Source organism: Chinchilla lanigera, unplaced genomic scaffold (genome assembly GCF_000276665.1).
Source record: "Chinchilla lanigera isolate Chin_1 unplaced genomic scaffold, ChiLan1.0 scaffold00024, whole genome shotgun sequence".
In the NCBI taxonomy this organism is placed as follows: domain Eukaryota; kingdom Metazoa; phylum Chordata; class Mammalia; order Rodentia; family Chinchillidae; genus Chinchilla; species Chinchilla lanigera.
This window is the reverse complement of record NW_004955425.1, coordinates 14,385,886-14,453,498: the sequence shown is the minus strand read 5'-3', so window position 1 is coordinate 14,453,498 and position 67,613 is coordinate 14,385,886. Positions and strand designations below refer to the sequence as shown.

At 37.6% G+C, this 67,613-nt stretch overlaps 1 long non-coding RNA gene across 1 annotated transcript; it reads left to right on the top strand.

Moving 5' to 3' along the window:
* Window positions 1-31,509: 31,509 nt before the first annotated feature.
* On the top strand, window positions 31,510-45,582 carry LOC106148630. Its single transcript, XR_001234265.1, has 3 exons — window positions 31,510-31,601; window positions 43,996-44,043; window positions 45,492-45,582. It is a non-coding gene; the product is annotated as an uncharacterized LOC106148630 (long non-coding RNA).
* The last annotated feature ends 22,031 nt before the right edge of the window (window positions 45,583-67,613 follow it).

Below are 67,613 nucleotides of genomic sequence, written 5' to 3'. Positions count from 1 at the left end.
ACAACAACTATTGATAATCTCCTACCTCTTTTCTCTGTAACTCACTATCATTTGTCTATTTGTTTTCCTGAGAAACTATCTTATAGATAACAATATGTAAAACAATAGCCATTGATAATTTCCTACCACTTTGTCTGTAATTTGGTAAGCCCCTCCTATTATTATGTTATCCTTCTTTTACTCTTTAAAATAAATAAATAAATAAAATAAAAGCCAGATTCCAAAGCTATTGGCTGGGAAAAGCCATTGCATGGAGATGGCCATCTGATAAAAAGTTGGGGTGTTTACAAGAAGGATGCTGATTGCCTATGGCAAACATGGCAAGATGGAAATGAAAGAACAAACACCTCACCTTCCTAATAGTACCATCCACTGATCTAACCCACCTGGAGTGCAAAGTGCAAATAATCTCTTTTTAAGATACAGAGTGGGGTGGAGAAAGGTCAAGGGCAGGGGGCAAAAGGATGTTGTCCAAAAGGGTGGGAGAGAGGCATCATTAAGATGATCGAATTGTCCTCAATTGCTGTAAACTTTACCACTTTAGCACTGAAAGTCCTACACACTAGGATCTGCCTCAGCCATGGACCAAATGACATGATTGGTTACCCAAGTGTAGCTCTGTTCATTCTTCCAAAATGGGCTGAGTGCACTAGTGCTGGCCAGGATGGATCCTACCACTGGACTTGGAAGAAGCCAAGCTATAAAGGGAGGGTGTGCAGTAATAAGATACCACCGCTTGAGAGGGCTCTGTTAGGGTTGTTCTGTGCACAGAGAGGACTTCTGCCTTGAGTATTTTGTGACTCTGAGATCAGTAACAACCAAGAAAGCAAATGATAATTGTAACTAAAAGGCAAGTAATAGCATTGTCATCCTGTATTAACCAACATTACTTACACAATTACAGCAAGCCCCACCACTCAGGACAAAGCCCTTGGCCACTGGATCAGGAGAAGGCCAAGGAGAAGGAGGACGGGCAAGCCTTTTTGGATAAAATAGCTGAAATTCACCCAAATTTCTTTTTCAAATGAGGCTGGAGGTTACTGAGATTTCACGAGAACCTATTAATTGCCTTCCCAGGATCATGACTGTGACAAGGGGTTCATACTAGATGCGCCTAAATATAATGAGACTAATTTGTAAATATTCCCATAATGCACTAATTCTAAAGGAGCTCACTGTCAAGGGAAAGTTTCTCCTGACCTCAGTTAATGACCTCTTTACATCGCACAGCATGAAGATGGATAGAGCTTGTAATTTTATCCCTGTTAATTTAACTGTAGATGCTATTCTTGAACAACTTGGTGATCACAAGATTTGAAATATTGATAAGAATCTATAGGACAGCAGTAAAGATATAGCGGTTTTTAACAGACTGTGAAGGAGCTTCCAGCTTGTTAAAGAAAACTGGCTATAGCTCAAAAATGCATGGGAAACTGACAGAGTGGGAAGCATTTAAGACAGAGTCAAGGAAGTAATCATAAAATTTATATTTATGAAGCCAGCAATGCCAAGTGAGCAACAGAAACCAGTGTGGCTGACGTAAAAGGAAAGACATACACAGCAGCAGGGGAACAGGAAATATTAGGAAAATAAGATTCACATGTTTTCGGTATGGTTTTACCATCCCAAAATTTGCAGCTTAGAATTGTTGACAACATTTCTGATTTGGATGCAGCTTAGCCTGGGAAGGTGATAGACTTCCCAGCGTCCTACACCCAGCACCTGGGAGGGCATTTACCGCCGAGCCCCACATGTTCCCCTCCTTCTGCCATCATGCTGGCTCTCAGGACATCTGTATATTGAAACACCCTGTTGTCACATTAGGAAATTCAGCTGCACAACCCTCTGGGCTGTGAAAGACAACAGGCTTTGTGAGAAGAAGGCCTCAGTGTGCAAGGAAATTGACTTTGTGCTGAAAATCTTCCTTTAAAGTGTTGTTCAGTGATGTCATTATTTTCTCTAAGCTGTAACTCACTCCTGAAATACAAAGGACTGATGACACCGGCCAAAAAAACAACGTGTAGACAGTTATATGTTAACTTCCCTACCCTTCTACTGCCTAGTGTAGTGTTAGCCCATCTCAGAGACGAAGAAACAAAAGAAAGAAAGGCTAAGGAGTGGAATCAGCCAACTGAGTGTGGGGAGTCACCACCATATCCAGGAGGGAGAGCCTATGTGTTTTCATTACTTCCTTTCAAATCTTCATCTTCAGCCACTGGGAAGCACAGCCAAAGAATTAAAAATAAACTTTTGAGCTCTTTTCCCACCTCTACATATTTCTACTGATTATCCTGGGAAGGAAAAATGAGGAAAGAAAGATGTATAACATAAACATGGAGACCAAGGAAAGCAGACTGGGGCATAAAAATAAAATGGTTACCGGGCCCCAGTTCTGTGCTTGGGAAAGTCCATGGGAAAAACAAAAAAGTCTTTAGCAATTTATATCAGCACAGAAGTGAAAAAATAGAATGACATATGATGAAATTGAATAATATAAACACACAAAGGGGAAAAAGTACTGCACAGGCTGAAAAGCCAGCATGCCTGGATTCTAGTCCCTGCTCTGCCCCTTTCTGGGTCTGAGTGGCCATGACCAAATCATTGGAGTACTTTCTGCCTCCAGACTTTCAACCGAAGAGTACACAGTCCCTCCCTCATCTGACCTAAACCTCTGTTGGGAGCAGAAATATGTTTAAACCAAATGGCCAAGCAGAACTGAGCTTTGCAAATCTTCTTTCAAATCCCAACAAAAGCACCATCCTGTGGTTCTTGTAGCCGGCGGCTATATTCAGCAGCATGAGAAGCCTCCTGGATCTTGACAAGATTTTTTGTTTTTTTTAAGTTCTCTGAGACAACTAAGCACCTTTCTGTCTATCATGCCTTTGGGACCACAGGTTGCCCAAGGATGACATGCTCACCTATCCTGAAAACCCAAGGCCAAGATGCAATGACATCAAAGATCTTCCAAAATCCAAATTCCACCATTCCTATAACAGACTCCAAATATCCACTCTGTGAACCTGAGTTCACAATAAGTAGTGATCGGCTATTTTTGTCAATCTATTTCTTTGAGCTTTGAATGTCTTAGATTCTCTACTAAAGGTTTCTTTTGTTCCTTTTAAAAGACACTACCTGACAAGCACAAAGAAAAGTATAGTGACATGTTTTTATAGAACATATCACCAAAGCTTCATTGTGAAGCTGGAAGCCTTAGGTTTGTGAATATATATTTTAAATAAATAGAAAAGTAATGATGGGCTCCCAACAATTGTAAAATTAGAGGTTCTAACATTATTCGAACAGATGGCATCCTGCTTTGTGTTATCATGTTCAAGTTAGCAACAGTCTTCATTGTAGAGTGATATTCTTCATTGTGTGATCTTCATAATAGGGATTAAGCAAAGGATATAAATGCAGTAATTTAGCAGATCTCATTGTCGGAAAGTGCTCATTTGCCTCTAACTTGCAGCAAGACTCTGTTGCTTAAAAAATGTTTTCCTGCTGTTTTTAACAGCAGGGAGAATATAACACGTTATTGTTAAGGTTGTTGATTCTAACTAGCTTTCATTAGGTATAAAAACCCATAAAGAATCAATAAATACTTTGTATTTTGCTGAAGAACATTCAAGGGTGGGTACTGTTAATGTGTTCATTGTGTCCAAATAGTGTTAGCCCAAGAGAAATAATGAGGAAAAAAACATGAATAGAAATGGAAAATACCCTATGTTAGTAATGCTTTCCATTAAATAAAGATTTTCAAGTCAATAACTTGCTTACTACTTACAGGCTGGTGCAATAGTCAAAAAAAAAAAAATCCCTTACATAACTGGCCATTGATGTTTAATGAAATTTTCTGCACAAATATTGCATGGTCCCTAATGGAGCTATTAGTTCTTCATGACAACTGTCCATCCTGATCTTATTTCTCCATATTGGCCTCACCCATTCCTGAACCACAAAGCTGATAGCTATTCTTTTTTTACTTTATTGACCCCACCAAACCTAATGCAATGCAATGAACCTGTTAGGTGTTCAATAAATGCTTTGTGTATGGGAAAAAATTCTTTCAAATAACTTTTAATTTTCTCAAAATTATTTGTAGCAAACCTGAATTCTCAGCAATACTACCTATGAAAACTGGACTCAGACAATGAACTCAGTGTGTGTTATTCTAATCATTTTAAGGTCCCTTATCCTGTCTCAAAATTGACAAAAGTAATGAACTCTCTCCCTAGGAAAAATATTGCATGTATGCATACATGTTTGAAATGATATCAGTTTTAGGTAGGAAATCTTTTTTTTTCTTTTTTTTTTGGTACTGGGAATTGAACTCAGGACCTCACATTTGCCAAGCAGGCACTTGCGCCACTGAGCTATATCCCCAGTCCAGGAAATCTTTTAAAGCACTTGAACCCAGCTTAAGAACATGCCTTTCAAAAACAATAAAATGATCACTGCTGACACACATGAAATTAATTTTAGTGATATGCATTAGATGTGATCTTGCAAACAGTGATAAATTTTTTATAGTATCTGACAAATATTCTGTTGTTGACCCAACTTTATCCAGGCTCCTCAAAGCCCTCTCTATGTTAGACTTCAACTTTAGCCAAAAAAGTTGACCAAAATTTTTCTTTTTTTGAAGAAACCCTAAATCACTTTTAATAGTTCAAGACCTCATACTCAGATGACCTTATCCCCTCTTACAGTACCTGCCTCAGAAAACTCATGGATGCCAAAATAAATTATTTTTATAGACAGCATCTGAAGTAGAGCTCCTTTCTTCCAGTCTCTGTAGAGGTGGATAGAGAACTAACCTCAAAAGCTTCCAGTTAGCAAACCAGTTGGGTTAACCCTCTTCTTGCATTTTGTATTTTTTTTTTTTTTTTTTTTTTGGTCTTTTTGAGACAGGGTCTCATTATGCAGTTCAGGCTGACCTTGAGCTCACTTTGTAGCCCAGGCTGGCCTCTAACTCGCAATGATCCTCCTGCTTCAGCCTCCCGAGTGCTGGGATTACGGGTGTGCGCCACCATGCCCGGCTGCTTTTTGTAATTTTTGTAATTTTTCACCTCTTAGGTTCTACGGAGCCCTGACTCATGCCCCTCTCTATTTTCTCCTTCTCCCTTTAAAATGCCCAGACACCTCTGCATAAATTAAAGTTGAGTTCAACTCAATCTGCACACTTTTCCTTTATGGAATGTTTACCAAACAAAATCTATACTTATTATTTTAGTGCCTGGTTTTGCTTATCTTTGATAGTTGTATAACTCAATTTTTAATTTCTAACATATGCATAATATAGGACATTTGCATGTGAGGGCTGCTTTTTTTTTTTTCAAAAAAAAAAATCTACCAAAGATAGTAAGCATCTTGAAGACAGGGGGCCATGTCTTGAATCCACAGATATGCTAAAAAGTCCCTGCTAAAAAGTTGGCTCTCTATTTGTTATGTTTGTTTGAAGAATACATGGCTTTTTGCAGTTTCTGTAAATAGCTTTGCTTCATTTAAGGGTTTAGCATTTAGGTCATTAAATGCTTGCAGAGAAGTGCAAAAAGCCTGTCAATTGAAGATTGCTCAGAAAAGAAGATAAAGCATATCTCAAATTGTAATGTAAATCAATGGAAAAAGTGATTTACTTTACAAAAAATGAAATTTACACAAAACTAGTGCATAAATCAAGATCTCCTCTCTCTCATGAATAATTTGAGTCACCTAGTATAATTTATAGCCTTTGTCATGAAACCAATTTAAAGCCCTATTCTAATTTAGTATATCTTCTGTTGAAGCTAGCACAAATCCTGATGCCTGAAACCTTTTTGAATTGCAGAATTTTTCTTCTGGAGTAAGGGGCACAAACACTGCAAACATTCTATTTTGCTTTGCTTTTCAGCTCTTTGCAGAGCAAAATTTTGATGTTTGCTAGATCATTGTCACAAACAATTCTCTTTATGTAAAGGTTATACATTGCTAGTAGTTAGTCTCCTTGAAGAAGCAAATAGCATATTGAGGGAGAAAAAGAGTACAGAATTCCACGCTCCTGATTAAAGGGAAGCCTTCATGAGACAGGACTTTATTTACCCCAAGCAGGAATACCTTGTTTACCAATAACTCCCCACCTTTGGGGTGCCAACCTGATTACCCAAGAATTTAGCTTGTTGGTTTGCTCACAGAGTGGGTGGCTTAAACAATGGAAAATTATTTTCTCACAGTTCTGGAACCTGGACATCCAAGGTCAAAATACCAATGGGTTTGCTTCCTCCTGAGGCCTCTCTTCTTGGTGTCAGATGGTTGTCCTCTTACTGCCTCTTCACATGGTGGGTCTTCTCTCTCTGTCTCTGTCTCTCTCTGTCTCTTTTGGTCTCTGTCTCTCTGTCTCTCTCTCTCTGTCCCTGTCTCTGTCTCTGTCTCTGTCTGTCTGTCTGTCTGTCTGTCTCTCTTTCTCTCTCTCTCTCTCTCTCCCTTCCTTTTGTTAAAAGGGGAACAGTAAGACAGGATGATGGCCCCACCCTAAAATTCTCATTTTTAACCAGTCACCTCTTTAAAGATGTTTTCTTCAAACTACAATTACACCTGGAAAATGTGATGTTAAGTGGAATGAATCAGACACACAGACTTGAATACTGTATGGTAGCTCTCATTTGGGTAAGGTGAAGTGTAAATAAAGAGCAAAATAGAAAGAAACAGGGAGGTAAATCTTTTACACACAGGAAGGCTCAAGAGACTGGGGGTAAGGAGTGTGGGAGAAAGGGGAGGTAATAAGATTTCAGGTGTGTCCTGAACGTGTGGCAAATATCCACAATGAAAGTAAACAGTATGTGTCATAAATATGGGCTACGAGGGATAATAATAAAAGTAATAATGAGGATGAAAGGGCAGGAGGAGGTGTGTGGGAAGGGGAAGAGGAATAAAAGGAATCAAAATGTTATATACATGTACCTACTCGCTCAGATCAATGTAAACTTTAAATACTGCAAATGTGTACTAATAAAATAAAATTTTAAAAAATACAATTACAGTCTGAGATCCTAACACTTGGAACTTTAATATATAAATGAGGAAGGGGGGACATATTTTATGCTACAGCCCTCTGCAGTGCAGGAATTGGACAGTTTAACTTTGCAGATTCTTATCACCACTGGCTGGCTATGGCTGAACTTCTTACCTACAGTCAGGCTTCGAGTCCATCACTTGTCCATCCCATGGCCCGTGGGACCTCAGATGTCATCACACAGTTACATCTGCTTGCTGTTCTGCTACTGCCAAAATAACCAGGGAGGGAAGGGTTCCTATAGAGAATTATGAGTGACTTTCTTGTTGTACTTGACTGGAAGTGTATGTATGTGTGCATGTGTGTGTGTGTGTGTGATCTTCTTGATATAGACAACAACCCTCTAGTTCCTTGATGGAATTAAAGCATCAAAACATCATTGGCAATAGTTCGACTTATACTTGTGTAGAGCTCTCCAGCTCTTTAACGGAGAACAGTAGAAGAAAGTACCGCAAATACTGTAAAGCAACAGCCAGGCAGAAAATAAGAGAACCCTAAAACAGTGAAGTCAGATGAAAAAAGGAAAAGGTTCACATGCTCCACAGACCACATTAGGGATGAAAAATTTCACAAGGTGTAGAAATTAAGAAGCCATTCTGAGCTTAAAAACAGTCACAACTGGTTAAATAGTAAGAAATTACTTAAAACAGAATTGCATAATACTGCCAAGGAACAAGGAAATCCAAAGGGAAGTAAAATAATATGTTGTGTGAAGGGTGTCTGATGGAGCACGGGATGCCAGGAGACTGGTCTACAAGGATGGGTGAAAATTGGACATGGCCATATGCTTAAGGCAGAGACGAGGTGCAGTGAGTGAACTGAAAAATCTATAATTAAGACTATAACAAATAAAAAGTTTGAAGAGAAGAAAGGGAATCCAAGGGACAATCCATAGATAAGAAAATATTAGAATATTACATGGAAGACTTAATAAAGAAAAAATCCCTCATCCTCCTTAATAGGACATACAGGGAACAGTGATTGTCAGTATGGCTAAAAGGACAGACATCTACATCTCTCCTGGGGTAAGTAATGCCAGACCATTTTAACAGTTCCCATCCAATGCCCACTTGAGATGATATCTGACATTTTCAGATGGCAGCTGGGAAAAGGATGTCTTTTGGGAACCCAGCTAGTCTTCAAAAAATCATTTTGCTGAAAAATCAATTAAGAAAAGAATGATTAACCATTTTATCAATTTATTTAAAAACATTTTCTCTATTTGCAAGTTTACAGCAATCATTATTGCATCAAATATGTACAGTTTTGAAGACTTTGGAAAATTTTGGTGTATTTTCTTTTTGTTGTTTTTCCTTTGTCTTCCACATTGCCATTTTAAGGAAAATTTAATCTTTCAAAAACTAAACAATGTGGTGTTTTAATCTAATTATGAATATACCTAATATTCAGGAAAACAGATTTAGGTACCAGTAAGCCAAATTTCAGTTTTTTTCTAAACAGTTTCAAGTTATAGTTAGTGTAAGAAGCTGAAAGAGTAAATAAGACCCAAAATATAGAATAGATATTGTGAAATGGGAAGAAAATGCTCAAAGGGAGAGAGAAAATAGAATGGGGGAAAGGAGAAAAGAAGGATGGTGTCTTGGTTCCTTTTCTCTCATAGCTGAGGCAAAAAACTCAATGTCCAAATTTAATGAAGGAAAGATTTATTTAGCTCACAGTCTGTGGAGGTTTCAGTCCATACTTGGCTGGCTCCAAGGCAGGGTGGCACATGGCAGAGGGCAACCGTTCATGGAGGCGGAAGATAGCAAAAGCAACAAGAGCAAACAGGAGTGGCGGCAAGCAGCCATCTTTCTCTCCCTTACATGTGCAAACTATCCGCCCCAGGGTGGGTGTAGCACTCATATCCATGAATCAAAATCTCTAAAAGCCCACCACATGACTGCATGTGGCTTTGGAGGGACACCCAGACACAAACCATAACAGATAGGAAAAGAAAAAATATATACACACATGCACACACACGATAGTTAAGATATTATACTACTAATTGCTATTAGCTCATTGAAAGGAAAGGTATATGCCTATTTGCTTGATCAGTTTTACATTATATTTCAAATATATTTTATTCTTTTCTGGGTTTTGGCCTGGCCCATCTTTTCACTATGTAAGACACTTTTGCTAATATATTAGGTAGAATAACCCACTCAGGTTATTATTACAGCAAGTAGTAATAAAAAAATTCAATATGTGACTTTTTAATGTATATGTGTATCACTTAGTATATAGCTGTGTCACATGCCTAATGGAAAAGCAAGTCTGAGATTTGCCACAAAAGTACCTGGGACACCATCTGCCACATGATCCCATGGTGAGACCTGTGACTCAAATGCCAGATTGTATAATTGGCTCCATACAAAACTAGGATAGTAGCTCATTTTGCCCAGAAAAGACCTAAGCTGGAATAACCCCTGTGAACACTTTTAACAAATATATGGTTAAATTTGGCCTTCACAATTTGGTTTTTTATTTTTTATTTTAAAGAAAGGAAAATAAACAATAAAAACAATGGTATAAAATTTCAAAACAAGATTGTAGGGGAGTAACAATGGTTAGTACATTACACATTGTTATCTTCAAAGGAGTGCTCATATTACAAGACATAGGCATGAAAAATTGATCAAGTAGGATAGGCATAAACCTTCCCTTTCAATGAGCTTATAGTGATTAGCAGTATAACTATCTTAACTATCATGTATGTGTGTGTGTGTGTGTATGTGTGTGTATATATATATATATGTATATATATTTCCTTTTCCCTTCCTTCTTTTCTCCTTTTCCAATTCTATTTTCTCTCCTTTTCAGCATTTCCTTCTCATTTCACAATATCTATTGTACATTTTGGATCTTACTTACTCTTTTAGCTTCTTACACTAGGGAAACAATACGATATATAATTTTGTATTTTGATTTCATGTAGTTAAAATTTAAAATCTTAATCACATGGTCCTGTATAATAACCCCATCTTGGCACCCTTATTCCCTTTTCCTTTCTTTGAAAGGCTCCAACCTTCTCTTCTTCTGTAACTGTCAATAAGTCTATGCTTTTGGATGTTTTACTTGGTAGCATACACATTCATTTCCTAAAAAGACTAATACACAATTAATACATGCCAAAATGATTTTCTTTGCATCAGAAATATACTTCTAGTTAATGAGAAGATGAAAGCCATACGGGGAGGGGTGGAGGCAGCTCCTGACCCATCCGTTGTGAGCACTGCCTCAAGAGAGGGTTGGTCCTCGGCCCAGAGTCAGAAAGGTGGGTTGTACTCGCAAAACCAGCTGCAAAGTACATAGACAAGACAGCTCTTCATGGTGGTCAGAAAACTGGAATTAGGTTTCCCAAGTTTAACTTCGGGTAGAAATAAACTCAGGTCATTTTTTACTTAATAGCTGCCAAGGTATTTATTCTCTCTCTGTCTTTTTATTCATAAACCTAAAATGAAATCTGAATGTGCGGGAGTGGGTGCTATATGTCTTTCATGTATTTATGTGGGTTGCACATTAATATACACTGGATAAATGTTACTGTTGTACACAACGCAGAAGTCTAGATCACAGCTGAAGAACACGCACTTTATTTGAGGACACTTACACTTTACTTTCTAAGTTCTTCCCTTGCTGCTTTGCACAAGGTAAACTTAAAGAGTTGGATTTAAGTACATGCTACTATTTAGCTGCTATAAGATTTATTTATACAAAAATATTTATTGAATGCATACCATATGTCATGTTTTCCTGATCAAATAATAAAAATAGCGGAAAATAAAACTGTCATGGTTTCAACCATCAAGGAGTTTCCAGTCTAGCAGGGAAGGTCTCAAAGTATAAATAAAGTACAATTAGAATGCATGTGATGAATGATATATAGGAGAAGAACAGATGCAAAACAAAGTTCACACTTCTATCTGTTTAAATCTGTGTTTATGATACGTGGCAACTGGCATTGCTGCTGGTAAGAATACATGTGTTTTCTCTTCACTGAAGGATATCACAGCAGAAAAAGGATCACATCTGGAGAGAGTCCCCTTTAATACACTGGTGTCTGTGTATGCTGCAGCTGTTATGGTATGACTCTCTTGTCCAACTGGACACAGTTTTCTACTATGGTAAGCCGTGAAATCTTGCAAGAAAAATGAAAGACAAAGTAGGTAATATGGACCAGGACAGAGCATGTAGCACGGGTGCTGGGGGAGGAAGAAGAGAGAAGGAAGGGGTAAAAAATACTACTTCTAAAAAAACAAAGACAGAATAGTCCTAATTTCTCTGCATGCTCAGTCTTTGCTGTCCTGGAGCCATATTTCAGTATTATGTTTACATCCCCACAGATACTTCGGAGGGCCGAAAATTGTACAAATTATACTCCAAAGGTCTTGAGTTCTTCCATGCCACTGCCCTGCTCCAGTATAAACTTCGTAGCAGGAACACATCCAAGAAGCATGCAATTCCTTGGACACAGCTGAAACAGGCCCAAAGGAGACAAAGAGGTCACTAGTGTATTGGTGATCATTTGTCACAACTTGCCTGAGACTGATTAGTTGCCCAGGGTGTGAGAAGTTTAGTAGAACAGCCCCAAGCTAATCAGGAGAGTTGGCCGCCCTAAAAGTGGGCAAGTTCCACGAAGGCAGACACTTTACCTGCCTGAATCTGGAGCATCTCCCTTGTGGAGCCCCTCTGTGATGAATGCAGTAATTAAACATGAGGTATCTGGGGTCAGGTGACATATACTTCCATCAGCCTGTATAAGCTGTGAACATCAACTTCTCTGAATATCAACTTCCTTCCATACAAAAAATATATTCTTCATAAGTTGTGAGGTTTAAAAATAATAATAGATGTAAAGCCTTCCACACACCACCTGACACATTATCAGTATGTTTTATATGTAAACTATTAATTTTGGTATTTCAATAGGCACTCCATAAATATTTTTGAAATGAACAAATAACTTCACATACTTTTGACAGTTCTATTAAGCTTCTAACAATCACAAGCAGTTTTTTTTCCTCTGGAAGAAAAAGTCTATGAAGTCAAGAACATTATATCCCTCATTGTTCACCATGATACACTACATGTTTGGATTTCCCCAAAACTGGCATGGAAATCTTCATCTCCAAAGTGATGGTATTACGAACTGAGACCTTTGGTAAGTGATTAAGTCATGAAGAAGACAGAACCTTCAGGAATGGGATCAGTGTTCTTATAAAAGAAACACCAGAGAAGTCCACCTTCTTGCCATGTGATAAATCAATGAGAAAACAGCCAGATGTGAACCAGGAGATGTGCCCTTCTTAGGCACCAAATCTGTAAATGCCTTTAACTTGGACTGCCTGTCCTCCAGAACTATAGAAAATAATTTCCCATTATTGGTAAGTTTGTTGTTTATGTTTGCTTGCTTGTTTGCAGTCCTGGGGATTGAAGCCACATGCTAGGGGTATGTTCTGATGGTGAGCTACGTCCCCAGCCTCCCCTCACCCTTTTCTTTTCACTTGAGACAAAAATCACTAACGGCCAGGCTAGCCTTGAACTTGTGATTCCTCTGCTCAGTCTTCCAAGTAGGTGGGATCATAGGTGTGCACTACCATGCAAGGTTTTGGTATTTTCTTTGTAACAGCACAGACTAAGAGACCCACTATTCCTAACCCAGACTACACCATATCACAGCTATACTTATGCTTTTCTACTTCTTATGGAAATTGTTATATTGCTTTGGAATCTCTATGTCCCACCAAAGCATGCCTTGGGCAGAAGGACACTAGCAGAGAGCAGAGTCCCATTCTTTCCATCCCTCTCATCTTTGATCCCTCTACCTCTTCAGGAAAGCAAAGATATCTGATAATCATCGTTATGTCAGCAGGGAAATATTTAGCTGATTCACCCAGGATCCAAGGAGTAATCAGAAAGGAGAAGGTTATTCTATGTCTTTCAAGGGTATAAGGCATTATATAACACGAGCATGTCACACCCAGTCTATCAGAAAAAATGAGTTGGGCTTTATCAGGCAGAAGGGTGGCTTTGAACCTGTCCAAAAATAATCAATATGGCAAAAGGCTCACTGTATAAACAAAGCAGCCAATATGTATTATAGAGAAAGTAAGACCAAGGAGGAACATTTTGTTTCCAAAGCATGAGGTTTCTGGACTCTTACAGAAAGACTTATGACACATAAAAGGAAAAGTATAGAAAGAGTACAGAAAGTACATTGTACTACCACAATTTCAAAGGGTAAGAGGACTTCTGGAGCATTTTAAAACCACACTCAATAACTCCACCAGAATCCCGAGATACCTGTCATCTCCAGCACATACCATAAGGACCACTAGTGGACTGCCCCATGATTGTCCATGCCAGTGTATTTCATCCATCAGGAGCAGTGCAGAAGCACCTTCAAAACTCATGGTTGATTAAGCACTAGGCTAGGGGTCCAGAGACCCTCTCCAATATATTTTGGGTTGAACGTGTATACACATCATCTACTTCTTTGTTCTGTGGCAGCTCCAACTATAAAAGGTTCACAGCCACTTCCATTCAGTTCTCTTGCACAGGATTATTATAAGGAAATTATAAAAGAGAATAAAGTATTTACATGAGGGTACTCCTTAGAAGATGGAGATGTTATCATACTTTATATTATTAATAACAATAGTCAGATTCAAAAGTTCTACCTAGAGATCTTTGTGAAAATCCAGAATGTATAATTTCTCTGTAACAACATGAATCCTTTGTATTACCTAGGCTTTGGAAATGTGATGTTATCTTTTAAGCATCACAAGATACCTATAGAATAGCTCTGTAATAAATATTTTCACGAATCTTGCAAGGTAGTTTTAAACTTATTTAAATAAAAAGTTGGAGCCCTAAAACGGATATTGATGAAAGAAATTCCTTCCTATAGTATATGTTACATAAGTTTATGCTTCTTTTATAGAACATTTAGTTCCCATTGGGAGAAATAAGTGGTTTCTGATTATAAAACGTATTGCAAAGTACAACCATCCTCAGATAACGTACGTTAGATAAATAGCACTCAACTATGTGAGTCAGCCAACTACTGTGGATACAAATATATTTTTGAGTCATGCTGGCTATTAATCATCGGTAACACCAATGAACAGAATGAAAAATTTCATCCCAAGCAGACTATTGAAGTGTTGCTCATAATATTGCCCACTCGTTCCCCACATAATTAGTCATATTGCTTTCTTTGATAAGAGAGCCTGGTTTCCTACAGCTTTGCTGATGGCTTGGATACTGAACAGTGTTTCATAAAGGAATAAAAATAGGATCTGATTTCAATTCCACTTGTGATTGGAGAGTTAGCTCTCATGAAAGTCATACCTGGGATAGGTAAAGCCTTATTGTGAGTCATTTATAAACCTATTAGTCCAGGGATATCAAGTAAACATTTCCACCAGTGAAAAGTACACATGTTTTTCTGAATCATTGTGCCTAATGGCATTCTTTCAGAAGAATGTCAACATCATGTGCTTAACGTCTTGGCCTTGCACAGTGAGAGTCCAGTTCACCACCTAATTGTGCTGCTTAGGCTTACTACGTATTCACATCCGGGTTCTTTAACAGTTTCCTCTCCTGAAAGCTTAAGGCCAAACAGAAGTAACAATCAGTCAATAACTACTGTCAAAGTCCCATCTTCACAAGCTGAGTACTGGCTTCATCTGACTATGTGGATTTTTATTTGTCTCCTTTCCAAGATACAAGACACACTTCCTACTTTCAAAGAGATTACAGTCTAAAGGGGAAGTCAAAGCATGCCAGGAAGGTTAAATAGCCATAAAAAATGTAATAACGGTGTTGAGAAATGTCAAAGGGAAGTAACTGGATAACTGATTCATAAATGATATTGAGGTCAGTGCTTTCCAACCCACATTCCAGGTAGCCACAGGTGTAGGGGTTGAGGATGGGTAGCAAAGGTACAGAAGAAACTTCTCAAGTAAGTGGGTCTTTACCTCAGTTCAAAGGCCTGGCTTTCACTTCTGTCATGGCAGCTCTAATGTTTGGTTTGGGTTTTGGATTTCTTATCCTCTATAGTGGATTTGCATGTACAGTTTAATATCAAGAAAGGGGCTTGAATTTATTTCTTAAACCACTATGATAGTTTAAATACCATCCTTTTTTATATCACATAGTATAATCACTATGGCCTATGGTAGTATCAGAAGTTCTCTTGGTAGAAGAGTATTTAAGACATGGCAAATGTAAAATGTGTATATATTTAGCAAGTTTCCAATTTGTTGGTTTAAATAAAAGTACTATAATGCCTCCTCAAGTGGAAGCCTGAGACACTAGTCAAACTGTTTTGTTTTTTTTGTCTTGTTTTTTTCCGGTACCAGAAATCGAACTCACGACCTTGCACTTGCCAAGCAGGCACTGTGCCGCTGAGCTAAATCCCCAGCCCTGACACTAGTTAAACTGTGATATCCTGCAGTATAGATTAGGCAAAGGAAACCTGACCAGAGACTATAGTAGAAGAAAGTGAGACTTAGTTAAGAAACATCTTCTTGGAGAGAAAGTGCACAAAGTTAATACAATTATCACTTCATACAGAGAATTCACCAACACAGATTCACCACAGATATCAGGAAATCAGAGGAGATGGCATAGCGTTCTCATAAATGAAAGATGCTCGGCTGGTCCAGCGAGGAGTCTGTGCAGATAGAGCTCTGGGCCCAGCTAAGGCAAACATCACAACTGCTTCAGCTGCAGACACAGAGAGAAGTCTTGGCTCACTAAGAAACACTGCAGTAGTAAACTATGGAGATTGTGCCTTCTTATACCTAAAAGCCTACCTTTGACTTCAGTAGGCACCATCTCATCCCAGAGGGAAGCAGAGAATGTTCTGGTTATCTCTTGTTAGCTGACTTCTGCACCGAGGAAGTAGGGGAATATTATTTCTGCTGCCCTTGCCTGAAGACACACAGTCGGAAGAAGTCAAATCTATTTCTCTTAGTAGTTGCAGATAATAGCAACAGTTTATACAAATACAGCAAAATAATATATAAATTAATCATAGGCATGTCTTACAGACTGCATGTCTCTGATTTCCCCCTAAAAAAAAATTTCATATGTTGAATCTTAATTTCCATTGCAATGGTATTTGGAGATGGGACTATTAGAAGGTAACAAGGTCCTGTGGGTACAGACCTTATGGCAGGATTCATGCCCTTAAAAGATGAGACAGGAAGGCTATCATGCCAAAGCTTCCCACCAGAACTCAGGCATGCTAGCACTTCGATCTGGGATTTCCAGCCTCCAGAAATGATTGTTGTCTAAGTAATCCAATGTATGGTGATTTGTTACAGCAGTCAGAGTTGATAATACAGAAAACGTTCAAACATTCATGGGCTATAAGCATGCACTTAAAAATTGGATAATTAAAGAGATATCATATATATATGTATATCTTATATACATATATCTATATATAAATAAATATATTATATATCATATATAGAGAGGGAGAGTTTCCTCTAAAATTAAAGATAATGACCAACCTAGAGTTGATCCCCAGCAATACACACACACATGCACATGTACAGGAACAAGACTACCCTTTCAACAATCTCAGCAGAAGCCTGAAACCCCTTCTCTAGCAAAAATTCAGATCACCAGGGGTCATTCTTAGAGTTTAGTAATCATCTGTCTTCATGGATCATACTCAGTTTTTTAAGGTAAAAATGAGTTATAATAGTATTCACTATGAATTTTTTGTGTAACATCTTAACAAATTGCTCTTATTAATTAATTCCCTGATATTTAGAATATGATCAAGGCCCAGGAACCCCTAGTGGTCAGGAGAATGGTCCGGAGCTGCTACAGAAACCAGGGTACAGATCCCAGGAGAAGGTATTGCATCTGCCCTGGCATGGCAAAAGCAAGAGAAATGTGGGTCAGGAGGCAGCAGCTCCTCACAGCAACATTAGCATCAGAGAAGATGAGAATATTACTAAATATAGTTTAAATACATAAATGTAACAATAGTTGTAGCAAAATAGCAACTCTTCTTTAAAAAGCACTATATTGCTTTCTTGGGAAGCATGTATCTAAAATTATAATAATTCTGTTTGCTTTAGGTTCTACTCAGAAACATTTTGTTATAAAATTGCTTTACATCAGATTTGAAAAACATAAGCAGACTTTTACCAAATATAGACACGAGGATCATAAACTGAAAATAGAAGCCAGAAGACAGGCTCTGGAAACCAGGGGAATATTGACATTGTATTACACTTGGCAGTGAAGTAATAGAAATCTATAGTGATTTACTGCCTTTACATAAGAATAAAGAATTAACTGCAAAAATTCTCAAACTGTCAGACATAGTGAGATACTTTTGGGCCATAAGTAAGGAAGATTTATTTAACATTGGAGTGGGTTGTCAGAAAGGAACTAAAATGAGAAACAATAATATCACATATTAACTTTGTTCTTTAACATCCCCATTTAATGTATCAACTTTGGCTGTTATATGCCTTGGCAATTCAATAAAGTTACTGAAATGGAAAATTGAAAATTTTTATTGTGATATTTCCAATTTCTCAAGTAGTGGAGTAGTTTAATAATAAACCATTGCATATGCTTTCCATATTCTCATTAAAGTGAGTGGGCTACCATTTTTCTTTCTATTCCTTGTTATCAGCAACTTTATTTACCAGTGCTTATGAAGTAGAGCACAAAGTTCAATTAACCACTTGCCATGGTACTTTTTGAGCAGGCAAATAGTAGCTATTGCAAAAGACACAGAACATTAAAACTGGAAGGAAGCCCAAGGAGTATGATCGCACACATACACTGTTATAAATGAGGAAACTGAGGCTCCATGATGCTGAGAAACTGTTCTCAGTCTCTAAGTACTTGGTGGTAGAGAACATGGCTCAGCTCTAGACTGTGACTTCAGAGCAGACCCTCCTAGGTCCTGATATGAATTTAGCAATAACTATTGAACAAGCCCACACATTGCTATCTGTAGAGAAAAAGGGCCAAGAGACGCTTTAACTCACAATTTGCAAAGGAATCAAATTCCGTTTATATTTACCCTTCCTGAGCACAGATATTTTTCTGCTGGATTTTATGAATCTGCCCTCAACTTCAACCTCCTTAAAAAGTGCTACAGAATATCTCTTTGTGCTCACATCAGGGTCCTCCAGAATATCGACGTCCTAATTTGTAAGACAATATCTTCTTCAAGCTGCATTAATTCCTTTGTTGGTCTTTGCAGAGTAAATCTTCTCCTAATCTGGTACCTGCAATTAAGCTTCTCCTATCACTAATTTATTTCCCATTTAAGCGTAATTTAGGCATGTTTTCTTTGGCTCCAGCTCTACATAAAACATTTATATTATATTAACTATTTACCTCCTTGGGGCTTAACCAGAAGAAAAATGAATTGGGACTGAGATACTCATGGATGGATCCAGCTCTCTGTTTAATCACCAATAAGCCATGTAACCTTGACCAAATCATTAATTCACTGAACCTTTCTTCATAGTAAAATGAAGGCAATGCGTTCATAACCCCTAAAATCTAAAACTCTGTATTCTGTATTCCTAAATTGATCATTTTAAGCCAACCTTTGTAGAAATAATTATGCTAGAACCCTAAATTTACATTCCATTTTCCCCCTATATATCTATTATTATATATTCTAGCACTGAGACAAGTAAATAAGCTACAATAAAGTGTGGTGTCTCTCTCAGTACACTATGAATGCAAAAAAAAAAATGTTAACTCATCTTTATAGGCTTGGTTCTTGGTAGAGTTGATAATCTATAAATGTTTGATATATGGATGGATGGAAGATGGATAGATGGAGGATGGATGGATGGATGGATGGATGGATGAGTAATTACCACAAAATAATAGTAGGAAGAGTTTAAATGTATGTGTTTACATAGTCTCTGTAAACAGCCCGGAGATTACTACCCTAAACCTTATCAGGAGAGCTAGCACTTATTGGTAATTTTGCTCATTTGCATCATAAATGTCTTCACAGCACATCTCTTATGGCCTGACTCTTCCAGCTTAATAATATATTCTTCCCCTCCTTTCTTTGTCGTAAGACTTTTAGAGCAAGATCTGTGTGCCTGATTCACCCTACCATTCCATTTAGTCATTCACATATGTGGTCTTCTATACACTTTCACTGTTAAATGAATTTAAAATAATGTCCAATCAAAAGACATGATCGATTTGTAATAAAGTAAAAACTTTTTCTGGGAAAAAGGCTCAAAATATGTTTTTTGTAATAATAAATTTCTGACTTTTCTACCTTTTATAAAGCTTAAAATTTCATCTCTACAAAATCATTCGTTCCTGGTGACTTTATTTTTCTTCATGTAAGGTCAACTCAAAATTAATGTACCTAGTGAGATCACACAAAGGAGAGGAAGCATGAAGTCCTCAATACTTGTGTGATTTCAAAACCCAGTGTAGCAGACTTGCACTTTTTGCGACGTGCTTGTAAATGTAGTGGTGTGGCGTAAGTGGTTCCCCGTGCCTTGCATACAAATTGTCTCTGTGTTGTTTCAATAGATTCTTTGCCAAATGGTAATAGTCCACTACTCTGCGTGATACTGAAGAATACCAGAATGTTGACTCCCAGTAGGGTGTTCTGCTCTCTTTTGACTTATTAACAGATCATTCTAGAATATTTTCCTTAGGAAGAAGCTTTTTTGTTCTCAGATACAGCCTTACATGCAGAGTTCTTTGCAAGCAATAAAAGTTTCTTGATTGCTATCTCATAACTTTCACACATTCACAGTTTCATACTGGCATAAACAATCTATATTAACACATACATAATGTTAATATTTTCTAACTCACTTTTTAAGTAGTTATCACAATTCTAATTATGCTATTAATCCACTGTAATTATGCTCATTATTACAAATATGATTTGTTCATGGGGATCTTCATTATTATAAGCAATATTTTGTATCAGCACTATAAATGCTACCAATAAAACATAATTGTTAGAAACATCCTTAATATGTTTACTGTCTGTTCCATCATGCCCCACATAATCAATATGGACATTTTTATATTCCTATTCTTTTCAAAGGAATCGTATAATTTCTTATGCCTGAAAAAGTTACTACTATGTAAATTAAAATAATAGCTCAGATCTACTGTGCATTTGTCATGTGCCAATTACTGAGTTCACACTAAATATAGAAAGGTAAATTACCTCATTAATGTTCAGCAGTATGCCATGAAATAAAAGCCTTTGTTACCCCCATTTTGCAGAGAAGAAAACTGAGGCTTAGAAAGGTAAAATGATTACATAAAGGTTCACAGTTAATAGGTGACAGAGCTAGAAGTGGAACACAGTCAATTCCATCCCATTTACTGTGTTTTAAAGTTAAGGATGAACCTGACCATTTTGGAAGTTACTATTTTTTTTTTTTTTTTGTATTTGGATAACTATTTCTCTAAACTCATTTGCATATTATTTTAAAAATCTGTGCTAAAACCAAAAGTATATAAATAGTGCAAATTGAAGTATTTGCAATAGAAATTACAGGCTATCAAAAATAAAATGAAGCATTATTACTGAGAAATTAGCAAATAGGGCAAATCAAAGTAGGAGCATAAGTATTATATAATTATCAGCATAGTTTTCTAACTGTGAATTTGCTAGTGTTGACTGATTAATTTTAGAGTTAATAAGCTTATTCACTGTGTACCTTAGCTGCTTTTTCTTTTTAAGATTTAAAGTTTAATTTCTTCTCATAAAAGTTAATCAAAGATTTTCTAGCTGCCAAAAGATAATAAAGCAAAAATGTTTAAAAGTAAATTTAGCCACAAAGTTTTAACAGTACCACATTATATCTCATCTATTTACCAGTTGGCTTTTGTTAAAAAAGCAAATATATAAAATCTGATATTTATTGTTTCCATTGTTACTTTTTATTTCCATTACTTTCCACTGATATATATTAATAAGGACTGTGTACATAAAATAGACATGAAACCATGTTCTCTCAGAAAGTTTAAAGAATCTATGAGCCACTTAGAAAATATGTCCTATATATTATCTTAATAAGTTAGCTTACAAATCAGAAATATTTATTGGTTTTATTTTCAGAAACTGAAACTATATGAAACTTAACAGCCAAAATATTTTTCCTTTTAAATTTTTCTTATGAAACCATAAATTTTAAATATTTATATCAGAAAACAAAATAATTACCTTGAAAATATGAGAACTTCACCCAAAGAGTCCTTAGAGCAAAGAAACTTCTTCTGGTCCCCTTCAAACCCCAGAGTTCTGTTCACACACATCAAATTTATTCAGGCTTTTGTCATAAGGAAAACGCTGGGAGTTATACTCTATCGAATATGGCTTCAAAGAGTTTACATTTTTGACTGTCCTTTTGTTTTCTTTTAATTATAAAATAATGAAATATAGATGCTTCAGAATACCTAGATTTTTTAAATGTTAAACATTTCTCAGTCTATTTTTAGAAATCGTGGTGAGGATAACAACTCAGGTTTTCACTTAGAATTCTGGGTCCCTAGGGCTTCCACGACACGCGGTGAGGTCTAGCGACGTCAAACACCCTTCCTGTATCTGTCGGCTGGTTTGTGCGTCTCCTTGGGGTAAACGTCCTTTCAGGTCTTTTGCTCATTTTTTTTACTGGGTGCTAATTGTTTCTTTTTTTTGCTATTGACTTTTTTGAGTTCTCTGTATATTTTGTAAATTAACCTCTTATTAAATATATGATTTGCAAATATTTGCTTCTCTTCTCTAGGCTACATTTTATGTTTTGTTGATTGTCTCCCTTGCTGCACAAAAGATTTTCAGTGTATTGTAGTCACACTTGTTAACTTTTACTTTTCTTGACCTTGCTTTAGGTGTCTTATCTTAAAAAAAAAACCTTGCCAAGAACACTATGAAGGAGTTTTAACTTTTTAGTCCATTTCAAGTTAATTTTTGTATATGATTTAAGATAAAGGTCCAATTTATTTCTTCTGCATATGGATATCCAGGTTTATTGAAGAGACTATAGATATCCATTTATTGAAGAGATTGGCATTTTCTTAATTTATTCTCTTGGTCCTCTTATTGATGATTAGTTGATCACATATGCATACACTTATTTCTGGGCAATTTATTCTGTTTCTTTGGTTGTTGTGAATATTTTGATGTCAGTAACATATATTTTGAATACTATAACTTTGTAATGTGGTTTGAAATCAGGACGTATGACCATCTTGTGTTCATTTTCAAAATCATTTTGGCTATTTAGAATCATTTATGATCTCATATGAGGTGTAGGAAAGTTTTAGGTATTTTTGTGAAAAAAAATTAGAATTTTGATAAAGATTGCATTTAATCTACAGACCACCTAGGGTAGTGTGGTTATTTTAACAATATTAATTATTCCAATCTGTAAACGTGAATTATCTCCCCATTTATTTGTGTTATCTTTGGCTTTTTTAATCAATGTGATAATTTCAATGTACAGGTCTATTACCTCTGTGGTTAAATTTACTCCTAAGTATTTTATTTTGCTTTTTTTTAGATAGTTCATTGTCAAGATAGTTCATTATTAGTATTATGACTTAGTTTTGTATGATTTCTTTAGCCTGCAACTTTAATAAGTTAACTTATTATTTCTAACATCTTTTTGGTGGACTGTAGGTTTTTCTATATAAGGTCTAAATTCTATGTAAAATAAGTTCATTCCTAAACAGACCTTTATTTCTTTTATTTTTTCCAATTTAGATGGTCTTTACTTCTTTTTCTTGTGTAATTTCTCAAACCAGGACTTTTAGTACTATACTGAATAGAAATGGTAAGACAGGGAAGTTCCTTGTTCCTGGTGTTAGAGAAAGAGCTTTCAAATTGTCCCATTTGAGTAGGATATTAGCTGTGAGCTTGTCATATATAATCTTTATATTTAGCTTCCTTTTTTCATACCAAATTTCTTGAGTTTTATCATGAAAAATATTGAATTTTGTCACATGATTTTTCTGCATCTTTTGAGATGCTCAGGAGGTTTTGGTTCTTCTTTTCTACTGTAGTATATCACATTTATTGATTTGCACTTGGTGAGCAATCCTTGCATTTCAGGTTTAAATTCTATTTAATTTAGTCATGGTATATAATCTTTCTAATGCACTGTTGAATTGTTTGCTAGTATTTTGTTAAATGTGTTTATATCTATGTTCATCAAGGAACTGGCTTAGAATTTTCTTTTCTTACAGTTATCTTGCTTTGGGATCAGGATAATACTAGCTTTATAAAATGAGCAGGGAAGTACAAGTCAAAACCACAATGTGATTTCATCTCACATGTGTTAAAGTGACTATCTACAAAAAGACAAGCAATAAATAGTAACCAGTTGGTAAGGGTGCAGAGAAAATGTCTTATATATTGTTGGTAGGAGTGTAAACTGGTGCAACCATTATGGAAAACAGAATGAATTCCCTCAAAAACTTAGAAGTAGAACTACCATATAGTGCAGCAACCCCATTTCTGATAATGCATCCAATGGAAATAAAGTCAGTATTTCAAAGAGATATCTAGACTCTTTATTATAGTATTATTCACAATTCTAAGTATGGCAACAACTGAAGTCTCCACTGACACACACTAAATTGATAAAGAAAATATGATATATACTATATCTTAGATATAGTATATTATATAATGAAATGTTATTTAACCATAAAAAGGAGAAAATTTTGCCATTTGAAACAGTATGGATGAGCATGAAGGACACTATGCTGTGACATAAACCAAATGCAGAAAGAAAAATACCTTATAGTCTCATATATGTAAATCAAAAAAGTTGCTTCAGAATAAGAGAGTAGAATGGTACTTCTCAAGGAATAGAGACCAAAAGAAATAGGAAAATGTTGCTTTAAAGGTACAAACTTCCAGATATAAGATGGCTGTTTTAAGAGTCAAATGTATAGTATGACAAATATACTCAATATTGAATTATATAAGTGAAATATGTTAGGAAAGTATATCCTAAGTGTACTCATCCAAAAATAAAAGGCAGCTTGATTATGTATACATGCAACACATTCTCATATTGTACATCTGAAATACATTTGTTAACTATGTTGCAATAAGTTGAAGGGGGGAATACAGCTGAGGGTTTAGTGCATGAAGCCCTGATTTCAATCCCCAATAAACACACACACATAAAAAAAGAGTACAGTGTATATACTTTTCATTACCATGACCTATGTAATTGAAAAATGTATATTGAAGCTGATGTGGTGGCGCACCCTTATAATCTCAGATCTCTGGGTGACTGAAGCCAGAGAATTGTAAACTGGACCCCAGAGTGGGCAACTTTGTGACTTAGCAAGACGTTGCCCCCAAATAAAACAAACTGCAAAAGGGCAGGGGATATATCTCAGTTCAAAAACCCTGAGTCTGATGTCCAGTACTGTGAAGGGAGGAAGGAGATAAGGATGGGCTCATGTCGACCATGGTGTCTTTGCATGAGGACGAAAAGAGCTCCTGCTGTGCTGAGCTGTTCAGAGTCCAGAGTGGTTTATTGTCTTGGCATAACCTAATCTATCATGACCGGTGCTGTCTTCACAAACAGATGTCCAAAATAACTGATGATCCCTCGGATTCTACACTTAGTAGATTGCTACCAGGATATTTTTTAAATGCACAGAAAAAAATACCTAATGAAAATAATCTAAAATGATATCAGGAACTAAAACGATTTTTTGTAATTCTCTAGATTTTCCTTCTTTTGGAATTTTTCAAAAAATAAAATCAGAATATTTAAACATCCCACCCATCCCCAAGGCACACATTCTTTCCAGAGAAGATTTAATTGTGTAGGCTTTTGGTTTTGATTTTGTTTGTCTTAGTTTTAAGGAATAGTTATTCTGTGTTTGAGGAAGAAAATTTGCAACCTACACTAGAAATTTGATATCTAAAATCCTTGATCTTGTTTTCTAAAATATTTCTAGAGAAGTCTGGATTAAATCTTTTAGAGACCCAAGTACTAGAAATATTTTATTTGGCCCTGAACTGTCTACCCATATGTAATTTAATATAGCAAAGCAAAGTCAGAAATATGTATGAAGAATTCTAACAAAGTTTTGATTTTTTTCCTTAAATTCATGTAAATTGCATTCTAATAGAGATAATGTCATAAGCCTGCAAACAAATAAGTGATATCATTTTCAAGAGTCATTAGAGGAATGAAGAAAAGAGATCAAAGCAGTGGAGAAGGACTGGAGGGAGGGGTAAGAACGTGAGTAGAAAGGTAGAGAAAGGGAGAGTGGGAAGGGATCCATTATTGGAAACCTGGGTTCTGAACATTCCAGAGTGAGGGGCTCTCGTGCTCACAGCTACAAGGTTAGGAATGAACATCTGTCTCCAAGAAATTGCAAGTTCCCTAGTGCCACTGAGCTTAATGTTTGGGAAACAACTATAGAAGAATTGAGAGGGAAGGTACGTATGGCCATTCCCACTGGCCCCTGTCACCTATGCTGAGTTCAATTCTACCTGTCATGACTGCCACATTTTAAGAAGCAAAGGGATATGTTTAAAACATAATTTTTAATGTACGAATAATGCAGCCCTTTCCATAATGAATATATATAGAGAGGTAGAAACGTATGAATGTGTAAGGTACACAGCACAAAGCACAAAACGTCTAAAAGCATATAAATTCTTCTGCCTCCCACAGCAATTATTAGATCACAGGAAATAAAGGACAACACAGGAGATAAAGGATCAGATTTTAGCTTACGAATATTGAGTGATATTTATAGGTGTTATCTCTTCAGGCCTGAGATAGCCTCCCAAGGACAAGCATCCTTCTCACACTGACACGTAATGTTAGGGTTTAAGAACTTCAGACAACCCTCCCAATAAATTCTAAGCTCCACAGTTTCAGCCCCCAATGCATAGTATAGGTGGAAAAGGAGTACACTGTGATCCTAAAATAAGTTATTAGCTGCTGAGTACTGAGATAGCAAAACAACAGAATCTTTTAAGTAAAATTTGTCTTCTTTAATACAAGGAAAGAGGTGATACCCACATGAACAAACTCCATCTGGACAGACATGATGGGGATGGCGTTTTACCACCCGATGTTTTCTTTTGTAATAAAACCCAGAAGTCATCATAAAGTGAAAGTACAGTTTTTTTTCTAGTGCTGAGACTTTGTTAAAAGGAAAATGAAGTGAATCATTTGCATAATACATGGGAATTTGGTTATAGAATTTCCAAGCCACATTTGCAGGAACTACAAATACATTTCCAAATTCCTTTCAGCAAGAGTCTATACCGTGGTAGTTGCCAAGGTTGGAAGGAAAAAAATATCAAAGTTAGATATCATTATAACCAAATCTCAATAATTTTTCCACTAATACATGATATAAAATATGATATTCACTAGCATATCAGGAATATCATTAGAACTGTATTTTACAAGTTTAAAATATGGAGTGCAGAGCCAGAATTCAAATGCATAAGAGAGGTCCAGGAAGTAGGGTGACTTCCAGAGTAAATATGACTGTCCTAGAAGTAGCAAAGAAAAAACATTCAGTGCATTTTAACAACTGAACTGCAGGGTAACTCTATGCCCCTGGGAAAAAGAAATCTTTATTTTCTCATAAAAGAATAAAGAACACACATATTTTGAGAACCATAAATGCTGTAACTATGGAAAGGCCATCTGAACAACAAGATTATCTCCCCAGTACACTCTTCACTATTTTATTTGTTTCCTATTTTAAGTACCTCAGAAAATTAGGTTTCTATCACTCTCCTCAAAAATTTTCTATCAAACCATTAGACATTATGAGTATGTAGTAACCAATAATCTCCACCAACTAGTTTAAACTCCCCCGTCTGTCTGTGTCTTACTGGCATTTTTATAACCCAGTTTTTTCATTAGGACTATCTTACCGAACTAATATTTTTAAGAGTTTAAGTTTTTCCTGAGAAAACAGTAGCTGGCAGAGGCTTAGGGGTGAGTTAATTTCTGAAAATCCTAAGAAGAAACAAAATAATCGATGATGCCTCCTTTCACCATTTATTAATACCGAAATAAATAAGTATCTAAGAGAGATCCCTTTTCTTTCATGGACACCTTTGTAAGTAAGTGCATTTGGAGAATCTGAATATCCAGGGCTGCCTAAACATGCGGCCTGAGCACAGGGAGGACTAGTCAAAGATGTGCACTCTCTCTATCTCATACTCGCTCCACAAGAAACATGATCTTCTCACCAAGTTTGCTCTGAGGTGACATGTCACAGTAGCAAACACACAGGGTGAGAAGTAAAGGGCTTGTTCTTAGCTCTGCCAGGTTCCAGTGGTTTGACCATGGGCAAGCCCTCAGCATGCGGAGCCCCTGCTCTTTCATTCATGCAATGACCTGTGGCTAACTTCCCTTTCAGCCTCAGAGTTTTATAATGTACTCATACAAGAAACTAGAACTAAACAGTACTTGTCCTAAAGAGATGTTGGTATCAACAGTGACACGATGCATGTGTTTAACAGTAGAGAGGGGGGAATTTTTGAGATCTTGGAAAAATTAGGACAAACACTTCTTATGTATGAGAAAGAATAGTTGATAAGAGCATGGTCATGTTTTAATATTACTTCAAGCCCTGAGTTCTACATGTACATTCCATTGTAATGGAAAGATGAGCTAATTTAAAGAAGGTGGCTGAATGTAAATTCCTATTATTATGAGCTACGGTAATTCAAAACCAGAATAACAGAGTAACCAAAACCCCTAAGCAGCCCCAAACTTCTTTTATATGCAAATGCAAGCTCCTCTGCCAAACATGGTAAGTTAACAAACTTTCTTCTTTTCTGACTTCCTTTGAAACTGTGGAGTGATCAAAAGGCAGAAGGGGAAAGAAAAATGCAGAACTATGCTGTATATTTTATGATTAGGAAAGTGGATTTATATATTCTTCTCTTATGAGAGAGTGTTATGGTCAAATATATTATTTTTATTCCTGGAAGTCCAAGTCAATGGTTTGTGAACTTTTCTAAGAAGGTATTATATCTGTTTAAAATAGTATTGGCCTGGGAAATATAGCCCAATGGCAGAGCAGTTGCTAGCATATCTAGGGCCTGGGTTTGAGGCCCAGGATTGGAAAACAAAATTTAGTCTATAGGCTTGTCTTAGTTACTTTTCTCATTGCTGAGACAAAATATCCAACACCCAAAGTTAAAGGTGGAAGGTTTATGGTAGCTCATAGTTTATGCATGTCTCAGTTCATAGTTGGTTGGCTCTAAGGCAAGGTAGCATGGTAGAGGGGCATTGTAGAGGAGAAACAGTTCATGAAGGGCAGAAGGCAACAAAGCAGCAAAGAAGCAGCAACTGAAGAAAGAAGCTCTCTTTCTGTCCTTTATATTCTATCAAGGCTACACCCCTGTAGGGCAGCTGGAACTCATACCCAGGGTGGGGCTCCCATTATCTACACTCAGAACTATGCCAAATCAATCAGTGAACTAATTTAGTAATCACACACCCTTGATCCCAGCATCACACACTTAACACCGGGGTCATATAGCCTAGATCCAGCTACTTTTGAAAAGCCCCACCTATTACCATATGAGGTTGTGGGTTACATCTAGACCCAAGCCATGATAGCCCCCATATTTATTTATTTATTAATTAAGCAGATTTTACATGTACTACACATTCAATTGCACATTGTAAAATACATTAACAGGAGAGATAGATATGCTTAACCTGATTTAAATATTATACAATGTATGCATATATTGAAGCATTGTATGGTACCACACTAATATGTACCATATTATGTTTTATGTATTAATTAAAATAAAGAACAAAAATATTCTTAAATTTAAAAATATATACACAAAACTACTTAAAAATAGTTTAATCAGAATAAATTATATTTGTTCATATCTTGCTTTTTATTTTAAAGAGAAAAACGATAACAAAATAATAACAGCAAAGATAAAACAAAACAACACAAAAATAATAAAAATGATACATACTATCATTAGTTTACATCTCAAAGTACTATACTGAAGGCAAGTCTCTTTGTGAATAAAAATGATATGAATCCATATTTCAAATGTCTTCTTAATTATTCCAATGGGAAGGAGGAGTTGATTTCTTGTAAGACAAAGTTAGATAGATCATCAACGTTATTTACTCTCAGTATGAATAAAAATCCAGTTCCACCAATTTTTTTGTTGCTGTTTATGTTTGTATATTATTAGTGTCAACTTTTTCATAAAAGCATGTTTGAGCTACTTTTCCATTTTGTGACTCATGGTTTGGTTAAAATGAGGCAATAAAATTTTTAAATGAACAAATATAAACATCAATAAAATGCAGCATAATAAAAATGGAAGAAGAGTATGGCCCTGCACTATCTTCCATGCTATGGATCTCCCAACACTTCCTCCAGATACCACTGAAAGGGAGACAAAAGACCAGCTGACCCATGGAGAGGTGAGTACGCCATGTCAATCTGAACGCTTAGTGTTTACACACAAGTACTACCTTGTGGTAGTAACTGAAGCTGTTATCCAACATTTTGCTTGGACACTGGTGGGTCACGTCATGCGGTAGGCACACAACTGAATAAAAATTCTTCAGTGTGACAAGGAGGGACCTTTCATGGAGCGTGGCACATGATACCCCTCTCTGGAAGCATTTCCCATGATGACAATCACATGATGCTTTCTCTTGTAAGCATCAGCCATCCCATGACCTGAGGGATGAAGGCGAAAGTTGTGAACACACATCCTGAACTCTACTGTATTCTCAGGTTAAGATAAGATTGATTTTTTAAGGCCTCAGTTATTCTGGGAGGTGTTGCAAACTGCTGTGTATTGGTGAAGGTTACACGTTACAGTTTAGTTGTATGAGTGATCTTGAAATGGTTAGAGGTACTGGGTGAGAGGAGAGTGTAGCTGGCCTCCTTGTTTCTTTTATATCTCTGTGATCTAAGGGCTGCCGTTACAAAACACCAGAGCCTGGTGCCTTTATTTCTCACCATTCTGCAGGTTTGCAGCATGAGATCACCATGCTAGCCAAATCTGGTTCCTGATGAGCTTGCTCTTCCTGAATTGCAGGTGGTACCTTCTTCTCATTGTCCGCTCATGAGTCCTTCCTCAGACAGAGCAAGGGGGCTCTCTGGTGTCTCTTTTTATAAGAGCATTAATGCCTCTGGCTCAGGCCTTACCTTGATAATCTCATTCAACCTTAATTGTTCCCGCAAAGGCCCTAACTCCAAATATACTCACTTTTGGGGGTTAGGGCTTCAATCTAGGAGCCCTGGGAGCAGGCAAACATTCAGTCAACAACACACAGTCACACCCTGATACTCAGCACCTTTGAAACCCATCAAATTTGGTGCTTGATGCATTTTGATATGAAAAGTTTGTCCCATACTTGGCGTTTGTTTGGTACTTAACCAGAAAACTATCATTTCTCAGTGCCCGTGGCCCCATGACTCGCTACCCTTCCAGCCACAAACGTTTATTACTTTTTGTTTTGGTGCTAGTGGCTGTCTGGAAACAATGCGTGGCCAGTCCCAAGGTACTACCATAGTCTGTGTGCTTCCTGCTGTGGAACTGGCACCCTAGTCAAGGTGCCACTCTCATCCTCAAGGGGAACAGCAGGTAGTGTGTGTGTGTGTGTGTGTGTGTGTGTGTGTGTGCATGTGCAAATGACACACCATCTTGAAAGTATATTTTACTAGAAACAGAAGGAAACAGAGATACTGAAAAGAACTGAATTTGTTAGTGGCGGTTAGCGCTACAAAAACCCTTAGTCCTCGAGTGTCCCTTATGTCTTGTATAAACTCTAAGACAGAACCAGTTGTACCACCCCGAAGAGTTGTTGGGTCTTCTATACCATCGGTTCTTCGGCCAGCACACTCTTCTGTCAGTGGAGTTTTGCCCTTATTTAACATTCGTAGCCACACCACACGATTAATGTACTTCATAATTCTTAATGTTATTTCCACTAAACACACTCGATACCACCAGCCCCGCATTACTTAAGCTCAAGCACAAACAGTAAAACTGAAGAGCGAGGTCTCCAGTTTTCAAATCTTGTTTCCAACGACCGCAGACTGCCTCTCCTATAAACTTTTACACCAGCTGTGAAGATCTCTCCAAATTGATTCTGTCGCATCTTATTTTCACGCCTCCTCCCCGGCTCAGGAGAAATGCAGAAATGTGGAAAGGACGAAGTTGGGGAAGGGAGGCGGCGGGGCAGGCTCGGCCCAGCCCGTCTGGGTCCCCGAGGGTGAGCGGTTCAGAGACCACCGTTCTCACCGCCTCCCGCGGAGCTCGTCCCTATGTGTGTCTTTCTCATATTAATTTTTTCTTTAAAAGTTAAGTTCCCTAAGCCCCGCCCCGACATGCCAGGCGGGGGCTGGAAAGGGGGCCTGCAGGCCGGGTCCAGGAGGGTGGGGTCCCCTCGCGCCTCAGGACGCCGGCCCGGAGATCCCGCCCCCAGCCGCGGCCAGATCTCCCCTACCCGGTCTCCGCGCGGCCCCCGCTGGCCCCAAGGTGGGTGCTGGGGAAGCCGCCCTGGGGACCCGGGGCCCCGGAACCGGACCGAGGGCTGGCGAGGGCGGCGGACGGAGAGCAGGAGCTCCGCCTGCGGTTTCACCAGGAGGCGCTCCTGCCTCAGCCACCCGGCTGGCCAAAGCCGCGGCGCCGCCTCCAGGTAGCGGGGCGGGGGACCGGACGCGCGGGGGGTGGGCGCGGCGCTGGGGGCGCGGTCCGGACCCGGAGACCTGGCTCCATGGTGCGGGCCGGGCTGGCGAAGCGCGGGGTCGCAGTGAGGTGTCCTCGGGGACCCGGTGGCCGCTCCCGGGCTCCTCCCGCTGTCCCGCACCGCAGACGAGCGCGCGGCGCCCGGGGTCCCAGGGACACCCGCGATCACGGGGACACCTGCGGTTACGGGGACACCCGCGGTTATGGGTACACCCGCGATCACGGGGACACCCGCTATCACAGGGATGGCCGCGATTACAGGGAGACCCGCGGTCACGGTGACGCCCGAGGTCACAGGGAAACCCATGGTTATGGGGACACCGGCGATCACGGGGACACCCGCGGTTACGGGGACACCCTGCGGTCACGGGGACACCCGGGGTCACAGGGACACCCGCTGCCCCAGGGCCGCCCGCGGTTATGGGGTCCCCCGCGGCCAGCGTCCGGGAGGCGGCCCGCCCAGGGGGCAGAACCGTGTCAGGGAGGCCTGCGTTCTGCCCTAGGCGACGCGGAACGCTCCTCCCGGGTTTGTCAGCTCCGAAAGTCCCAGGCTGCAGAAATGTCTGGGTCGAGAAGAAGGCTGACTCCTGGAGGCTCCTTCGCCTGCTGTCCACACCTGGCATCAGGAGGGGCAGGATTACAGGACTTGTGGACAGTCTGAAGGAGTGTTTGAGGGAGCTTAGCTTCTTTGTTTTGTTTTCTTTTTCTAATTTGTGAGTTCTCAGGAAAAAAATATAAACTCTTTTGGTTTGAATTACATTTCACTTCAGATTTTCATGTACATGCATGTGTTTTAAGAGAACTAACGATACCTGCTGACATCAAATGAATCCGGCAGTAGGGACGTTGGAGTATAAAACTAAGTTCGCTGTACAGTCTTAGGAAAATCGACTGCTTCTTTTTGTCTTTGCTTGCGCTGTGTTACTGGGGAGTTTGTGCTGGGAAGCCTGTGCTCTCACATCACCCTGCAGCTGGCCCGGAATCCCCCTTCCAAGTGCCACCTGACCCGGGGCAGAACCTAGTGTGTTCCTGTTTGTCTGCGATGCCTCAGGTGTGTGCCAGGCCTCTTCTTGGGCCTCCAGGGTTGGTCTCTGATAACAAAGGTAGCACCCCTCTGGGAGCAGGGAGAAACGATGCCGATCTCCCCCACCGTAAAGCTTTCATGTGTTGGTAATTTAAAACCCAAAGCATTGTTTACCACCTGTCAGACTCACCGCAAAGTGTAGGGATTAACTAATAAAAGATTTGTAAAATGCTTCCTGCATCTGAAATTCCATAAATATGCTAAATAGTAATAATCCACCCATTGTTAAATTTATGTAGTTGCTTCTGCCCTGCATACAAGATGATTTAGATGCAGATCTCCTGTCAATTAAACAATGAGTTTGGAATAAAATAATGAGTTCAATTCACATCCTATGAAACTTTGAAACAAAGCTTCCCCCGTAAGGCAGCACTGGCAGAAAATCATAAAGTGAGCAACTTTCCGAAAAGCTGTATGTGGAATGACACTTACTTTCTGGCTAGGGAGAAAGGGACCCAGTGAACTTCTGAGACTACGAACCGTTCAGCTCTGATTCGTGTGTGCACAAGCCATTGGGGTGGGGGCAGTGGGAGGACCCCCAGGTTTGTGGGACAGTCTAATAGCTGTCAGCTTTAATCTATGAAATATGCCTCTTGGTATTTTAAGGCTGAAGTTGAGTCTGTGGTTTTGTTCCTAGACAATGAAGAAAATCTTCCTAGTTACTTGAATAAATTATTTATTCTCCCAATAGGATGGGGTTGGTTTTTAAAACCCCTTAATACCACTATTATTTTGATATCTTGCGGTTAATTGGGTTGTTCCCAGGCAATTGAGTGACATGTTCCCATAACATTTTTCTCTTAGTATGTTTTTAATAATAAAGTGTGTCGTTCTTCTGCACGCTGGTATCCTGGAGTACACGCTATTTCTGATATGCTAATTCTAAATACTGATGTGGATTGTCTTTCCTGATTTATGAAGACAACTCTAGATTTGCCACCAGCAGATGCAGCTGTGAGCAAAACCATGAAGTTGAGGATATGTTTACTTGCTCTTGTCCCATGTTAGTGGCCTCTCCTTCTCATCTCCTCCACTCAGATCTCTTGGATAGGTAGCTGCTACCTGAGCCCCAGCCCTGTATTCCAGAACTTCCTGTCTGCCACCACTCCTCCTTTATTCAGACAACTTGCCTTCTGCTGGACTTTGCCTTTTGTCTGGCCTTTCCAGCAGCTTGGTGTGGGTGAAAGTGCACTAGGTGAAAATCAAAAGAGCTGGCATTTATTGGGCACCATGCCACATTATCTCACTAAATCATTGTAACCATTTGATATGATAGATGTTGCCTCTTTTTTCACACAAAAGAAAACCGAGGCTCAGAGGAGCAGGTGAGCAGTTCCTGGAACAAGGCAGGCCAGCAGTTCAGCTGCACTGTGATATCTAACTAGGAAGACCTCACCTCTGGACTAACGTGTTGAGGAGTTCTCCCGTTAAGCAAGTTGACTTCAGGTGGGTCCCTTAAACTTCTGAGCCTCTTTCTCCTTTCTCCAATTTTGGATTAAGTTATCTCTTGGAGGTAGAAGGAACCTTTCAAGGACTTTGATTGCCAAGTACAAAACTATTTCTCCCATAAGATTCTAGAATATGCTGTCCCCTGCCTCCCAGCTTTCTCCACCCCCATTTATATTTCTTCCTGTAGATGTCAGTAAATCTTACCTTTTCCTGAGCACTCCTCTGTGATTCTCTATCTTGAACCTGAGTAATCCTTCATACCTCTGCTTACAAGTACAAGTTGTTTTACTTGTATCTCAGTTTATACATGCTTGGTTATCCTCTCCCCAATCAGTATAGGCTGCATGAGACCAGACCTCATGCTATTTGATTTTTTTCATTATTATATTCCTAGGGCTCAGAACAGTACAAATAGCACATTGTTGACCAATAAGTGACTTTGATGAGTAGTTATCTATCATAAGGGATCTGTGTGAATGGCCAGTATATTGTCCCTTCCTTGGAATGACCTACATGAAGCATCATTGATCTTCCACTGTTAGAGAGAGTGAGCTTAAATTATGAATGTCATTGTTTTTGAGATCCAAGTATAGGGACAGAGACAGCGGGGCTGTCGCCAAGAGAACAGAACAAATGGATGTGCCACACATGTACCAACCCCTACATTTTACAGCAGTAGAAACTGAGTCTCAGAATAATAGAAACTCAGGTCTGGAAGATACCTATTAAAAGATTCCTTGATGTTATTTGCCATTGTTTTATTGATGAGAAAATTCCAGCCCCTCAAAATATAGCCCCAAAATAGTGAACTTAAGCCCTCTGACTTACAGAATAAGTTCTACTGAGAGGCCAAAATTTGGGGTACCACCCAGCCAACAGTCATAGGGAACTTTGAACATTGGTACCCTAGTCCTCAAACCCCAAGAACCTGAGGCTGTCTGGACCCATTCTGGGTAAGGGGATTAGAGCATTCTACTGTAGTCTATTTTTTTCTGTCCTATATAAACTTCAGTGACTCATCCACTATATTAATGACCCTTCAACCAGCATTTTAATACCAATCATTAATTTACCAATTCTCTTTAAATGCTTGAGAGCTCCAAAAGAAAAAATGTACAGTGCTGAGCATTTAGCGCTACTGTGAGAGATTCAAGATACATTTGAATATAAGATGATTGATATGTTGAACTCCAAAAGAGAGGTGTATTGTTAAGGACTAAAATGACAGTTTAGCTCCTTTAACTTTTAGAACATTCTTTTCTAGAGTGTTACATCCATAAACAAAAGTCAGGTGAAAGGCTTTTTCAAAACCTGGATTGTTTGAAGCCATTCCGCACGGTTCTGATTGAACAGATCTAGGATTGCTCTCCGATAACTAACTGCATTTTTAACAGACACCTTTGGTGACCTTTCAGTAAAACGGCCTGAAGATCTGCTTTTGAAGTCCAATAATAATTTTGGTATATTTTTAATTTTCCAGGATTCCACCTAAAAGAATTTTAAAGAAAAGAAGCCAGGTGTGGTGGTGCATGACTATAATCCCAACTACTTTAGAGGCTGAAGCTAGAAGACCCCGAGTTTGAATTCAGCCTTGGCAATTTAGAGAAACTTGTTTCAAAAATTTAAAAATGGGCTGAGTCCATAGCTTAGATGTAGAACATCCTTGGGTTCAATCCCCAGTACTGCAAAGAAAAAAAAGAGAGAAGTTTAGTGTGTCTGAATTTAGCAAACAGAAGATAACATTGTCTTACTAGATGTAATAGGATCATTTTTTTTACTAAAGACCATGTGTATAGTATATGGGCATGTGTATGTGTGTATAGGCTCATCTGTGCATATATACAGCGTGATGTATGACTTGCTTTGATACTGATCCCAAATAGACAGTGTTCTACATCATTCCTGTTGGACTACATGATAAGGTCAATAATTAGCAATAAGAGTTGACTGTTAAGTTCTGTGAAGAAATAATTAATTCCCTTGCCCTCCAAAGTTTCAGATCAAGTAAAAATGCCCAGTTAAATTTGAATTTTAAAGGTACAGAAAGTCATGCTTTAGTGTAAGTACCTCTCCTATACTATTTCTTTTGCTAAACCTGGCAACCCCGCTCAGAAAATACCAGTATTTAATGCCATTAGTTCCCAGAATTGGGAGATTGCTGAGTGGATGTCAACTCTGAGAAACTGAGAAGGGCTGGGGACTGCTCCTGGGGAAAGTGCCCGGCGTCCTGTTCCAGGCCACTCTCGCACCCCCCTGTAGCTGTGGGAGCAGTGCATCTGTGGCAGCAGGCTGCAGAGCCACCTGTTCTGCTTGCTTATTCTGAGCTGGAGAGTTCTGGAAGGTGACTCAGAAAACTGGAATTTGAACTGGGCCTTTAAGAGCAGTAGAAGCTGGCTAGATAGTGAGTGAAGGAGCGCCTGAAGCTTTGAGAGAAGGCAGATTCCTTTCGCCCTTGAGGGTGGTATTTAGTACAGAATTCTGAAAACCTAGCGTGAGCAGGTTAGGGGTAAAAAGAAAGAATACTCTGGATGATTGAAAGGCTTCAAGTCTGAAGGATTTCAGTTGCCTTGTTGGGAAATAGCATATTATGGATGTGTCAGTTAGGGAGCAGAACATAGCCAAAGAAAAGGACACGATATGGAGAACTGTAGGGAGCTTCAGAGTCTCTAGGTCTGGCATCAGCCTCTCCATTTCTGGACTGGAAGGACTTTGATATGCAGGCAGCTTCTATGGGTCAGCATCTCCTGAGCTGTGAACTGGAAATAATCAGAGAAGTTAATAAAAGGGTAGTTATGAGGGTGAGATGAAATTGTACAGTATGTGGCAGGCACCGTACAATAATATAAAAAACTAGTTTATAAAAACACCTACTAATTTGTTTATGCTCTGTAGTCACACCTTAATTTACTGATCAATGCAGCCAGGGCTGTTGAGAGCATTTTCCAACCCATAGGGTACAATATATCTATTCTGAAGAATTTGGGGGCTCCAATTTTCATTATGTGTTCCTTTGTTCTACTCGTCCATCTTTGATCTTAACAGGTTGAATGATGCCTTTCTAAAGACTTCAGGTCTCACACTGTACATTAAAATGTCTGGGTCTTATAATTTACTTGGTTTATAAGCCTGTGCTACAGAACAGCAGAGATTAAAGGTGTGCTAGGGATTACCGATGTGGAAATTATGTTTTTATTTGTTCTGTCCTAAGCAACTTAAGAACATCTCTCACAGTGTTTTAAAAATAGTAGGCTCAGGTGTTCACTGAATAATTTAATGTATAACAAAATGTGTTGCATTTTGTTTTCTGAGCAAATCGTTCTCTCACATTAGGAAGTCTAACTTTTAAAAAAGAACAGGAAAACATGCAGATACTTCAAGACTGAAGCATTGAGAATGTGGATTTGCAGATCCACCCACCATTTCTGTCTTCCTGAAGAGCTGTGGTCTATATTAAGCCTGTACATCCCTCGGAGTCTTTGCATTCATTCTTCCCTCTTTCTGGAATGTTCTTTCCTCGGGTCTCACATGGCCTAGTAAAGAAATCCTCTCCTCAGGGAGATCTTCCCTGACTACCTCACCTCAACTTTTTGCTACTTCACTTTGTTTTACTACAGGATGTTATCATCTGATTGTTTCCCTTCGTCCACCACTGGACTAGAAGCACTCTGAGGGCAGAGGTCAAGCCCACATGGTTCCAGTTGTTTTCCCAGCATCTGTTATAGTGACAGGCACTTAGTAGGTATTCAAAAAATATTTTGTCAATTAGTGAAATAAATAAAGACCAAGATTTGGTGGCCACCAAAAGTTGAGTTACTACAAAGCAGTAACTTTTAATCTTCTTAGAACATTCATGGTTCAGAATTAGATTAAAATCCCAAAACTTTTTCTTAATAAAAATTCCTATGCAGAAATTTTTTTAAGATTTTTATTTGTATTAGTACATTTTTAGAATATAATGGTTACATTCATCATGGAGAGCTAATACATGTATGTAATACATCTTAATTTATTTTATGTTCCCTTCCCCTCTCCTTCTATCCCTTGGTTCCTTTCCCATGTGCAAAAGATCTATCTCCCTGTTCCTATTATCAACCTTTTATTTTGCTGTTTAATGTATTCGTAATTTGGATTTTTCATGTAAAAGCAATTTTGTGATGTTTAAGCTTGTGTGTCTGATTTATGTCACTTAGCTCGATGTATGATTTTTTGCATAAACTTGAAAGAGTGTGTGAAGCTCAGGCTAAGCATCTAAACTCTAAAAATGTATGAATAAATACTAAGGAAGTCTAATTGGTCTACTGAATGAAATATCACAAAAATTAATTATTATAAACACTAGTACATTAATATTTATATATTTGTGGTAATCAATTATGTGATGCCTTTGAAAAATTTTGCAACCCTCCACAGGAAAAAATGAATATCTATAAATGTTATATTTTTTTTAGGCTCAGGGAAGGATTTAAGACTTATACAGAAAGGCTAATAAAAATACATACTGTACAGCAATATAAAATATATCCCAAATAGGTAAGAAAAAATGAGTCCAAGGAAAAAATAAGACTAAGAACATAAGATAAGGCCAGGAGAGAGATTCATACTCAAAATTTATGCCATGAAATTCAACACTCTTGCTAGAACATAGTAACAAATTTTATTTTCAGTTTTTTAGCAGCCAATGAAAAGAAGGAAAAAAATCAGCTATGCCTTGCAGAGGGTCATATTTTATATATACTTATACATGAATATATGTATATGTAATTTAATAGAAAAATGCTTCCTAAAAGAAAGAAGCCTGAGTGTAGTAATAAGGAATAGGCAGATTATATTTTCAACATTTTGTTTTTGGCATGTGCCTTTGTGCCTGAGCCAGAAATAACCCAGTAAAAAATGCTCAAAAAAGACTAGGACTTTGGCTGTTTATAATTAAGACTGTATGGCTTACTATCATTCTTGTCAGCAGTACATCTTTGGAAAGAGGCTTCATTAAGCTAGTGGAGCCAGGTATGAGGCTCCCACAAAGACAATGAGGTGTCTGCATTTTCTTTTAGCTCCTGTTTTTACCTCGCAAAGAGGCAATTCCATTCTATCAGCCCATCCTTTCCATTGTTACACAATATTTCATAAAATCCCTGGAGCTCTCATTCTTCCCTGACAAGAGCATGCCTGTGACATTGCTCTTGCAAGTTATTCCTGCTAACCTTAGTTTTCCTTAGATAGGAGTTGATCCAGGACTGCTATGCCTTCTCTCTCTGAGAGAGAAAATACAGTAACTAGCTTCTCAGAACATTATGTGGATTTGTGGGATTCTCTGAGGGGCTATAAATGGATCACATTGACAGCTTTATTTGTCATTCTTAAACGGAATGTGTTTCTCCCCCTTTGTGTTAAATCGAAATCAGATGGCATTTCTTATTTCAATGTGGAATGCTTTTATGCTCATAATTGCACAAGTGCGATCATAACTGATCCTATTCTAATTTACAAAATTCATGTTAAGGAGTTGTGGGGGTCTGTACTTGGAGTGTAACTGAGGGAAAACAACTTATGCAACCTTTTAGTTTTACCTATTTATTGAGATTCTGATACAGTTGCTAGAATTCTGTCACCATATGGAAGCAGAGACAATTATATTGCATTTGATGACATGGGTTTTAGAAGCTAGGATATAAAAAGGAGTCCCCAGTAGAATATTCACAATCCAGAGACTTAAACATGTTTGAAATCTCTTCTCTCCTTTGTCTCCCCAGTACATTTTTGGTCCCAGTCCTCCTTCCCTCCCCTTTTCAATGGCTTTGATCAGTAGATGAAGTAGCAAAAATGGTGAAAATAAAGTTGGGGAAAATTACTTTCATGTCTTAACATATATCCTATATGATAAGACCAGTTACTCCTGCCCAGGAGAAAAAAAAAAAATTATTTAAAAAAATCTCTATCATTCTTATTCACCTGCTACTAAATCTGAATGAGGAAAAAAAGCCCTCTTATTTTAATTTCTTAAACCCATCCAAGTTATTTTATCTTTAGGATTTTTAGAATCCTTATGTGTCCTTATCTTTAGGATTTTTAAACTCTAGACTCAATACGTTTTTCTCACTAAAATTTTATTGTTTGCTTTCAGATTCATTTCATGCACCACATTTTCTTTTTTTTTTTAGTTTTTTTTTTTCGTTTTTCTCCGGTACCAGGAACCCAACTCACGACCTTGCGCTTGCCAGGCAAGCGCTTTTGCCGCTGAGCTAAATCCCCAGCCCCCACATTTTCAATAAAGTCATCTTTGTTGATCACCTACTGTGTGCCAGAGACTACCAATTGCACTAGCTACTCCCTGCCTTCACTTGACCAGGCGTCTAATGGGGAAGAGAGATCAGACAGTAGGGCACAAATAGATACACAATTGAAACCATCCTAAGTGCTACATAGGAGAGATTTACACATTCTAGAAAAGGAGATCTCAATAATGTCTAGGAGTCCACTAGGCCAGCACAGCCTAAAAGCATGGTGCACGGAGAAGCTCTCTAGCAAGAGAGTGTGGCAGCACGCGCAGCTGCAGGAAGGGCACAGGGTCTGGCGGAGAGAGGTGGGGGCACTGCTTGAGCCCAGAGAGGTAATCTGAAGCCGTTAACATGAACACCTTTTTAGTCATTCTCCTAGGACCAATGGGAAGTTGGGTTTTTATGTTTTCGTCTTTGTTTGGTGAGGAGACTGTAATTAGTTATACCAGTTTTATGTTTTGAAACAACAATTCTGGCAACTGTGTGCAGTGTGGGTTAGCAAGGGGCAACAGCTCTATAGACCAGCCAAACATTTTCAGTAGACAGGTAATGATCCTCAGGGCCAGAGGAGGAAGGATGAGAAGTAGACAATTTCTGAAAACTGAGTGGATTCAAGAGACCTGTAAGAGGTAGAACAGACAGGCTAACTTCTGGACATTTATGTCAAGACCGTAGGAAGTGACAAGGAAATGTGCTTGCCAAGACAGGTGTTAAGTTCAAAATTGGACATACTGAGCTTGAACTGTCTTGGAACTTCACATGAGAGAGCAGGTAGACACAGGAGTAAGGTGTGGAGCTTTTCAAAGATGACTGAGATTTAAATGTGAACTTGTGAGTTACCCTCATAGTCGTAGGTCTGGAGATGGATATGACTGCTTAGAGCAGAATTATAAAAGTGAATGGAAAAAAGAACCCTTTTTTTCTGGAACACAAAGTCTCTAGGAAAGAAAACTTATAATGGTTCAGCAGTAAAGGATGAGCCCACAAAAGTTGAGAGAATTAACAAAATAAGCAGAAGGTGAATTAGATTACTTGATCATGGAGAGGCAAGGTGGGAATGGTCATTTCAGTTAAATGAAGATGAAAGAAATTTAGAGGATTTATTTTTTTAGCAACAATGGAGAATACTAATCAGGAGGTAATTGTTTCTGAAATAAAATGGAGAAATTGCTGAGTGATATGTACTAGGAACATAGCTGTAATTGCTTCTGTCTATTTGAGACTATTTTACATATTCTTATGTTGCATATCTTTTAAAATATGTTGCAAAATAAAGAAAAATGGCATAGCAATGTTAGTGGCCACCAGAAAGGGAGTAGAATTAGGGAGGAGTCTGACCTTAGGGCGGGATTAGATTCTGGGATTGGGAGAGAAAATTTGAACCTGTGCATGAGGAAATGCTGTGAGCACAGCCCCCACTGTGTCTCCAGTCAGTGCCTGATGGTGGTCGGGGTAAATGAACCCAATGTTCACAGAGCACTAGTGACCTACCTGTTCCACTGCCTGGCGTTGCCGTGTGAGTGAAGGATCCTATGAGCTGTGCTGCCACAGGGCACATGCTCAGTGACTTCTGTGAGGTGAGCTACAGCCTCAGTTTCCCTCTCTGCTCCTAATGCAACACAGAATTTTAAAATGGAAGAGTGGAAGTTGCCATCTCAGCGCAGTGAACGCGGTGATAACACTAATTTTAGACAGAAGCAGTATGAACTGCAAATAGAAGGTAGGAAAAGAAAGGTGAGCATTGGTAATTATTTGCCTTAGTTTGTCAGTGCAAGGGAAGTGAGCATTTGGTGAAGGGGAACAGCTGGAGAGATACTCAACAAATGTTGTGCTATCTGATATGTACCAGGCATTAGGATAGGCACCCAGAAGACATTTTGTAGCCCTCATGGAAGATCTCCATTAAAAAATACTTACGTCATAAAAGTTATTTATGTGGCAATCTCAAATGTATTAACATTTTCTCTCAAATGTAGACATTTATTTAATTTCCATAAAATGGTCAAATTTGTGTTCAAAAGACAGAAAAACATAAAATCTGCTTGTAATTGTTTATTTTAATGTTCCCCATCCTTTCTCCTTTCATGCTATATGCCTGGGATGGGGATTTAGCTCAGCTGCACAGCGGCTGCCTGGCAAGTGCAAGGTCATGAGTTCAATTCCCAGTACCAGAAAAAAAAAAAAAAAAAAAGACATCCTGTATGCCTTTCAAATTTGGATGGTCTTGCTGTTGTCACTTATGATTTAGAAAATATTTTCTAAAATGGTCTCATTAACCTTATGTTCAGAGATTGTCATCATGGTACTGTTTGATTTTTGAACATCACCTAATCACTTATTATTTATAGATCACCCATAATAGTTAAGCATTGAATATTACCCTATAGAAGTTAGGAATGTGAATCTGCATGGTTTATCTAAATAGAGTATAAACTTCCATAGGACAAGGGCACAACTGGATATACAGCAATAGAAAATAAACCAAAGTACCATACATGTGATTTTCATACTAAGAGTATAGTAAAAGAACCTTTTGTAGAGGAAGATACAGTGAGCTCTTACTCAAAGATTCAACATGTTCCCACAAGGTTCCCATTTGAAATAGGTATAAAAAAATAAGCATTTAAGACAGCAGAAATCTGCACAGAAAAGTCTAGGAGGCAGCAAACAACATTTTGGGGAAAGGCATGGCAGTGTGTGACTAGGTAAGTTCTGTGGAAAGTTTATGGGTAAAGTGGTAAATGTATTGATCTCCAATTCTGCATAGTTTGGGACTTAACCCATTGGAAGGCTGTTTGAGTTTTCAAGCAAAAGGACAGGTGTGAGTTTTAGGATAAAAACTGGCATTTCCCAGAAAGCTGAGACATGGTGGTATTTGGAAGGGATCACATTATCTAAACCTGTGCCTGTTGGGAGATAGCGGATGGTGGACAGGCTTCTGACAATGACATAGAAACGTAAATGGAAAATAGACCTTCCTGTCGAAGTTAAATTTGTACCCTAGTCAGCTGGATGGTGTGTGGTGAGGAGGCACCGTGACAGAAGGAAAGAGTGAAGATGACCACCAGGCCTTTTAGAGGGAATAATGACGATGCCTTTGATGGTATGCAAATGGCATGGAAAGACAAGCAAATTTAAGAAAGGGTGAGGGTGAGGAACTAGTCAAGAAAAGCTCATATTTAAGAAAGGCAGAAGACACAAAAGAGAGGAAGAATATTCACCGTGTGTGTGGCAGGGTATTCTTAGGAAACATGAAGTGGGGATTCATGGAAGCCGAGAAAAATATGTGAATTTCAAGGAAGAAGCCTTATGCTGGAATTGCTTCACTGCTGTAATCATTTGTTTCTTTTCCCTTTCTTTTCCTCTCCCCTTCTAGAAGGCCCAAGACATAAGATGCGCAACTGCCAGTTCTGTGTCACACAAGGTCCGTGCTCCCTCTACCTCACAGTTAACGAGCAGCGCTGGTCACAGTAATCAGCGACTTCCTTCAGAAAGCCCTCCCCAGTACTGAGAGAATTATCGAAGAAATTCCTGTGTGTCTGTTAGGCAGAGTCAGAAAGAGAGGCGGTCTAGATTTGCCAACTGAGTGTTATTGGGCTTACATTTAGGATTTTCCTGGTCGAAACTTCGGGTTTGTCTCTAGGAAAGGCACAGTTTCTTATGGAAGTAATAACTACCTCCAAGCAGAAGTACTATTTTGTTTTCCAATTTTTCATATTAGTCAATCTTACTCATAAAATAATCCATTTCATCTCAATATCCCACTATTAACTATTACATGAAAATTTCTCTTTGAATTTCATATCTGGAGGATAAAATTTTTCTTTGAGGATGTAATGGGAAGTGATATGTTTTCTCCTAAGAATAGAAGTTATAAAAGAAATTACATCTTCCCTTTACCTAAAATACCAAAAAATTCAACTACAAATAACAATTTCAGTCAACTGCATTAATCAATACAGATAATGTGTGCATACACACACCTGTGTGTGTATTCTCCTTTTCTATTCTCTCTGTTATTTTCTTATTAATATTTTGTTTATTTTGTTTTGGAAGCCACCTCAAATCCTTAAGGTAAAAAATCAGGCTATAAACAAATTGAAGACTGCTAAAAGAAAAATCCAGACCAATTAAATTTGACGAAGTTTACTTAAGAAAAAAGCTTGTAGAACCTGGCAACATTCCAGAAAAAGATGTTTCAAAATGCTCCACTCCCTCTTATGGCAGCTTATATTTACAGTCAGAGAATAGGAAGTGACAAACAGAAATGACTTGATTGGCTGTAGCTGACATTTGTCTTCATGCTCCCATTTTGGCAGCTGTTAGCTTCTGCCAGCTGGAGGTTGTTCAACTCTCATTTGGTTACAGTGTATATGCTGAGCTTAAGATGGAGTCCATTACAACATCCAGCAAGAGTACAGTTCACTATGTACAGTGGCTACTTCGGACCAAACTTAGTCTCAAAGTACCGAGGCTCGTTTAGGCCAAATTTCTTTAGTTCAATAATACTTTTACTGTTCACTGAATATCTTTCCACAAATTGTCCCATTTGATCATCAAAATAGTTCCATTGAATAGCTGATATTATTATTTCTACCTGAGAGGCAAGGAAACAACCTCAGTGAAGTCAAGCACTTAGATAAATATTAAATTACTTAGACAAATACCGCAAGTAGGATTCAATTTCAGGTATGTATTCTGTCTCCAAAGGTGGTGGTCATTTCAGCTTTTCATTTTTTTTGCTCTAACTTTTATGGCTGGCTGGGAGATAGATCTTCTTTTAAGGACAAATAGCCACTGACATTAACTAATATTGTTTGAGTAGTTTTCTTCTTGATGATGAACTATTCTATGCTCGTGTCTCCTTCCTAGGTTTTACAACAACCAGGCAGCACATGAAAGAGGATTCACCATCAAGCACTCTGGAGTTATGAAAATGGACCTGAAATTTATTTTCCCCTTTGGTGTGGTAAGTACTCATTTAAGTAACAGAACTGACTTTCTTCTTTTTATAATTTTCTTATGATATTTACCAAAGAAATGGAAATGTTTCTTGCATGGAGATGTCATGACTGACAAATAACATCCAGATTTGTCTTCAGAATCTGTCATTTTCAAAAAGAATATTCCACTTTTAGTTCAATTGTGGATTTTATAAATTCTAGTTGAATATATTTTATCTGGTTTAGAATTTGAGTCATTTGGGCCGACATATGAGTTTTGGACATTAAATAACAGAATTCTTTTACACATTTTGTACACACTTAAAATTTTTATGTGAGTAGCATTTTGTGCAGAAAATTGATATGTGGACTCTGAAAAATCATGGTCACATACAAGGAAGATTTAGAAATGGCCAGATTGTTTCAGAGTGCCACTTCTCTTCCCAGATATCTCTCTTAGAGCACCCACCACTTTTGGCCTCAGCACTGACTGCCTTTAATTGGAAAAACTTATTACTCTGCAGATTATTAGAACTAGAAACATCCCAAGTGAGTGAAACCAGTTTTGGAACAAAAGGCCACATTATTGTGGTTTTTCCCCCAAGAGTATTGCACCTACATGACTTAAAATAATTTGAAATGGACAGTTTCTTTTGTCTATCCATAAACCCATTTGTTATTTTCACTCCTTAGTGTGTTTAGTTTTCTTTATAGGTTTATATGTTGTAATGCATATTTAAAGAGAAATGCCTTGTAGGTAACTGTTAATATTGTAAAATTTCATTTATTCCAGTGAATTAGGGAAGTGAGCATATCTGAATTTGTGGGAAGCATATCTGAATTATAGATAACTTTTAAACAAACATGACTTTTACCACCTTTAACTACATAGAGTAACTTCAACAAAACATTACAGAGTAGAAGTCCTTAAGGAGACCTGTTATAATAAATCATATGAACATTTTGTTATTAGCATATAGATTGGTTGTGTGTAAGAGCTTGTAAAGTGCCTGAGGTTCCTTGGAAATTGTTTATTCTGTGTCTAAAAAATGTACATAGACTGGAAATAAATGTTTAAAACATCATATATTATCTACCTATAAATAAACTATTTGCAAAGCAAAAGTAAACATCAGCCTAGCTCATGAACTATCAAGAGATTTTAAATTTTATTGAAGCCCCAAATTAATGCAATATTAACATATATGCATAAATAACTTAAAAGAATAAAATTTGCTGATCCTTTTCTCATATGGGTATTTGTGCTAATGAATCGGGATCCTATTTACACTATTAGTCCCCCAAGTAATTGCTTATTTGAAGAAGTTCTGTCTTATGGGTTTTCAGTTAATTAAATCCATTTGCATTTTATGCACACATTTCAAATTCTCAAGCCCAATTTTTCATAAGCCAGATTCAAATATGTTCATGTAATAATACCTCTCATTAAGGCATTAGTCTTTCATTTTTAAAAAACTTTCAGAACAGCTATATGCATTAAACACTTTTTAATGAAATCCTGTCAGTATTTTAGAAAAGTCAACCCATTAAATGTTATTTTTCAGTTTAAATTTTCTATTTGCAGTGGTGATTACTATGCTGAACATGTCTCCAATTCTAATATTTCAGTTAGCTTAACATATTCAATGATTTTTTTTTTTGCTTTGATTCCGCTGTCAGTTTTTAACTTCTAATAAGCCTTTAGAATTACAAGCAACCTTTTCAAGGTACATGCATTTTACTGATTGATCTTGCCTACCCAATTGGGAGATTACAAAATTGTGGAGCAAAATTTTTCTAACACCAATACTGAGGAACAGTGCACAATAATTCACAAGTAAGTGTTGTTCTAAAGAGTATAGTTCACAGAGGATTTTGAAATACTTGAGAACTTGGGAATTATAGCCTATGTGACAAAAATTGTAAATATTTTTCATTGGATCCAACCTAAGGAAATCTTTCAATCTACCCTAGATTGGAAGCTTGAATAAAGATACTGAAGGTAGGGGGTTAAAAGAAGTAGAGAAACACAAGAAGTGTCTGTGCAGTGGCCCAGGAGTATAAAAACAAAGAGTAGGGTAGGGCTGAGCACTGGGGAAGGCATCTGGAGGCACGATTTCAGAAAGCAGATTTGAAAAATCATGCCTAACTAAACTATATGTAGGAAGTTTTTAGATTTTTATCTAGTTTAAAGTCAACATAAGTATAACATATCTAAGTGTATTGCTTCTTGTAAGGAAGACATAAAAAAGCAGACTCTGAATATGTTTAGGTTCAAATTCCAGCCTAAGATTATATCTGAATTTTAAAAGTGTAGAGTATGCAAGTGAGAAAAAGTGTGGAGTACACACGTGGAAAAAAGAAGAAAATGATATCCTAAAATCAGGAAAAATATGACGATTACTTTATTCCTTTCAGCACTATTGGGCAATAGCCTATTTTATCATCTTAACATAGGATTATACCATAGGCATGGAAATAAAAAACAATTTGATACCCTGAAAAACTTCTACATCTTAAAAGAAAATGAACAAATTTCATTCAATTAAATCTTATTGATTCATTTAAGCAATGATGTATGTAAAGCATAATACCAATAGTCTCCTAAGAAGATATAATTTTCTTTGTTGCTGGAATCGCCCTAAGGAAGCATTTCTTCTCATTTAGAGAAAGTAGGGATAAAGCACTTGTATTACCATTTGTATAAATTTTTAATAGTGAATAAAATATTAGTGTTTAGCTTCATATTGATTCTCAGTGTAATATTCCTCCATAATGGCATGCTAATTGGTTAGAATTAAATCAGACAGATTCAAGAACCCTGAGAATAGACCATCTAACACTTGTAATTTTTTTTCATTAGTTTCCAGAATTCCAATTAAAATGGAATTAATCTGTTGAATAAAAGACCATGGTACAATAAAAGTTCTGTGCAGTCTGTCATGTGCACCCCTTCCCCCCCCCCACTGTTCCATCCTCACAGGGAAAGGCAGGGGTGAAAGGGGTAGGATGTGTGGGGGAGGCACGTGAAATTTACATGTGAGTCCCATGCACACTCAAGGAGTCTTCGAGAGGGAAGCAGTCTGAATGCACTGCGACTGTAACCTATCGTTGTTGACACCTTCAGCGTCTTATGTGAATGTAAAGCCAGTTTCCTCAACAGTGAGATTAGTCTAATGACACTAACTGCCTAAGTCAATGAGGAAGTAAAACAGAAGTTCTTGAAGGGAGGGTGGCAGGTGAGTTTGCCCTATGCGGTGATGCTTGGTAATCACTAGGAGCAGCTTTGGCTGTCACAATTATAGAGGGTAGATGCACACATGTTCCTAGGGAGTAGAACCCAGTGGTGCTGCTTAGCTTCCTTACAAGTGCAGAACAAGGCCCTGCAACAATCATCAGTCCCTAAGGTCAAAGTATTAAGGTGAGAAACTTTGACTCACGTAGATAACAAACAGGATCTGGTACACAGTAAACTCTAGAAAAAAACATTAATATAATGCTGTTGTTGTTGTTGTTATTGTTATTGTTGTTATATATTTGAGAAGAAACACCAAATCACCTTCATGGCTTTAGTACAGAGCCTTCTAAGCAATTCAGCAAGCCTGCCCAGGATAGTTAGTCATGCCTATCAGCCAAATCATTTGCTTGTGATGCCAAGCTTGTATGTGACTTCAGAAGGAGACTGACCCATTTAATGCTGAACTAAACCAGCAAATCCAAGATAGTATGGTACCAAAGTTCAAGGGCCATCACCTAATTTGTATCTTTTCAGAAATTAGAGGAACATAGGGAAAAACAAATGAAAAGGAACTCATCTTACCAGGTGGTACAACTTTTTAACTTCTACTCTTTATAATACAGCAGGAATCTCCTGCTGAGCATGCTTTTTAAAAAAAAAATAAATAAACTGATTTGGGGGCATATGGCTAGGATATATGATCCTCTGGTTAACAGGATCCTAATTAACTGGTTATATGATACATGAATACTATCAATTTCAAAACAAGTTAAAACAAAACAGTTTTGAGTTAATGTTAAACTATTAAAAAAAAAAAAAACTTGCTTAATGGAAGAATTTTGGGGTAAAAGACCTGTGTTTGCATTTCAGCTTGCTAACCTTCAGACTGTGTGACCTTGAATAATTTATTTAATTCTGCTGAACTAAGTTTCTTCTTCTGTTCAGTGGACATAAAATTACCTCACGGATTTTCAGAGGATTAAGTGAGACACAAAGCATGGTGTGTATTAGCAGGGAATAAATGGTAGCACTTATTCTCATCATCATTGTTGCTTTGACTCGGAAGTAATTGTTTTGGGGACCTTGCATTTCCTTGGGGTTGTTAATCATGGCAATGTATGTTTTTAGTGTACAGCAGAACTATGATGCTTAGGTTCTTCTTACTAACATATGAAGCTCAAATTATATCCATTACCTCGATGAAGAATCTCAGACTCTCTTCAATAAAACTGATTTAAGAAGAAAAAAAAAAAAAACTTACATATTGAACATAGAGTTTTCCAGTGAGAATTTTTCTGTGGAAAAGGTGGATTTCCAAAATTAAAGAATAAATGATGTACACATCTTCCTGACATATTTTAATGTAGTTGATAATTCCCGTTTTAATTAGCCACCTAATTATAATTCAATAGAGATTTCCCTAGACGATGAAGTAACCTACTTCCGAGCGGGAAGTGGTAGCGAGTGGGCACTCCTCCTCCTGTGAATGTTGATGGCTTCTCAGCTCTGATTTGTTCCAAACCCAACAGCTCAGGAGAGACAGGAGAAAGCACGTTTTCTCCGTGTCCAAGTCCCAAGAAGCAAGTGGCTGAAGGGACTGAGAGGATCCCCTCCACATCACAGTAAGCACTTGTTTAATTCTACGCCCCAGACTATGCTGAGAAAAGAACTTTTTCATGTATTCTTTAGCAATAGATGTGTCCAGTTTCTAAATCTTTAAGTTTTCTTTAAATCATATGTCCATAACCTTAGTTTAAAACATACTTAAATTTACAATTTGGTGCAGGGAAATAATTACTTGTTTACCAAATTCAATCTTCCAACCGGGTTTACTTTTGCATACTGACAACTGCAATGTGTTTACATTTTATTTTTAACTCTTGTGTGTCATCAGTTGCCAAATTATAGTCATTAAATGTCTGCAGAGGACAGCAGAATTTTTTTTTAAATAAAAGGAGGAAAACATTAACAGACAGACAACCTTTTACAAAATAGCAAAAGAACAGTACAGACAATACAGAGTTACAAACAAAGTGGTAGGGAATTAACAATGGTGGTTGTATTACATATTGATATCTTCAAAGTGGTTTCTCATGAAAACAGATAGAGACATGCAATATTGGTCAATCAAGGACTCATTGACAGTTTCTTTCAGCAAAGAAATAGAAGACAGTAGAACAACTATGTTAACTATCCTGTATATACATACATACAAAATTTCTCCTTCTTTCCCTTCTTTCTTCCCACATCCCAGTTGCCTTTTACCCTTGAGTGTTTTCCTATCATTTCACAATGTCTATTATACCTCCTAATTTAAATTAACTCTTTCAGGTTTTCCACTAGTGAAACAATGTGGTGCCTGCACATGCAGGTCTGATTTATTTCACTTATGAGTATGGTCTCTAGTTGTGACCATTTACCTATAAAGCCCTCAAGTTTATTTTTCTTTATAGCTGAGTAATATTCCATTATATAAAAGTACCACAATTTTCTTATCCAATCCTTGGTGGATGGACATTTGGGTTGCTTCCACAATTTAGCAATTACAAACTGTGCTGCTATGAACACAGGTGCACATATATTGCTGTGATGTGATGTTTTTAGATCTTCTGGGAAAATACCCAGCAGGGGAATAGCTGGATTGAATTGGACCTCTAGACCTAGTTTTCTGAGGAATCTCCAAACTGATTTCCACAGTGGTTTCACCAGTCTTCGTTCCCACCAGCAGTGGAGAAGGGGTGGTATTTCTCCACAGCCTCACCAGCATTTGTTATTGGTTGATTTCTTAATGAGAGCCATTCTTACTGGGGTAAGGTGGAATCTCAGTGTCGCTTTAATTTGCATTTCTCAAATGACTAATGATGTTGAACATTTCTCATGTATTTGTTTGCCATTTGTATTTCCTTATCTGAGAAGTGTGTATTCATCTCAGCTGCCCATTTTTGGATTGGGTCTTTGAATCTGGGAGGGGCTGATTTTTTTTTTAATTCTTTATGTGTTCTAAATAGAAGCCCTTTGTCTGAGGGACAGTCAGCTAAAATTTTTTCCAAGTTTATGGGTTTTCTTTTACTCTGCTGGTGATTTTTTTAGATGTGCAGAAGCTTTTCAGTAGGATGAGATCCCAGTTGTTGATTCTTTCAAGTGTTTCATGTAGGATTTTTAATTTACCTACTTGCTTCCACTTTTGTGTCTATGTCTATTTTCAATAAAATGTAAATCAGGTTGTTTTGCTCTTTAGCTCCAAACCTTCAGCAGCTGTTTCACATAGTCAACCAACCACAACATCCTTGACCTCATTTCCTCCTGACTCCTTGCTGGCCCACTCCATTCCTCTGTAGTCTAGTCACTCCAGATTCCTTAGAATGCTGCCTGCCTCTGACCCTTTGCACATGCCATTTCCTGTCTAGCACAAGGAATCCACATAACTTGCCCTCTTACTGTCTTCTAGTCTTTGCTCAAATGTCACTTTCTAGCTGGGCATGGTACACATGCCTGTAGTTCTAGCCTTCTGCAGGATGAAGCAGCAGGAGGATTGTAAGTTCAAGAGAGCCAATGCTACAGAAGGAGATCTAGTCTTTTAAAAAACTCACATTCTATGCTCAATGGTTAAGGCTTCACCTATCGTTTTTCTTAAAAAGCTGCCCATTACCACACATCCTTCCTTTGCTGATTTATTTCTCTTCATGATGCTTGCTATCTTCTGAGCTAAATGGCACAATTTACTCACACTTAGTTTGTGTCACTCCCTTAGAATATGAGCTACATGAGGACAGCAATTCTTCTTGGTGTTGACTGGTGTATCTCAAGCACCTGCTCCAGTGCGTGTTACTTGACAAAATTAGTTAAATTGAATTGAGGAAGAACTGCACTGTATTGACTTCATTTCTTTTCCCTCAAAGCTTTAATTTGCCTTCTCTTGGTTGTGCGTTCTGTTGTTTTGCCTTTATTACAGTTCTGTTGGGGAAAACTTTGACCTACTCCTCCCCCTGTAGGAATTAGGAGAAGGAGGAAGAGTCCTGACTGTGCTTCCTTTTGACCGCTGATAAGCTTTCACTGCAGTAAGTTTGCATTTTACCCACATTCCCTTCCGTACTGTTTTTCCTATTATACAAGGATACTGTTGTCACCAAAATGATGTATAGATTGGGACAGATTAGATTCCAGATCAGAACATTCCTGGGTGAGTCGTGCAAAAGAGGTGGACAAAGGTAGAAATGTCATGCTCCATCGTTAAAGGAAACAAAATGTGAGGAATAGTTTTCTTTGAACCTAAGCATATTTTTCCTAGCACACATGTTCCTAGTGTAAATATCAGGTCCTTAAGCCTGACTCAAGAAATACCTATGACAAGAAAGTCATAAATATAGTTCATGACCAAAGATTAGTCACTGTTTATTATCACTGGTGACACATGATACATAGGGGAGATTTGGCAATATTTCAGACTTCTCCAGCCAGCCATTTATCATTTCTTAGTGGAAGAAGAGGAGGCATTTCTGTATTAATGGCCTCTATAAAAGCAAGTGAGTGGAGAATGTGTTTTATCATCGACAGTCAAAGGGACATTGACAATGTTAAAAATGTGCTGAGTGGATTACAGGTTTTATACAAGTAGGTCTTCTAAAGAATAAGTCTCCATTTAAAAATAAGAAGTGGAAGATAAAGAAAGGAACTATGTTCTGTATTGCTTAGTTCTCCCTTGTGCCCTTGAATGGTGTTCCTGGATGGGAGCAGAGAAAAAAAAAGAAGCAGCTTGATTTATCTCTAAAAATGGTAACATTTTGAGCAGCACAATGGCCTTGAGACCTCGCTGATTCATGGCCGTGCTGCCATCCCAGCACACAAGCTTTGCACAGCAGAACCATTGATACACTGTGCAGAAACCAACCCCCCCCCACACACACCAACCTAACATCGCTTCCCCAACCCAATCTGTGGCTTAGACAGAAGCAAAGTCCAGAACATGGTACTAACGTCCCCCTAATTTAAAAAATTCAAGCCTGTATTCCCTTTGAAACTACTGTGTCTCTGCAAGCAAAAGGCATAAAGCCCCTTGGAAGAAGGCTTTTAAAATAGATTTGGGATGTGAACAGCCAAGAACTTTACCTTAGAAATGGTGGCAGAGAGCCAGTGAGAAGTTTTTAACATAACCAATAACTTGTGATGCTTTGAAGAATTCTGAAGGCAACATTAAAAATTAAATAAAAAGCCTCTGCTTGGTTTTGTGTATGCTTCAATAGGCAAAAAGATATATTTAATGCAGAGGGTGTTGAATCTGCATTAGTACAAATATTATTAATTTAATGTTCATACTGCATTTTATGGTTTATAAACTGCTTAGTGATAATTTTATACATTTTTCCCTCACAGCAACCACTGTAAAATATATCAGCGTTTTATTTCTTCCATTTTATAGATGAGGCAACCTTTAATAAGTGATCTATTTTTTTCCTGTGCATATTGGTTAACTAGTAAATGATTAATTTATGTCTACATGAACTTCATCATGCAGAGTATTTATTTTAGTGTGAGTCGGTATTTATTTTACCCGCAAAGCATTACAGTATCCAATTATATATGCATGTTTTAAAGACAGTAAAGCAGCCACCAGTGGTTAATGCAACATTAAGTCAGAGATTTTAAATCCATAGTAAATTCTGAGTTAAGGTATTTAAATCCGCCGTTCCCCCTCACTCCCCCTCCGATTTATGTGGGTGAGAAATGGTTCTTCTCCGAAACAGCCACGTGGCACGTGGGCAGTGACACGGAAAAGATGCATTGAAATTTTCAGAGTTTAAAATATTAACAATAAAATAAAGAACCAAGTGGTTTATAATTCCATTTGGTGAAAGTGAAAGGGTAGATGGTTCTCATCGTTTATATCTGCCTGTGCAATGACTTGCAATTTTTGGGCTCTCTCTTGCTTGCTTCCCTCTTTTTCTGCCTTAATTTCTTCCTTCGGTTATTTTTATCAGTTTTTGCATCAGCAAAATGGGTGTTGTATAGAGAAGTACAAATTACCACATATAAGTGATAGACCGGGGTTTGATAAAAGGGTAACCACCCCCCACAACTGTCACTTGCAGTTCTTTATACGGTTTTATTCTGAGCTATAAGTAGATTCACCTCTCCCAGTGTGTGGCACTTATAGTCCAAGGTTTTCCCCGAAAGCTCCCTAAATACTACCTTAGCTGACACCCAACCCATCTCATTCTACAACTTTAATCCCACAATTTAGAGGAGAAATCTCAGGCATTTTATTCTGTTAATTTTGTTTAAATTAATTAGAAATGTGCTTTCTTTTCATGGTAACTTATAAGGTACAATACTTCTTTAGTATAGATCTCATGACTCTTAAATTTAGCCAATAGCACTAAGATTATTAAAAATTCATTGAATACTGTCCATCTTAATTTTTAAGGCAAAATGTTCTCCTACAGTTTAAATACTGTATTGGTATGTTAGTTGCCAAAAGCAGATGATTTAAAAACTACTGTGCTTGGGATCTAAACTCTTCCAGGATCTGTAAATTCCTTTTCATGTTAAAAGCTTATTTTTACAATAAGGAAGTACGGGGGCTGGGGATTTAGCTCAGCGGCAAAGCGCCTGCCTGGCAAGCACAAGGTCATGAGTTCTGTTCCCGGTACCGGAGAAAAACAAAAACAAACAAACAAACAAAAAAAAAACATACAATAAGGAAGTACTTATACATCCAGACAATGTTCTGAAGTAGAGTTAATAAAACTATTTTACTATTAAAAATTTTGTATGTACTGGAAAAGAAAGTGAATTATATTAAATTTATCAAAAGATGATTTATTATGGAGCAGTGCAGTATTTTTAAATTTATGTGATTTACTACCAGATCTATTGGACAGCATCTACTTAATCAGAGAATAGAAATTTTTAAAAAAGAATTTTTGAAGTAAAAGGCATTACTGTAGAGGAACGTCATGGAAATCGTCTCCTCAGCTTCTTGCTTAATGAGCTAATTATATGGACAAGGGGAATCAGTACTTAGTATGCAGTTTCTTAATCCAGAGTTAAATATACTTGACCCTTGCATGGGGTCTCTGGGTTATCTCCATATAATGAAGACTATTATTACAAATATATATAATGTTTTACCCATTTTATACTGTGTTATAAAAATAGAAATATATACACATACGCAAAAGAATATCTCAGTATAAATTAAATATATGAAGCATAGAACTTTCATCTTCTTGAAAAGTATTTTCTACTGGCATAAGAGCCAAATAAAATGCTGCTATAGATTTCCCTGTATACTACAGTCCCAATATCTAGTACATTTAGGCTTTTCCCAATCCAAAATTCTTTCAACAGCATTTACTATTTTCATTTACTTTTATTTAACCCATATTGCTGCTTACAAATTGGATATATCATTTCTGCCTGAGAACTGTGTGCTTACCTAGGCTTAGAGGAAAGCTGTGAATTTATATAACTTTCTGGGGCAATGGTGAAGTAAATGGGCAGAGACTCGGGCAATATTCCCTTCCACTTCCTTATTTTCTGCCATCTTCTCGTAAACGTGAGATTCCAGTGAGCATCCCATTATTGTCAATGTTGACCTGGGTTTGATTCCCAGGTGCTCCATTTTATAATTCCAGGACCCATTACTGTGGTGTTTCTGCTTTCATTGGTTGCCATCTTTGTATATAATTCTGTTAGCTTTTGCCAAAAAGAAACAGTTCAAAGACAGATACTTAAATGGAAAAACTGGAAAATAATGATTCAGCTAAGTGAACACACTATATTTCCTTTGAAAGAAAGACCTTGTGTACAACCAGGCATTCGTGACTTTTGCAGAATGACATATGAAGGCTGTTCCTGAATCTCAGTTCTGCCTCCAGATAGCCCAGCGTTCAGCATTTACACAGTTGTTGTCCAGTATTTCTGTGCAAGCTAATAGATAACATTTCAGCTGAAAAATTCAGCTTTTAGTGTATATGTAACTTAAAAACTCCCAAGAGTGAATTGTCCAACAGAAGTTAGGCAATTATAATAGTGGAATTGCAGAAAAGGGAGAATCATAAGGTCAAATGTGGGCAGTGTCTTTTCAGCACAAAGACAGGTGAGATCCTGGTCTAGCACAGAAGCCCCTGGGCTCTGCAGCAAATGTATGTCTGGAGAGAGAATGCATTCATCTTTCACAGCTTTAAAATGTTAGCCATTTACACTTTCAGCCTGGTTCTGAGCCCTGTCTTACTTGGGAACCAATTCAATGATTATCACGTGTTTATATTTATAGCTATACCTATAAGGAAAAATGCAAGAAATCAGTCGATACAGTTCAGTGGATTTCCTTGATGGATATGCTTTACTACACATTATTATATCAGTATTGTGCTGCCAAGAAGCATCTTAATTAATGTAGATATTATCAGTGCAATCATTTTAAGATTATACAGCTGTCAGCCACACATACAAAAGTAGAAGTTCCATTTCTGAAGCATGAGACCAGAGAGTGATTTCTCATTTGTTTTTGCTTAAAAAAAATAAAAAATGATATGTACACACTGTGGAGTACTACTCTGCCATAAAGAAAGGTAAACTTGAGTCATTTTTAGGAAAATGATTGCACCTTCAGACTTCATTAGGTGAAATAAATCAGACACACACGCTTAAATGTCACATTATTTCTGTTACATGAGAAATCTAGAATAAAAATAAAGACAGAGAACAGGAAGTAGGGAGATAGAGCAGTGTCAAATAGAAGGGGTCAGGGATGGAGGGGTGAGGGAAGGAGAGGGGAAGAGGCATTTGGATATTTTGTGTATACAGACCATCTCCACACAAGGAAAGTAAACATTATGTCCTACAAATATGTACCCCAACCCCAGAAGGGAAGGGGATGAAGGACTAGGTGCAGGGGAAAGAAGGGGAGGTATAAAGGATGAAAACAGGAATTAAGATATCTTGTGTACACGTACCAACTTCCCACAAAGACCGTAAACATTATGTACTACACACATGTACTAATAAACTAAGACAATACAAGAATCAATAAATGCAAAACTATATACATATATAGTCATCTCCATATATAGTATCATAAGGTCTTTCCCACCCAAAAGGAAAGAGAACTAACATTTGTAAGAAATTATAGCTAGTCTAACACTGTCCTCAGAGAAATAAAGTTACGCATGCAGATTAACCCAGTTAGTAAATAATTAAGAGACAAGGTTAAAACTCTGGTCCACCATATGTTCTGTCGACTAAACTTGTGTCTTAGAATCTGCTACTAATGACACAAGCCCTGACTAGTAGAATGAGGTAGTCCTCAATCCTTGGCTTCTCAAGAATCAACACTGATCCTAAGGGCCAATTCTAAACAAGTCTGAACCTGAATCTGCTACCCTGGAAGTGGCTATTCTGTAGCTGCTACTCTTTTCTCCGTGGACATATAGAAAAACCTTGTCTGATCATGTAGCTACTTTCACATATTTTTAGAGTCTGATTTTTAAAGTGAATAATAACACAAAGACATTATTATAGTAAACTTATGAAACCACTCTATCATGGAATTAGAAAGGCAAAGAAAAAAAATGCTATTTTTATTAAGCAGTTTTATAGTTTCTTTCATGTCTAGGCATATCTCCTTCTTTGGCCTGAGGGTAGAACTGGCTGTAAGCCCAGTTGCCTTTACCACATTTTGTTAATTGAAATACAGTTTTAATTGTTTCAAAGTATATGCTTATATTATTTACCTGTAACTAATTTAACGGAGACCTTAAACCTATTTAACTGGAGCTGGTAGGAAAGGGATGAGGACACTCCTGATTACAAGCTCAGGGATGCACAGGTGAAATACTTGGGACTTTGACCATACATACTAGGTAGTAGGAGTATTATACTTCATGGTCTGTAGGTAGAAAGCTCTGCAGATTTTCCATCTTAAAGAATAATAGCCTTCAAATGATACTGGTTAGGTCATCTTAAGTTAACTTAATAAGGTCATCCCTATATCCTTTAAGTAAACTATTTTGCCTAAACTAACAAACATTAGAATCTGTTAACTTAAGGTCATCCTCAAAAATTGAAATCATATAACTTACTTTCAGGAATTCACTTTAGTATTCCTCATCCCAGCTCACTTTGAAGAAATTTTTCCTAATATATAACTGAAGTCCATCTTAAAATATCCTGCTTTTCTTCTGTAAGTGATATTATATTGAATAGTGTTTTTTATTCTTACCTTCTCATTCTTTTAATGCTTCATTTGAATCTATGTTCGGTCTTACTTCTTTGAAGTATAAAACTAAAAGGTAAGGATAGAACAGTTGCCTAGGGTGGGTTCAATCCCCACCAAAAAACAAACAAAAAAATGACCCAGGAGTGCTGCCCTCTGCATTTAAACTCTGGTGTTTTTCTGATGTACTCCTAAGACAACTTTTTCTGATTTTTTTCAGAAATAAAATATTCATTAAAATCTAAAGCAATAGGGGGCTCTCTCTGTCTGAGAAGGCTCAGATATAGTAGTTGGTGCCAAAAATTTTAGAGAAGACAGTGAGCAGTTTTCTTCCTCAGATGGGATGGAAGCAGGAGATAAACTAAATGACCCCTTGCTGATCCCACAGCTCTGCGATTTTGTGAGAGTCTTGGCTTCTAACATCTCATTTCCACCACACTAAAATCTAATCTGTCCTAAAATACAAATGTTTAACAGATAAAGCCCTTTTAATGCAGAAATATTCTGCTTGTTTGCTGGAAGTAATTTTCTTAACAATGCTTACACTTACATACAAGGCAGTCCATTTCGAATCATTAAATCTGAAGACAATCATAAAAGAGAAATTAGCAGATATTATATAATGATTGCAATCGTTCTTTGACTTTTGCCTCTGTTGCTGCACATTAGAAATATTTCTATAGGGATGGTTAAAGAATTTATGAATTCTTCTATTTTTAAAACCTAGAATCATTCTTGGTTTCCACATTGTGATTGTTTCTATTTAAACAGGAGAGCTTTGTTAACATCAATGAGTATTTTACTTGCAAATGAGGCTGCCTTGCAGAAGAAGGTTGCCATAGAGCAAACTGCACCCAATGATCCTGTCTGGGGAAGATTAGCAGTAGTTAGATTAAGCAGTCCTCCAGCTTTCCATGTAATCCACCCATACTGGTTTTGTGCACTAAGCCGATGATGATATTTAGAAGCAAAACAATTAGGTTGTTCTTTTGCATGACTTTTAATCAGCTAGTTTTGGACTCGTGTTGAAATATAGAAATCATTTCTATGAATATAAAATTAACAATAGAAGTCTCATGTCAGACTAAGGACTTTCTCGACTCTAGATTCAGGTGCCAATATTATTATTGCTGTTGTTTATAGCATTACTACTAATGAGAATGTGATAAGAGTGTTCCATAAAAATTAGCCATCCTGAGCTAGTCCCTGGCAAAGCTTTGCATGTTTTATTATTATTGAACTATCACTACAGTTTTCTGAAGTTCTCCTAAAATAAAAATGGTGAGTTATGCATATATTCTGGGACTTTCTGCTGATATTGACTTTGACTCTCCAAGAATGTTTTTACAATGAGTTGTTCAGCATTTGTTTGATTATTTTTTGTTGTTGTTTGGTCCAACTGCAGTTTGGATGATATAGAATGAGTATAGAAAACCATAGCATTAATCTTGGACTGTAAAAGCCCTATTTGTATTGTGACACAAATATAAATGTAAAGCAAGCAGAAAAAGATGCTGTGTAAGCTCTTTTCTGAGCTTGGTATTGTTAGAAAATATTTAACTCTTATGTTGTTTGGTAACTTTCCTATTGTGTGTACTGTAAGGGCAAAAAGAATTCCTCTGGGTCAAAAAATGATTCTGAAGTTCATAATGAATTATTTTTATCAAAAATGCGTTAGTTCTCTAGGTAAATGTGAAGCATCAAATTTAACACAATTAAGTAGAGCCATGAAATATAGAGTTAATATTCAATACTTTGATCTGCAAATATTTGATATAAAGCATAGAAAGGTAAAAATACATAAGAATATTAACATTCCTGTCCTAAGTAGGTAGCTGACTTTTGGTGGAATAGTGAATTTATATACCTAAAAATGGTAGGATTTGGTTATGCTAAATATGAACAGCAACTTCAACAAACATCATATAAACCCCACTGTATTCAAAAGTAGGAACAATTTTTATGTAACAAAATTAGAATAGAATTGTTACTACCAGTAACTTTTGTGCTTATTACAGCCCTGAAAGAAAACCTGATATTAATTAGTACAGCCAAACCATCATGATCATTAATGACAATCTTTTAAGTGACAGATTGCAGTGGATATTTGCTTGGCTGGGAATGACTGCAGACTAAACTGCAAACCCAGTTTCCAGGTGATGACTTTACCCACTTAGCCTTGTATGTATCAAGCAGTTGTCTCCGTTTATCAAGATTTTCTTTGCTGACATTAAAAGTGAGATGAGTGAGATGCTTGAAGTCCTGTAATCTTCTGCAGGTATTTATCTTGGGGTGGGGAGAGGGTTTATATGGCCTTTCTTATTCATTCCATTTCCCCAACTTATAAAAGCACAGCATAAAAATGACCCCAAAAGCTAACCCAGTACCACAATGCAATAAATGGGTAGTCTATAACTCTGGAAAAGATTTTCAAGTCTGCAAAGCTCTCAGAGGTCATGAACAATGATCCCACACACTTGTCTGACATCTGCAGCAATGCTGAAACATCACAATTGGTAGCAATCTTTTGGCCTCAAAAATTCAGGCTGGTCTAGTTGAAAGAAAGTCCTGAAATTTAGACATGTGTGTCCTCCTGTAAATTCCACTTACTAGTCCTATATGTAAGCCTAGGACTAATGAAATGTTGACTTCCTCTATGCTGCCATGATAATCTCATGCCTGTCTAACAGTTTTTAATTCCCTCTGGGTTTTTTCCTTCAATACGCTGATAGTTTTCTCCTGAATACTCTGATTTTTTAATGTTTGTCTGACCAGCAAAATATAAAACACAATTACCAAAAGCTTCACTCTAACACTATCTTCCTTTAACACTGAATTCACTTTTGTGCCTTCAATAGAGAGATGTGCCTGAAATCTCCAAATGCTTCTCCAAGTGTCTAACCCAAGTCAGATATACTCCATCATATCTCTTTGAGTTTTCACCTTTGTGTTGTGGACCTCCACAGTAAAATCTCACATTTATTTCCATGTAGTGTATCTCATTGAATTTGCTCACTGCTATGTAGGTTTTGAGAAGCTGCTTCCTCCTTCTTTTGAAAATCAGATCCACAATCACAACCTTTAGCCTGTGTGCCCGTCTCTTGCTTTCTCTGCCTCCTCAAAGAGAGGCAGCAGGATCCTCAGCTTATTCATGTCCCTAACACTGTGTCTGGAACAGAAGAGGCATCCTGCTATTTTTAAGAATGAGAAATTGGAATTGGGTGGCTATAGTCCTATTTTAAAACTTTGAAATAAGAATCATATATTCCCTATTTCCTTTATTTCTTACATTGAAATTGTGAGTTGAACAAAGGAACAGTCTCACATGTAACCATGTACAACACTCACTTAGCACCCTTCCAAATGACCTTCCTATGGTTTTAAGTGACATTCTGTGGGTTTCCAGGAAGATGATTTGCATCTCCCCAGAGAAACCCTGAGCACCAGTTTTCCTGTGCAGCCTCAGATGGAACTGTATTTGAATTGGTTGTTCTTCAACAAAATAAGAGGCAGGCAGAACAGAGATGAGCAGAGAGGAGTGGAGTGGGAGGGAGGATTCCATTCGGTCCTTGCAGCCTCTCCCTTCTGTTTTCCAGTGGCTGGAGTCCCCAGCTTCCTTTTCTTTTTGTGGAGCCAAATTATTCAACCCTTTGACCTGACCCTTTCCCCTAGTATAACATGACCAGCACTGCCTGCTTCACGAACCTCCTTCAGTAAATTCATATCAGAAGACAGCAGGATTTCAACTTCTGAAGACACACAGAAAGGCTGGCAACCAAACATCACGTTTAAAAAATCACTGTAATTAATTGAGATTAATCAAAATAACTATAGATATACCAACCTTGTTTCCTTGCCCCAAGGTTGTGGTCATTTCTGAGGCAGAAATGAAATATGGAGACCAAGGGACAAGACTCCCACCACTCCCCAAAGACACTCATTGCGAGGCATTCTCTCACCCTTTCCTCATCCATCTTCTCCACCCTCCCACGACTGAAGTCTGTCCCTCCCGTCCAAAAGGAACTCCCTCCCGGATAAGCAAACTTAATATCTTACCATTCTGCTCTCTTTCTCAGCCATTGGTGTTCCCATTATTTCTTTGGCAGCGACCATTGTGTTATGCAAGAAAAATATACATTTACTCACACCCTGAGATTTATTTTTCCTAATTAGCCTTCAGTTATATAGGGATTATTAAATTTCACATTCCCTGGCCTGGACCATGATTTTCACAAGGCCAATTCACATCCTTCAAGTCTCGAGTCAAAATTCAGGGTACCCTTGAAAGCGTTTCCCTGACCTTTGGTCTGAAACAACTAAACTGAGTCATTCCTTTGTCCACTACCCTGTTTATTTTTCTTAAAACCACCATTATTACCTGAAAGTAGGAGCATACTTTATTTATTTCCTGCATTTATCCCAACCAGAATATAAACCCTGTAAGAATAAGGATTTGTCTTGTTCATACTTGTGCTCCAGGGTCCTGGAACAGTCCCCCCATATAAAAGTTTCCTAATAAACGTGTGCTCAGTCAATGAAGCAAAAACTGGTTATTTCCCAGGAATTGGGAAGAAGGTCACATAACCACAACAGTGATTTCTTAATTGTAGTTTCTAACTTTCTTTCACTTCAGAATTATGTGTAAATATGTGGTAGAGCTTGTTTATTTTAAAGGAGCTTTTGTTTCAGTGTTTAGGTAATAATCAGAGTTGCTTTGATCTTCTGAAAATCACTTTACAAATAGCTTTAATGCATAAAGTTTAAAAAACACTCATAATCTTACCAAGAGAGAAAATTATACTGAGTTTTTTTGGTATGTTTAGAACTTTTGCAAACTCCTTTATCTTCTCAAGATATTTCTCTTTCAAATTCTTATGCTGCAGAATCCTTTTAATCTGTTCTCTGAACCTTTAAAAATCTGTTCTCAGAAATTTGCCATATTTCCCTGATTTCTTCAGAACTATCTTCACCATAGTTTTCAAACTGCATGTTTATCATGTTGGAAGATTCATGTTACTTCTCCCTGGCCAGCCAGTTCCACTTAGGAGCCTAGAATTCATTGTTTTCCCCTTTTCATTTCCTCAAATGTTTTGACAATAAAATTGCCATCAACACAAGTCAGTGACCTATCTGATGTCCTGAGTTTAGCTGAAAATGAATTCCAAGCAGATGGAGGCACCATCCTAAAGCACTTGTCTCATTTAGTCTGAAAACTTTATCTCACCACTATGGATATACCATGAGAAGTAGGGTAATGAAAAAATCCTCAAGACTTTCCATTTTCTCTTTAAATTGAAAAGAAACTTTCCAGTTTTTCACTCAGTGATTATTGCAGACCTATTTTGTGACAATATTGAGATACTTGTGATATCATAATGAAAGCAAAAAGTACACTACTCAGGAAAGGTACATCTATTGACTCTTGCAAGTATTTATTGAACATTTACTACGTGGCAGGCACCATGCTAGGCACATAAATAGGGAGGAAACATAATGTCAGCAATACAGAAACACCTCATGTGAGCCAAACTGAGCCCCAGGAAGCTTCAGGAACCGTGGTGACCATGTTCCACTTCCCACACACCCTCAAAGGTGCCATGTTGATCCCAGGACAGCTTCAGGAACCTCAGTGGGCCACCGCCACACCACCCCCACCAGCATGGGAGGCACGCTGAACACTGGGGAACTTCAGGTCCACGTCCCACCACTCTCACACCTTCGTGGGGGTGAAGTTGAGCTTCAGGGAACCTCCAGATCTTTGAAAATGACAAAATGAAGGAGCAAAATGTAATCTCAGATCTCCATACAACACAAAACAAGTACAGGAGACATCAACATAGCAGAACTTGGAAGTCACACACCAGAAAGTTCTGAAATGATAGCAACTGAAGTAAAAAAGCAAGTTGATCAGGCCATAGGAGAAATTAGATGAGAAATAACCTCTCACATACAAAAAAGAAATGACAAAAATAATGAAAGAATTGCTCAACATAGCTAAAGAAGACACATTAAAAAATAGAGGAGCATAGAAAAATTATGGAAACTCTGAATGAACAATATAGAAAAGAATTAGAATGCATGAAACAGATTTAAACATATATCCAGGAAATTAAAAATTCCATTGAAATTGGAAAAAACAAAAACCACTGGCAAAAACCACTTGAACAAAGCTGAAGATAGACTTTCAGACCTTGAAGACAGCATTGCAGCTAAAGATCGAGAAAGGAAGGATCTCTTAAAAATAACAAGGAACCAGGAAACAATTCAACAGCTTCAAGATGATACAAAAAAAAAAAAAGTGAGATTGATAGGCATCAACAAAACAGCAGGGGTCAACACAAATGACATAAAAAGACTATTTCCACAGGTAATAGCAGAAAATTTCCCAAGCATGGAATAAGAATCAGACAAACAGTAAGTGAGGCATATAGAATTCCAATTAGCCATAACCAAAATAAAACTACACCCAGACATATAATAGTCAAGATCCCAGAAATTCAACAAAACAACAGAATATTAAAAGCTGTTAGAGAAAGGAAACAGATCACCTATAAAGAAAAGCACATCAGAATCACGGCAAATTTTTCAACCCAAACCATCAAGTCAAGAAGAGCTTGGAGTGAAGTATTTCAGATCCTGAAGGAAAACAACTTCCAACCGAGACTGATGTACTTTGCAAAACTATCCTTCAAAATCAATAGAGAAATAAAATATTTCCATGACAAAGAACAACTGAGGAAATCCATGAGCCCCAAACCAAGCCTACAAAGAGTCCTAAAAGATATTCTAGAAAGAGATAAAAATGACCACAATTTCAAGAACAACAATGGAAAGGAACCACCAAGGAGAGCAAGCAATTAAACAGAGGGGAAAATATGGAACCAATAGCAGGAAAATAATATGACAAAGATAAGCCAACACATATCAGTTATAACCATTAATGTGTAAATGGCCTCAATTCACCAATCAAAAGAAGCAGACAGACAAAGTGGATCAAGAAACAAAATGCAACAATATGCTGGAAACAAGAAACACATTTAACTCAAAAAGAAATTCATAGACTGAAAGTCAAAGGATGGAAAAGAATGAAGAACCCAGAAAAAAAGTGGCAGTGACTATTCTGTTTGCAGACAATGTGAACTTCAAACCAAGAACAATCAAAAGAGATAAAGAAGGTCACGAAATACTTGTTAAGGGAAAACTGTAAGAGGAATAGGTAGCCATCATAAATATAAATGCATCAAATACAGGAGCACTCAACTATATAAGACAAATTTTAACAGACGTGAAAAATGAAATAAGCAACAATACAATCATAACGGGACTTTAACACCCCATTGTCACAAAGAGATAGATCAACTAGACAAAAAAATCAGCAAAGAAGTAACAGAACTAAACCAAATTTTTTAACACATGGACTTAGTAGACCTTTACAGAGCATTCTACTTGGTAACATCAGAATACACATTCTTCTCAGCTGCACATGGGATGTTTTCTAAATTAGACCATATGCTAGCACACAGAACATGCTTAAGTATATGCAAAGGAATTGAAATTATCCCATGCATATTATCTGACCATAGTGCAATGACATTGGAAATTAATGACAAAAGAAATTGGTAAAACTCCACAAACACATGGAAATTAAATCACACTCTCCTGAACAACCAGTGAGTCACAGATGAAATTAAAGAAGGAATTAAAAAATATTTACAATCAAATGAAAATGGAGATACAACTTACAGAAACCTGTGGGATGCAATGAAAGCAGTTGTCAGAAGGAAATTTCTAACAGTAAATTCCTACATCAAGAGAACATAATGAGCACAAATAAATAATCTTATACTGCACCTCAAGCTTCTAGGAAAAGAGGAGCAAGTGAAGCCCAGAGCCCAAAGAAGGCAGGAAATTATAAAGATCAGTGCAGAAATTAATGCAATGGAGACTAAGAAAACAATACAAAGAGTTAATGAATCAAAGAGTTGGTTCTTTGAAAGAATAAATAAAATTGACAAACCACTGGCCAACCTTATCAAAAACAGCTAAGAAAAATTGAAATTCATACAATAAGGAATGAAAAAGATGAAATCACTACAGATCCTGTAGAAATTCAAAAGATCATTGATACCTATTTCAAAAATCTTACTCTCATAGGATGGAAAACACAGAGGAAATGGACAGATTCATATGAATTACCAAAGCTGAATAAGGAAGATATAAAAATCTTGAATAACTCAATATTAGCCAGTGAAACTGAAAATGTAAAAAAAAAAAAAAACTTACCAACAAAGAGAAGCTCAGGTCTTGATTGATTCTCAGATGAATTCTACATGAAATTTAGAGAAGATTTCATGCCAATTCTTCTCAAACTCTTTTACGAAATTGAAAGGGAAGGAATTCTCCCCTCCCTCCTTCCTGGAGGTAAGTATTTGTCTAATACCAAAACCAGAGAAAGACCTAACCAAAAAAGAGAACCACAGGCCAGTCTTCCTAATGAATATAAATGCAAAAATTCTCAATAAAATACTAGCAAACAATGCAGCAAATCATCAAGATTATACATCATGACCAAGTGGGGCTTATCCCAGGAATGCAAG